The 72,089-nt window shown below is 37.8% G+C and overlaps 2 protein-coding genes and 1 long non-coding RNA gene across 7 annotated transcripts; 1 reads left to right on the forward strand and 2 right to left on the reverse strand.

Moving 5' to 3' along the window:
* The first annotated feature begins 7,618 nt into the window (after positions 1-7,618).
* On the forward strand, positions 7,619-13,549 carry LOC125261102. Its single transcript, XM_048179671.1, has 5 exons — positions 7,619-7,756; positions 8,541-8,617; positions 12,742-12,906; positions 12,995-13,126; positions 13,242-13,549. Exons 2-5 carry the CDS (start codon positions 8,542-8,544, stop codon positions 13,376-13,378), a joined length of 510 nt encoding a protein of 169 aa, XP_048035628.1. The 5' UTR covers positions 7,619-7,756; position 8,541; the 3' UTR covers positions 13,379-13,549.
* A 3,055-nt stretch (positions 13,550-16,604) lies between these two features.
* LOC125261105 lies at positions 16,605-29,672 on the reverse strand. 4 transcript variants are annotated; one of them, XR_007183214.1, is made up of 8 exons: positions 29,375-29,672; positions 28,881-28,940; positions 28,162-28,793; positions 27,862-27,974; positions 26,906-26,987; positions 17,807-17,841; positions 17,432-17,542; positions 16,605-17,243 (listed from the first exon to the last, which is right to left on the reverse strand). It is a non-coding gene; the product is annotated as an uncharacterized LOC125261105 (long non-coding RNA). The 4 variants fall into 4 exon arrangements; XR_007183211.1 differs by having other exon boundaries at positions 16,734-17,243; positions 28,162-28,573; positions 29,375-29,657; XR_007183212.1 differs by lacking the exon at positions 27,862-27,974 and having other exon boundaries at positions 16,876-17,243; positions 28,162-28,573; positions 29,375-29,655.
* Positions 22,203-24,715, reverse strand: LOC125261104. 2 transcript variants are annotated; one of them, XM_048179674.1, is made up of 4 exons: positions 24,504-24,715; positions 23,812-23,892; positions 23,512-23,592; positions 22,203-22,771 (listed from the first exon to the last, which is right to left on the reverse strand). In XM_048179674.1, exons 1-4 carry the CDS (start codon positions 24,653-24,655, stop codon positions 22,435-22,437), a joined length of 651 nt encoding a protein of 216 aa, XP_048035631.1. In that variant the 5' UTR covers positions 24,656-24,715; the 3' UTR covers positions 22,203-22,434. The 2 variants fall into 2 exon arrangements, with proteins under 2 accessions (XP_048035631.1, XP_048035632.1); XM_048179675.1 differs by lacking the exon at positions 23,512-23,592.
* Positions 29,673-72,089: the final 42,417 nt, after the last annotated feature.

A 72,089-nucleotide genomic window follows, 5' to 3' on the forward strand; every position in this document is an offset into this window, starting at 1 on the left:
CAATGGGACTTTTTTGACCGCTTTTTCGTCCGCTGTGTGAACATCGTTGGTCCGATCGCTTATAAAAGTCATAGCACACCTCTCCTCAATGAGCCGGTCGATTTGACACCTCATTCATGGGTCTAGGACAAAAACGGTGCGGGAGGAGTAGCGCGCAGAAATTGTGTCCAGAAGAAGAAGAAGAAGAATAATAAGTATGAGCAATAATAAGAATGGAGCTTTGCCTTTGGCAAGCACCATTAACTAGAATGTACATTTCCTGAAGAAAATGTGAATGGTGCTTGCAGTGGCAAAATTTGGCACCGGTTGCTAGGGTGTTCCTAGGCAGTTTCTAAGGTGTTCTGAGCGGTTGCTAGGGTATTGCTAGGCAGTTGCTAGGGTGTTCTGGGTGGTTGCTAGGATGTTGCTAGGCAGTTGCTAAGGTGTTCTAAGCGGTTGCTATGGTAACCGGGGTGGTTGCTAGGGTGTTGCTAGGCAGTTGCTAAGGTACTTGGGGTGGTTGCTAAGGTGTTGCTAGGTGGTTGCTAGGGTGTTCTAGGTGGTTGCTATGGTAACCATGGTGGTTGCTAGGGTGTTGCTAGGCAGTTGCTAAGGTACTTGGGGTGGTTGCTAAGGTGTTGCTAGGCGGTTGCTAGGGTGTTCTGGGTGGTTGCTAGGCGGTTGCTATGGTAACCTGGGTGGTTGCTAGGGTGTTGCTAGGCAGTTGCTAAGGTACCTGGGGTGGTCACTATGGTGTTGCTAGGCGGTTGCTAGGGTGTTCTGGGTGGTTGCTAGGCGGTTGCTATGGTAACCTGGGTGGTTGCTAGGGTGTTGCTAGGCAGTTGCTAAGGTACTTGGGGTGGTTGCTAAGGTGTTGCTAGGCGGTTGCTAGGGTGTTCTGGGTGGTTGCTAGGCGGTTGCTATGGTAACCTGGGTGGTTGCTAGGGTGTTGCTAGGCAGTTGCTAAGGTACTTGGGTGGTTGCTAAGGTGTTGCTAGGCGGTTGCTAGGGTGTTCTGGGTGGTTGCTAGGCGGTTGCTATGGTAACCTGGGTGGTTGCTAGGGTGTTGCTAGGCAGTTGCTAAGGTACCTGGAGTGGTCACTACGGTGTTGCTAGGTGGTTGCTAGGGTGTTCTGGATGGTTGCTAGGCGGTTGCTATGGTAACCTGGGTGGTTGCTATGGTGTTACTAGGTGGTTGGTAGTTGTCACAGATAGTTACTATGGAGTTTCTATAGAGTTCTTAGCATGTTCTCAGCCCACTTTAGCACTTAGCTAATCACTATTAGCATGTAGCTATTCACTGCTAGCATGTGTAGCATGTTGGAAGTCCAGTTTGCTAGCATGAGTCAAAAGAGCCAACCGCCATGTCTCTATGATGCTCTGATGCAGAGATATAGATCTTGCTAAACGGTTGCTAGGGTACTCTGTTTGGTTGCTAGGGAGTGGCTTGGCAGCTACCAATGATGATACTCCAAAGGCTGCTTGACAATATAAACCAACCCCCATGTCTTTACGATGTTCTGATGCAGAGATATAGATCTTGCAAAACGGTTGCTAGGGTACTCTGTTTGGTTGCTAGGGAGTGGCTTGGCAGCTGCCAGTGATGATAACACCAAAGGCTGCTTGCCAGTATGAATGATATAAACCAACCCCCATGCCTCTATGATATTCAGATTTGAAGATATCCCTCTATGCTTTGGGTTGCTAGGGTGCTCTAAATGGTTGCTAGGGCGTGGCTATGATGTCTTTAAGGTGATTCGTGATTGGCCGTTTGCTGCCCCGAGTCAAATGAGCCCACCCTCATGTTTCTATGACACTACTATCCAAAGATATTCCTTTGATCTTTTTCAATGGAAGTCTATGGAGCTTGTTGCTATGGTGCTCTATTTGGTTGCTAGGGCGTGGCTTGATAGCTTCACAATGATCCTGAGAGACTGATTGGTTGCCTGAGTGAAATGAGCCCACCCCCTTGTCTCTATGTCATTGTGATCCAGAGTTATGTTCAATACAAAATCCCTATGTAATTTCCCATAGTAGGAAAAACACAGTACTTCCTGGTTCATGGGCACGGCTTCACCATAGGGTTCTAATTTGGGCAGCTCTTGCGTGTGTGAGTGTGGTGTGAGAAAGTGACAGTTGAAATTCAAATTTCTGAACATTCCGCCATTGAAAGTCAATGGGACTTTTTTGGCCGCTTTTTCGCCCCCCTGTGCGAACATCGTACACCCGATCACTTAGAAAAGTCATAGCACACCTCTCCTCAATGAGCCGGTCGATTTGACACCTCATTCATGGGTCTATGACAAAAACGCTGCGGGACGAGTTAGCGCGCAGAAAGTAAGAAGTGAAGAAGAATAACTAGAATGTACATTTCCTGAAGAAAATGTGAATGGTGCTTGCAGTGGCAAAATTCGGCACCCGGTTGCTAGGGTGCTGTAATTGGTTGCTAGGGCGTGGCTATGAAAGTGACTGCTTGATAGGCCGAGTCAAAAGAGCCCAGCCCCAAGTCTCTACGACCTTCTAAACCAAAGATATGATCTCACAGATTTGGCCCAATGTTAAGTCTATGGGAGTTTTTTCAGCCGTTTTTTCGTACGCTGTGCGAACATCGTACACCCGATCGCTTAGAAAAGTCATAGCACACCTCTCCTCAATAAGCCGGTCGATTTGACACCTCATTCGTGGGTCTACGACAAACGGTGCGGGACGAGTTACGCGCAGAAAAAAAGTTTTGTTCAGGTGAATAGTAATTACAATACTAGAATGTACATTTCCTGAAGAAAATGTGAATGGTGCTTGCAGTGGCAAAATTTGCCACCCGGTTGCTAGGGTGCTGTAATTGGTTGCTATGGCGTGGCTACAAATTACTTATTAGCTGCTTGATAGGCCGAGTCAAAAGAGCCCAGCCCCAAGTCTCTATGACCTTCTAAACCAAAGATATGATCTCACAGATTTTGTCCCAATGTTAAGTCTATGGGACTTTTTTCAGCCGATTTTTCGTCCGCTGTGTGAACATCGTACACCTGATCGCTTAGAAAAGTCATAGCACACCTCTCCTCAATAAACCGGTCGATTTGACACCTCATTCATGGGTCTACGACAAACGGTGCGGGACGAGTTACGCGCCAAAGTTTTGTTCAGGTGAATAGTAATTACAATACTAGAATGTACATTTCCTGAAGAAAATGTGAATGGTGCTTGCAGTGGCAAAACACTGGACTCGGTTGCTAGGGTGCTGTAATTGGTTGCTAGGGCATGGCTATGAAGTACTAATTGGCTGCTTGATAGGCCGAGTCAAAAGAGCCCAGCCCCAAGTCCCTAAGATCTTCTGATCCAAAGATATGATATCTTAGATTTTGTCTCAATGTTAAGTCTATGGGAATTTTTTCAGCCGATTTTTCGTCCACTGTGCGAACATCGTACACCCGATCGCTTAGAAAAGTCATAGCACACCTCTCCTCAATGAGCCGGTCGATTTGACACCTCATTCATGGATCTACGACAAACGGTGTCGGACGAGTAGCGTGCCGAAATTTTGTCCAGGTGAATAGTAATTACAATACTAGAATGTACATTTCCTTAAGAAAATGTGAATGGTGCTTGCAGTGGCAAAATTCGGCACCGGTTGCTAGGCGGTTGCTAAGGTACTTGGGGTGGTTGCTAAGGTGTTGCTAGGCGGTTGCTAGGGTGTTCTGGGCGGTTGCTATGGTAACCTGGGTGGTTGCTATGGTGTTACCAGGTGGTTGGTAGTTGCCACAGATAGTTACTATGGAGTTTCTATAGAGTTCTTAGCATGTTCTCAGCCCACTTTAGCACTTAGCTAATCACTATTAGCATGTAGCTATTAACTGCTAGCATGTGTAGCATGTTGCAAGTACAGTTTGCTAGCATGAGTCAAAAAAGCCAACCCCCATGTCTCTACGATGTTCTGATGCAGAGATATAGGCATCGCTAAATGGTTGCTAGGGTACTCTGTTTGGTTGCTAGGGAGTGTCTTGGCAGTTGCCAATGATGATACTCCAAAGGCTGCTTGACAATATAAACCAACCGCCATGTCTTTATGATGTTCTGATGCAGAGATATGGATCTTGAAAAACGGTTGCTAGGGTAATCTGGTTGGTTGCTAGGGAGTGGCCTGGCAGCTACCAATGATGATACTCCAAAGGCTGCTTGACAATATAAACCAACCCACATGTCTTTACGATGTTCTGATGCAGAGATATAGATCTTGCTAAACGGTTGCTAGGGTACTCTGTTTGGTTGCTAGGGAGTGGCTTCGCAGCTACCGAATGATGAAACTCCAAACGCTGCTTGACAATATAAACCAACCCCCATGTCTGTATGATGCTCTGATGCAGAGATATAGGTCTCGCTACACGGTTGCTAGGGTACTCTGTTTGGTTGCTAGGGAGTGGCTTGGCAGCTACGAATGATGAAACTCCAAACGCTGCTTGACAATATAAACCAACCCCCATGTCTGTATATGCTCTGATGCAGAGATATAGGTTGCTACACTGTTGCTAGGGTACTCTGTTTGGTTGCTAGGAGTGGCCTGGCAGCTGCCACTGATGATACACCAAAGGATGTTTGCCAGTATGAATGATATAAACCAACCCCCATGCCACTATGATATTCAAATTTGAAGATATCCCTCTATGCTTTGGGTTGCTAGGGTGCTCTAAATGGTTGCTAGGGCGTGGCTATGAAGTGTTCAAGGTGATTTGTGATTGGCCGTTTGTTACCCCGAGTCAAATGAGCCCACCCTCATGTTTCTATGACACTTTTATCCAAAGATATTCCTTTGATCTTTTTTAATGGAAGTCTATGGAACTTGTTGCTATGCTGCTCAATATGGTTGCTAGGGCGTGGCTTGATAGCTTAACAGTGATCCTGAGACACTGATTGGTTGTCTGAGTGAAATGAGCCCACCCCCTTGTCTCTATGACACTGTGATCAATAGTGAGTGAGTGACAGAAAGGTTTCTGAGGGCCTGCGTGTGTGAGTGTGTGTGAGAAAGTGACAGTTGAAATTCAAATTTCTGAAGATTCCGCCATTGAAAGTCAATGGGACTTTTTTGGCCGCTTTTTCGTCCCCTGTGCGAACATCGTTGGTCCGATCGCTTATAAAAGTCATAGCACACCTCTCCTCAATGAGCCGGTCGATTTGACACCTCATTCATGGGTCTAGGACAAACGCTGCGGGAGGAGTAGCGCGCAGAAATAAAAGTGGAAGAAAATGAGTGTCTGTGTCTGAGAGAGAAAGGCTTCTAAGGGCCTGCGTGTGTGAGTGTGTGTGAGAAAGTGACAGTTGAGAGAGACGGAATGTTCGTGAATTTGAATTTTTCAATGTAAGTCAATGGGACTTTTTTGACCGCTTTTTCGTCCGCTGTGTGAACATCGTTGGTCCGATCGCTTATAAAAGTCATAGCACACCTGTCCTCAATGAGCCGGTCGATTTGACACCTCATTCATGGGTCTAGGACAAAAACTGCGGGAGGAGTAGCGCGCAGAAATTGTGTCCAGAAGAAGAAGAAGAAGAATAATAAGTATGAGCAATAATAAGAATGGAGCTTTGCCTTTGGCAAGCACCATTAATAAGTATGCAGGAGAATAAGAATGGAGCTTTGCCTTTGGCAAGCACCATTAATAAGTATGCAGGAGAATAAGAATGGAGCTTTGCCTTTGGCAAGCACCATTAATAATAAGTATGCAGGAGAATAAGAATGGAGCTTTGCCTTTGGCAAGCACCATTAATAATAATAAGTATGCAGAAGATTAAGAATGGAGCTTTGCCTTTGGCAAGCACCATTAATAAGTTTAAATAGGATTACAGTAAGTTGGCTTTTTCAAGCCAACTTAATAAGTTTATATAGCAGATCAGTAAGTTGGCTTTTTCAAGCCAACTTAATAAGCTTAAATAGTAGATCAGTAAGTTGGCTTTTTCAAGCCAACTTAATAATAATATAAATAAATTATAATTCTCAAATTCTATTCATTAATCTTGTTGATCTTAAATACTCTAGAAAGAGATCCCAACTCTTGTCACCAGCAAATTTTTTAAGAATATTACTGATATTTTGCTCTCCATTCTTTCTTAGTGCACTACTTCTCTCTCTGAATCATACTTCTGGCAATGTAATAAAACATGGTCCACTGTTTCTTCCTCCCCACAATATTCACACTTTCCATCCATGTACTGAAACAGCCCTGGTTAAGGTTCTTAATGATCTCCTCATAGTTTCCGATTCCGGTTCTCTTAGCACTCTCCATCTGTTAGCCCTCAGTTCAGCTTTTGACACTGTAAATCACAAGATACTCCTGTCACGGCTTACAGCAATTGGGATTTCTGGCACAGACTTTGACTGGTTTTCCTCTTATTAATCAGGGAGGCAACAATTTGTGTTATACCAGAAGTATAAGTCATCCACCAAATCTATCAGTTCTGGTGTACCTCAAGGTTCTGTGTTGGGCCCTCTTCTTTTCACCATTTATATGCTACCAATTAGACAAATTATCAAACGCTATGGGTTTAACTTTCACTGCTATGCTGATGACATTCAGATTTATTTTAGCATATCTCCCACCTCAGTGTTTCCAACACCTACATTAACAACCAGTATCAAGGAACTCAAACATTGGCTCAGGGGGAATTTCCTTAAATTTAACTCAGATAAAACCGAGGTAATATTGATTGGCTCTAAATCGGTTGTTTCTAAATTCTCCGGTCAACAGATAAATTTGGATGGTGACTTGATAATGCCCTCTACGACTGTTCGCACTCTTGCTGTTATCTTTGATTCCACTTTCATTTAATGACCACATTAGTAAAGTGGTAAAGACAGCTTTTTTCACCTACGTAATATATCTCGCATTCGATCCTCTCTTAGTCAGCAGGATACTGAAACCATAATACATGCCTTTGTCACATCTCAAATGGATTATTTTTACTCACTACGTTGTGGCCTTTCAGCTAAAAATATCAAAAGATTACAATACGTTCAAAACTCTGCTGCCCACCTGATCACGCATACAAGAAAGAATGAACACATTACTCCAATCCTATCATCTTCATTGACTTCCAGTCTCCCTGCGTATAAACTTCAGGTACTAATTCTTACTTACAAAGCTCTCCATAGCCTTGGCCCTACATACCTATCCGACTTACTTCAGCCTTATGCTCCCGTTCGGTCCTTACGCTCTTGTAGTGCAGGACTGTTAGTCACCCCCAAGTTTAGTCTGGTGAATATGGGAGCTTGGGCTTTTAGTGTTGTGGCTCCGAGGTTGTGGAATTCCCTTCCTCTAGACATCCGTCAAGCATCCACCCTACTCTCCTTCAAAAATCTCTTAAAAACACATTATTTTTCTTTATATTATTCCTCTGCTCATAGTCTGTAAATAATTTTTCTTTTTTTTCTGTACATCTTTACCTTACCCTTGTAAGTGACTGTGTGCTGTGCTTTTATGTTGATGATTTTTTTGTCCTATTTCTTAACCTATCTTTGTAAAGCGACCTTGGGTGTTGAAAGGCGCTATAAAAAATAAAAATTATTATCATTATTCTTAACAGTTGGTTTTGTATAGATAATTAGTTCACACTCCAGATCAGTGGGTAGCGGTAAATGCACCCGAAAGTTGTTTGCCAACCGCCAATAAAAATAAGAGAAGAAGAAGAATCCGTCAGTCATATGCCATGGCCATAATGCTCTGCCCATCTATTTCCTGTTCGCGCAATCACTTCCTTTATCCTTCCCTGGGCGAGCGACGGACGGAGGCGTTAGGTCTGTGAGACAAACTTATTTTTATGTTTGCGGATTTATCTTGATAGCCGTGGTTTCTTTATTGTCTGATTAAATAGATCGTTGCTTATTTTGATTTGTGTGTCGAGCATGGAGTATGTTTGAAATTGTGTTAGTGACATTGAGGCTGCTGCGGATGGTGACTGATGCTGTGTTTTAGCATTAGCATTAGCAGTAGACCGGTGTATGTGTCCTAATCTATCAAGGACGGTGTTAAAAAAGATTAAAATAGACTTTAGGATACAAAGCCACGGTGTTCGTCGATTTATTATGTTCATTCTAGTGTAAAATGTTATGTTTTTTTTGGTTTGCCAACTTATAATAAAGATATGACCTTGTAATGTTAGTTAACCGGTGTCATGATAAATCGGGTTCTGTAGTATGTGCTGACTTTTTAAGGTCAATAAACGATATGGCGGTGCCATAGTAAAGCGAGGGTAAAACAGTACTTGAATAATTAGCTTATTCATATACCGTTGTTTTTATGGTTCTAGGAGATACTTAATGCATAATATTGACCGCTTTTTTTTTTTTTTTTTTTTTTTTTTTAAATTAACGATCACGTAATGTTATTTTGTAACTAAAATCCCATGTCTTGTAATTTTACTGTTAACTTTTTTTTTTTTTTTTTTTTTTTTTTTTTGTTAAATTTGTTTAATTTTTAAAGACGTTATTTAATGGTTATTTTTAGTTGTAATTTTCTAGAAACAAAGAAGAATATTAGTTTCTCATTAATTGTTTGTGTCTTTGTCTTGCTCTCATGCAGAATGTTGGCAACCGGAGTGTTTCGTCTTGTTGGTAAACGGGCCTTATCCACTTCCATCTGCCTTCGTGGTGGACATGGTAAGGTTGCATGCAAACAGTTCCCCTCACCTCATTTGTTAAAAAGAGGGGGGAAAAATTTTTTAATTCTGCCAATACATGCATATATATATATATATATATATATATATATATATATATATATATATATATATATATATATATATATATATATATATATAGCCAAAAGTATTGGGACACCCCTCCAAACCATTGAATTCAGGTGATCCAATCTCTTCCATGGCCACAGGTGTATAAAATCAAGCACCTAGACATGCAGACTGTTTCTACAAACATTTGTGAAATAATGGGTCGCTCTCAGAAGCTCAGTGAATTCAAGCATGGTACTGTGATAGGTTGCCACCTGTGCAATAAGTCCATTTGTGAAATTTCCTCACTACTTAATATTCCACGGTCAACTGTTAGTGGTATCATAACAAATTGGAAGCATTTGGGAACAACAGCAACTCAGCCAGAAAGTGGTAGGCCACATAAAATCAGAGCGGGGTCAGCGCACACTGAGGCGCACAGTGTGTAGAAGTCGCCAACTTTCTGCAGAGTCAATTGCTACAGACCTCCAAACTTTGTGTGGCCTTCAGATTAGCTCATGAACAGTGTGTAGAGAGCTTCATGGAATGGGTTTCCATGGCCGAGCAGCTGCATCCAAGCCTTACATCACCAAGTGCAATGTCGGATGCAGTGGGGTTGTTTTTCAGGGGTTGGGCTTGGCCCCTTAGTTCCAGTGAAAGGAACTCTTAATGCTTCAGCATACCAAGACATATTTTGGACAATTTTATGCTTTCAACTTTGTGGGAACAGTTTGGTGATGGCCCCTACCTGTTCCAACATGACTGTGCACAAAGCAAGGTCCATAAAGACACGGATGAGCGAGTTTGGTGTGGAGGAACTTGACTGGCCTGCACAGAGTCCTGACCTCAACCCGATAGAACACCTTCGGGATGAATTAACCTGTTAACCAGCACTGGCACGCCGACGCACCAAAGCTTCTTTGTTTAAATTAGCTCAAATTTACTGTTAGATTTAATATAATTACCTTGACAAACTATACATCATTAAAAAGATCTAAGACTCGAGCTTCAATTTTTAATCTTTATTTTACTCTCAACATCGTATAGTGACCGTTATTTGTTAATATGCGTCGGGAGTTATGAATATGAGAAACGGAGTCGTTACCTTTTCATTGAAATATGAGCGTCAGCTTCAGCCATTGAGAAAAAAACTCTGTACGATCATCAAGAAAAAACTCCACAAAATAACATCCCTCGGGGCTTTTAGCTTAAAAGCATGCACATTTGGAGAAATATTGATGCACTGTCATACGTTTATGTCAATTTTCTATACAGAGGAGTCATATTTATTCAATTTTTACCCAAAACGCGCTGTTTTCATCATATGAGCGCTGTATACACTGACTACTGTGTGTTCAAACCATACCCGAAGCCGGAGGGCGCTCTGTGCACCTTTAGTCCACAAATAACACAGCATGAACAAGAGGCAATCATGTGACATACACGGGACTAACAGAGGCTACCAGACATCGCTATAATCATTGATATAAACATACAGAACGTCACTTTTGAAAGTAATAAATACACGATTGTGACGATATGTGGTTTATCTGTGTTCTTCACGCCATGTCAGGTATTCATAATAGTAGATTATATTTATAATGCAATGCTAATCGAGATAGCTTTTCTCATTGTGCAGAATAGCCTAAAATGATATATTTTCTGTCTGATTTTTGATCCAAAGCCACATCACATCAAAGAAGGTTATTTAAAACAATCGACTAGTAAGTTTGGAGAAAAAACGTGGTTTTAATCTTATAAATTGTCATGTTTTGTTGGTGTGCTAAGCTAATATGCTAACGAGCCCAGATATGCACCTGTTCTAATCTAAAGCTAATGCAAATAAATAATTCTTAATAGTAAAGCTCACTTTTTTTCTCTCTTTTTTTTCCAAGAAGGGCATTAGATACAGTTTGAAAGAAGGTGAAGTGAGAAGTTTGGTGAATGAAATGAGGGATTAAATCATCTTGAATAGAACATCAGTAATTATAATAGAGACAAAAGAAAAGAATAATAAGAGCCATAAACTGGCTGGAGAGGTGTGAATGTGTTCAGGGGAGACTGAAACTGAATGGGGCTGTTAGCACCACAAACACAATATCGACAATACCCTTGAATAGATGACAATAAACATCAGTTAACATTTTAGAGTCCTTTCTAAATAAAGTCTCATGACATGGTCTTGAAAAACATGTAATAAAGCTCAGAGTTTTAAACCTATCATCTTCAGATTTGAAATATAACATGGTCAGACATGTGGCTTTAGCTGCAGTGCATTTCTAGATTGCCACAAGGCCAACTTCACTTTCATTTTCATAAATATATTTCATAAAAATAAATTTTTAATAACTTTTCAAAATTTCAAAGCTATTTTAAACTATTTTCTTCTTTGTGACAATAATTAATTATGAGTTTACCATAAACTGCAAAGTGTCTGCTTTCAAATGAGACCTTACTTATGCTTTTAGTGCAAAGGGTTCATGAACTGTATCTGTTTTAGTTTGGGTATGTCATTTTTTGGGATTTTCCAAAAGCGGGGGTGCTGGCTAACAGGTTAAAGCAGAGACTGCAAACCAGGCCTTCTCACCAAAATCACTGCCTGACCTCACAAATGTGCTTCTAGAAGAATGGTCAAAAATTCCCATAAACGCACTCCTAAACCTTGTGGAAAGCCTTCCTAGAAGAGTGGGCCAACTCAATATTAAACCCTACGGATTAAGAATGAGATGTCATTAAAGTTCATGTGCACGAAAAGGCAGGCATCCCAAAACTTTTGGCAATATTGTGTTTTTTATATAATTAAAAAAAAAAAAAAAAAAAAAAAAAAATAATAATATATATATATATATATATATATATACACATATACACACATATATACACATATATACACACACACACACACACACACATATATATATATATATATATATATATATATATATACACATATACACACATATATACACACACACACACATATATATATATATATATATATATATATATATATATATATATATATATATATATATATATATATATATATATATATATATGAGAAGAGTTTGGTTCCAAAACGCGATAAACGCCATTTTCAAAAAAATCGAGTTTCCGCCAAAATCAGTATTGTATATGGTCAGTATTGAAAAGTCATTTATTAATTTTGCGCAAAATGCGATATCCGTTGTGTTATTCTGTCATGTTCCCTCCCTTTCTTTCCAAAATGCGACAAACGCCAGTCTCCTTTTTCTCCAAAACGCGATATATCCTCTCTCAACCAATCACAGCGCACCATTCCACCCACTGTAAACATTGAAGGCTTTTTAAAAAGCCAATTTTAATAACAATGTACTTGGCAAATGTGTTTATTTAACAGTGCGGTGGCGCAAGATACTCTTTAATCGGTAATGACAAATAATTTATAACATTAACAAGATGACCCGTTGAATTCATTTTGGGAGCGACGGCTGAATGTATTTTTAGTAAAATGTCTGTACATAAGATAAATATTGGCAAAGTTTAGAATCTGTCATATATGTGTGAATCAACTTACTTTGTTGTGTATTTAATTTGAAAAATAACTTTTATATTGATTAATTGCATTTTTAAAAAAAAGTATCATGGATTTATTGCATTTTGGGGAAAAAAAATAACATGTTTTTATAATAAACTTTTTAAAATCAAAATGTAGATTTGAACTTTTAATGTTTTTATAACCAAAAGATGCTATGTGAAAGTTTGAAACAGAAAATAGTGGTTTTCATCTTGCCACTTTCTTGGTAAAGAAAACACCTTTTTACTCAAATTAATCAAAATGGAATTATTGCGTTTTGGAACCAAACTCTTCATATATACACATATATACACATATATATATATACATATATATATATATACACACACACACACACACATATATATATATATATATATATATATATATATATATATATATATATATATATATATATATATATATATATATATATATATATATATATAATGACTAATAGAATGTTTTATGAATTGTGATTGTTCTAATTTTCCTCTCAGGAGTTGCTAAGGTTGAGGACTACACACTCCCAGCATACTTTGACCGTCGGGAGAGCCCCCTTCCTGACATCAAGTTTGTGCAGCAGTTGAGTCCTGAGCAGAAGTCTCTGAAGGAAAAAGAGAAGGGATCCTGGGCTGCGCTGTCCAAAGAGGAAAAGATTGCATGTATGTGATACAAGTATTCCTGGAGACTTCTCTGTTGATTCTGCGTTTCTGCTTTAATATGTTAATTACCTTATTTTTTTTATTTCAGTGTATCGTATCAGCTTCAAAGAGAGCTTCGCAGAAATGGATAAGGGATCAGGAGAGTGGAAATCAGTAGTTGCAGGAATTTTCTTTTTCATTGGTTTCACTGGACTTGTTGTGCTGTGGCAGAGGAAGTATGGTAAGTTTTTGATTGACTAAAAAGTATTGCTGATCATCTCATCCAGGACCACACTTGTATAGTTATTGAAGGTGGAAATGTCAAATGATTGTATGACCTTTTGTCTTCTGTTTAGTTTATGGAGATGTCCCACATACCTTTGACCCCGAATACAAGCAGAAGGAGGTCCAGAGGATGTTGGATATGAGGATCAACCCTGTTGAAGGCTTTTCAGCCAAATGGGACTATGAAAACAATGCTTGGAAGAAATAAATTGTTCTGTACATGTTGATCTGTTGGACCAGGCCCACCCCTTCTAACCAATCATCCAATAAACAGACAAGTCTGTATTTATCATTTGTCCACCTTTTACCTCTGAATGATTTGGAAGATTGCTTCCTCTTAAGGTTGTATATCATAAATAAAATCCCAATATGTATCAAAGTGATTGTGTTCTTGTTTTGTTTGTACGCATACTTGTGCAGTATTTTTATTTTTAAATGTATATTTTTAGCAGTCACCATGAAATAAAAATTATTATTTTTAACTTTAAATATTGCAGTATTTATTATAAATTTATAAGTGTTTATTTTTTATTTTTTTAATAAATAATGTGCGAGCATAATATTTAATCAAAATAACTTATCCTCCCTCTTGACATCTCTGGGGGATATTCCCGAAAGCAAAGTTAACCGACTGTCATTTATAACCTGAACTCTTGATTAACCCAAACCTTAGCTTACTTGAGCTATGCTGGTTCCAAAAACGTGTCCTGGAGTAAGTTCAGCCAACTCAGAGTGTGTTCCCAGTTGACACACAAGACATTATCAACAGAGCGAAGAATCAATGATCCACCATGGAAACATGCTAGAAAAAGCACGCCATTCTACTTCTTTTTGTTTAATGGTGATTTACATAGTACACATCGCCACCAATTTGATGTTTGTGCATTCATTTTTTCAATCTTTTCATTTAATAAGTAATCTTTATTTACGGAGAATGAGAATTATATTGTTTGATGCTAATTATGTAATAAGATCTATGTAATAAGATAGAAATCACATATCTATTTTATTATAGAAATGCATTATAGCATAGAAAACTTCCTGTTACAGAAAGGGGGAAAAAAAACTAAAATTAAATGCAGATTTGTGTTTTATTATATTCAAATATATTAGACTTGACTTAAACATTTTAAATATTACCTTGTTATAGTAGTGCTTTAGAATATACAGTGCCCTCTGTAAGTATTGGAACAGTAAAGACAAAATTGCTCTGTTAGCTGTGGTCAAGACATCTATAAATATGATTAAAAGATTAATATGAGGTAGAAGCATTTATGAAACATTTTATTAGTGGCTGTTTCAACACGATATGTTTTACCAACTAAGAAGCACTTTTAGAGTTTCATCCCTCTACCTAATGTGAGCATAAGTATTGGGACGGTTTAAATTAAAGGAAATGTAAAAGCTAATATTTAGTTGTAAATCCCTTGCAAGCAATCACAGGAGCGAGTCTGTGACCCACAGACATCACCAGACTCTTGCTTTCTTCTCTCTCTCTCTCTCTCTCTCTCTCTCTATATATATAACCTGGAAAATAGTCACTTTTCGGTGAAATTCGCCGTTTTGAATCCAAATATGTCAGTTATGTAAAGATCGTGTATATCCGAAGAGTTTTTTTTCGGGGGTGTCAGGGTGAGTTTGCAGGCTCAATAAATCAAAAATGGGCTACCTTCCCATAGACTGGAGTGAGACCATAAACGTCTCTCGACTCGAGCTGTTCTGTCATGATCTTTTTTGGTGCTCTGTGACTGACACACGAACAAAATTTTCTGTGTAGTATGCTTTAGTACAGTGTTTAATATAGGCTACATTTTTCTGAACATCGCTCATTGTTTCTACCTTAATACATTGTTTAAATTTATATGTTTAACTACATATAGCCTATGTAGCTATACGTTTCTGAAATTACATAACTTGGTCACCTTTGATAACAGATTACTCCAAATTGTATTGTTGACATGCATTTCCTATAAAGCTGCTTTAAAACCATATGCCTATGTAGTGAAAGGCGCTATACAAGTATGTGAATTGAACTGATAAACTGATCTAGGCTGTAGGATCTCTATTATCCACAAGTTTCCTACGCCCCATGAGGCCTTGCGTCAAACGTGGGAGCGTCTTCCGGTTCGAAGTAAATAAACTGGACGTGACACTCATTCATTCAACAGTTGACAGTCATTCAAGATTTAACGATCCAAACTTGTGAACGTTTGTTCTTTACTTAAAGATGTAAGATTCCGGCATCAATATTTGAAAAAAAAAAAAAAAACCTTCTTATTCCTATCCTTTCACTTCCTCTAATCCCTCGTAGTTTAGGATAATCTGAGCACTGTATTTTGTATTATGAGCACTTCTTGTCTATTTGCCTCATCATGGCGACTCGCTTGTTGTATTCCTCACTAGTAAGTCGCTTTGGATAAAAGCATCTGCCTTGGATAAAAGCGTCTGCCAAATGAATAAATGTAAATGTAACAGTGTTTTACAATAAAAAATGTTACAGTAATAGTAATGTATTAATTTATGTCAGGAGTGCACATCAATCACGCTAAATCTAACTGATATTTATATTGACATAAAAAGAAAACACAGACCTATTCAGTTGCGCCTGCTTCCATTTATTTACGATCACGAGAACGCAAAATACTCCACTAAGGCTTTTAAATCCAAAGCTTACACATTTAGAAATATATTGATAACATACACTATGTTTACGTCACTTTTCTGAGCATTTCTATTTATTCCCTGCTGAAAAAACCAGCTAAAACCAGCTTAAGCTGGTCAAGCTGGTTTTAGCTGGTCTCCCAGCCTGGTCATAGCTGGTTTCTCATGCTGGTTTAAGAGGGGTTTTGACCACTTTTTTAGCTGGTCAGGCTGGTTTTAGCTGGTCATAGCTGGTTTAAGCTGGTCAGGCTGGTTTTAGCTGGTTTAAGCTGGTTTTAGCTGGTCAGGATGGCTGGTCTTAGCTGGTTTTAGCTGGTCAGGCTGGTCTTAGCTGGTTTTAGCTGGTCAGGCTGGTTTTAGCTGGTTTAAGCTGGTTTTAGCTGGTCAGGATGGCTGGTCTTAGCTGGTTTTAGCTGGTCAGGCTGGTCTTAGCTGGTTTTAGCTGGTTTAAGCTGGTCAGGCTGATTTTAGCTGGCCAGGCTGGTCTTAGCTGTTCAAATTGATTGATTTTTGATTGACTGTTTGATTTGATTGATCACATCCCAGCCGGCATTTCAACGTTGAAACAACGTCAGGTACCATGGTTGAATCAACGTTGATCCAATTTTGCAAATTGGATCAACGTTAATATTGTGACGTTGTTTCACCGTTGATATCGTGTCGTGGTTTCACCGTCTTATGGTTGAATTAATGTTGGATTACCTTTCGATTTTGCAAATTGGATCAACGTTGAAAATGCGACGTTGAAACGATAAATACACTATTTTACATTAAATTTCAATCTAGTTTGCGTTTGTACGAACATGACAATACTACATAATTACTGTACATCCACTAAAAAAATATTAAAAACACTTTATAAAACAAAACATCTCAACTTTGCAATGTTTAGAGGTAATATTAAAAACCTGTAGCATACAATATGCAAGTGCAAGTTTTTTTTTCTACAATTACAGCACAAACCTTAAATCAAGGCTTTTCTAGCTCAAAATGACGCAGAACATTCACGTGTACTATACCTTCAACTAGATAAAAAAAAAAAAAAAAAAAAAAACACTTTTTACAAGCACAAAGTATTTTATTAATTAATTTATTATTTTGAGAACATCATATGCAGTGTCTGACAGTATTTTGTAAGAACGATGGGCTCTCAGTCCATGTAGAGAGGGATTGCACTCCATAAGAAATCTGTCAATTTTAAAGATACATCAAGAAATGCAGTAATCATTTTCCTACAAAGATGGTTGATGCTGTGGACCAGGGACCTTGACTTGCGTTGACTGTGGTGGTTGTGAATGTGATGACTGGCGAAGGATGGCGAAGAGTGAGGGTACTAATATTTCTGACCTGGAACTGCCTTTTGTGCAGTGGAGGTTCATGGAACAGTTTGAGGATGGACACAGGCCAGGATCCTGCAACAGAACCATGTTGGTGGAAAAGGGGAATCAGAGCATGTGACTGCCTGTCTGAGTTTTGTTAATAGCTGGAGACAGCATCAAATTTGACAGGGAGCCACCTAGTAATTCACTATGCAGGAAAAAAAAACCCTGCCTTAAATTAAATACATATAATATGTAAGGAGAAAAGCCTTGTTCAGTACTTGGACACATAGTGTAGTTGTGCTTTGGGTGATCCAAGACAGTCGCAGCAGCTCAAGGTCCTTTCTGATGCCATCCCCTCCTCTCTCTTCACTTGTCCACTGTCATTACTGCTGTGTATATTAAAAACAAACAAACATCAAAATATATTATCATTTAATACTTACACTTACACAGATTTATATTGTTTCCCCTGGGGGCTCGATATATTACTAATTATATAGAGAAACATTACACAACAGAATCCTATCTATACTTTGTAAATAAATAAAAACAACCTAAGTGCATTTATATTCAATTAAGTAATAGAAAATCACAAAATGTTAATAAATCAACTAGAAAAAGAAGTGACAGTGATATAGACAACAATCTCTTACCAAATTGCCAGTGATCAGCCAGAGGTTTGGTGAATCTACAAAAAGGAAAGAAATGGTTCACTGAAAACTCCTTAAAATCAGGAATTTAATTTTTACTACAGACCTATTCATATTTTTGTGTTTCTCAGAAGCGGAAGTCGTCATAGTTGGGTAAAAGTCTATGGCGGTGAATAAGAGAATAAATGAAATATATTTTTTGTATTCCCATTTTCTCAATAGCAAAAGAAAAACTAAACAAGTGTTTTCACAACTTTCAAAAAGATGAAAAAAAATAGAGAGAGATTGATAACCGATTTACCGTCACTCCCATAGCTGCTACAGGAAATCATATTCACTGAAAAAAATGATTTTGGCCATGCTTAAATTAAGCATAATTACATTTTGCTTGTTTAAATCATTTAAATTTAGTTTTTGATTTTAATAAAAAAATTTAATTGGTTTTATGGGAATTACAAGTGTTTTGAACCAAGCTGTGTAAATTCATTAAAGTAAGTTAAAAAAAATTACGTTGGTTCCTTGCGCATGCGCAGTTGCGCACACAGTTGCTTTGGCGCCTTTCCAGTCAGCTTACTCAAGAGACGACGAGTTGAACTTGAAGGGTTTCATCGGTTTCATCATTCGACCAATTTGCACAGTAAGTAATATTTCATATTATGCATTACTATTTATCACAATAACTAGTTTGTTGACTGTATAAAGAGTATAAAATGCTCGGGTTTAGAGCGCATCTATTGGACAAATTCCAGCGACTAATCATCACATACTTCGCGCACCTGCACTAAGGCCTAATTTTACAGATTTTATGTATGTACAGATTTTACGGAATGTACTTTTAAGATATGGAAAAGAATTTTGGAAAGAATTTTGCGTCAATATGCTGTTTGTTCATAAAGATAGCTCCTATTTAAAAATTGCTTCAATGGTTTCTGAGCTCCAGCCATCATCAGCCCTTTCCGCCGAGAACAGCTTTAACGTTATGGCTTAAGTAATCATGTCATGACTGAGTGCTTTTTGTGCTGAATTGGGCTTGAATGGTTAAATAGACATACATATGTGTCAAAGTAACCATGTATTTGCAAGTAAACAATTGTAATTATGTCTTAAGTGAAGGTACAGTTGAGAAAGACAAGGCTAGAGTATAATGGATTGGTGCAGTCAGTCTTAAAGGTGCCCTCGAATGAAAAATTTTATTTATATTGGCATAGTTGAATAACAAGAGTTCAGTACATGGAAAAGACATACAGTGAGTCTCAAACTCCATTGTTTCCTCCTTCTTATGTAAATCTCATTTGTTTAAAATACTTCCGGAAAACACTCGGATCTCAACATAACACCGACTGTTACGTAACAGTCAGGATCATTAATATGTATGACCCCAATATTTGCATAATGCCAGCCCATTCGACGCATTAGACAAGGAAAGGCAGTATTAACGGCTGGATCTGTGCACAGACAAGGTAAGCAAGCAAGAACAACAGCGAAAAATGGCAGATGGAGCAATAATAACTGACATGATCCATGATATCATGATACTTTTAGTGATATTTGTAAATTGTCTTTCTAAATGTTCCGTTAGCATGTTGCTAATGTACTGTTAAATGTGGTTAAAGTTACCATCGTTTCTTACTGTATTCACGGAGACCAGAGCCGTCGCTATTTTAATTTTTAAACACTTGCAGTCTGTATAATTCATGAACACAACTTCATTCTTTATAAATCTCTCCAACAGTGTGTAATGTTAGCTTTAGCCACAGAGCATAGCCTCAAACTCACACAAAATCAAACGTAACCATCTAAATAAATACTTTACTCACATAATTTGAAGCATGCATACAGCATGCATGACGAACATCTTGTAAAGATCCATTTGAGGGTTATATTAGCTGTGTAAACTTTGTTTATGCGATGTATATAGTCGAGAGCTGGTGGGGCAGAGGGAACGCATCTCTTAAAGGGGCCGTGCTGAAAAAATCAGTGCATAGTTAATGATGCCCCAAAATAGGCAGTTAAAAAAATTAATTAAAAAAAATCCATGGGGTATTTTGAGCTGAAACTTCACAGACACATTCAGGGGACACCTTAGACTTATATTACATCTTGTAAAAAAACAATCTAGGGCACCTTTAAAGGACAGCATCCAAATTTACCTGCTGTCATCATTGCTAATCAAACATCAAAGAGGAGAAAATCTCTCACCGCTCTCTTTTGTAACTTTATTAAGAATAAATATATATTTAATTTACACAGTAAAGACTATGCAATGTTTTTTTGATAACTTTATACATTTTATGTAGTATTTCTTGTGCTTGGAAGTTTTTTAGGTAGCTCTTTCGTCTGTCTTTGTTCTGTTGTGGTTTGTTTTCTTTGCTCTTTTTTATCACTGTTTATATGTCTTCAGTTTGAGGGTTTAAGGCTATTATTAGGTTTTTTTTTTTTAAATTAATCTGTATAATATTGAATATTGAAATTGGTGATAAGAATTATGAAATTTAAATGGTAATAAAAATGTATATCAATCTCATTTAAAGCAAAAATAACTATATCGTTATCATGATATAAAATTACTCATATCGTGATATAAGATTTTGGTCATATTGCCCACCCCTACTTGTCAAACAGTTATGAATCACAAACAATGACTAATAATAGTTTATTTTTATCTAAATATAGGACAGTCAAAGAGAAGACTTCTTGAGAGACACGACAAACATTGCTACGGACAAGTGCGTGATTAAAAAAGGAGTTCTTGAACATTATGAAGATTTTGGAATTGTTGTTTGAGTAATTCTTTAGCAGATCAAATCTGTTGCACAAATCTTTGTTCTTAAAGGATTAGTTCACTTTCAAATAAAATGTCTTAATAATTTACTCACCTCCATGTCAAAGATGTAAGTTGAATTGGGAAGGAGTAGGACATATAGAGTAAGCTTTTTGAAGAATACAGAAATTCGGTTTTGGCGGAAGCATATGCAAGGCGATCATTTGTTTATATAAATCATATACAGTTGTATTTTTTTTTAGAAAATGACCGATTGTTTTTTCTAGATAAGACTCTTATTCCTCATCTGGTATCATTTAAAGCCCTTTGAAGCTGCACTGAAACTGTAATTTTGACCTTCAACTGTTTGGAGGCCATTGAAGTCCACTATAAGTCATCAAAAACCTTAATTTCTTTTCGACTGAAGAAAGAAAGTCATGAAGTCTGAAATGTAAGCAATTTTTTTTAAGAGTTCATATATGGGCAATGTTATAAACGTCAGACCTTTGTTAGCAGTTTCATTCTAATAAATTGTGGCTGGTTATTTGTGTGGCCATTGGTCAATTGTACGTTTTAAAGGGATAGTTCACCCAAAAATGAAAATTCTGTCGTCATTTACTCCTCATAAAGTTGTTCCAAACTTGTATGAGTTTCTTTGTTCTGTTGAACACAAAGAAAGATGTTTGGAAGAATGTTTGTAACCAAACAGATCTCGCCCATCATTGACTACCATGGTGCATTTTTGGTTGAACTAACCCTTTAACATTTCTTCAGAACGGATGTTGTAGAAACTGACTGTTATTAAACATGTGTGCTACATTTAATGTCAGTCATTAAAGATAAGTTTACAACATGAATGTCTTTTTGTGTTTGAAAGCCATTTATGGACACCTCAAAACACTAAATAAAATTGATTAAGTTCAACCTAATGTGTTTGTTTAGATTTAGATAAAATCAATTGATTGCAACCACTTACAAAAAAAAAATTGAGTAAATTCAACTAATCATTTTTTTCAGTGTTGGCTGTAAGTGAAATGCACCAGAAAGTCTCAACAAAAGCGGATCTTTAACCCTCTGGAGTCTGAGGCTGATTTTGGGCCCTGGAGAAGTTTTGACATGCTCTGACATTTTTGCTTTTATCAGTTGATTATAAACATATTAATGACAAAAGTGTCATTACACTGTATTCAGCACAAACTAGGCTAACATAATATGTGAGGAACATGTATGTACATGTTTGTGTTTTTAAAGGAATAATGTTTATGCGTGGTTACTGAAAAAAAAAAAAAAAGTAACTGAAACAATACCTCAAAATGCATACTAAATGTTTTTTTCACAAGACTTTTGAGAATTGTATATTTTAGTGTAGAGTTTTTGCTTCAAAATGATGTGGAAATGATCCTCCCTACTCTGACACATAAAACATTGTATTGATTTTAAATTTCTAAGACACTTTTTGTTTAGGAAGGCCATATGCGAAGAGGTGTGACTCTTCATGAATAATGAAGTGATTTACACCTGGGGAGATTAAGACCCTGCCCCTAATGAGCCGCATAATGAGCCATTCAGTCAGGAATGTGACTGAGTCAACTAAGAAAATGCAAAGACAAGACATATCATTGTTTTTTTTCTTTTTTCTTTAAAATAAAGTTAACAATATAATCCACATATAAACTAGGGTCAAAGGCACATTTTGTGTATACAGGCAAATAAAGGTAAGGTTTATAAAAAAAGCCCACTTTTACACCCTATACATAACCTGCTTGATCACATATAGATAATCTTTGCAGCCCAATGGTCAGTGAGAGGTGGTGAACAGAGAATCTGAACAGTCACACATCTGTGTGCCATTTTTGAAAACAGTTCCTTTTCAACTGAAGACACAAGTAAATGTCACATGCCTGGCATTTCCAAGGTGTGTCTTGCCTTTTACCAAGCTGTACTTTGCAAAGCATGCAGTTCCGACGACCAGTGGTGGCATTATTCCTTGCATTTTGAACATTTTGAAGAGACTCTTAGGAGTGTGTTCATCAGCAGGACGCAGCTGTGGTCCAGGTTCCCGTGCAGGTAGGAATCTCAGAGTCTGTGGAACCATGTCAGTGTCATTATCTGTTTTCCATGACAGAGCTGAATGCCTGTTGCTTGTCTGAATGTTTTTCTTGGCCTTTTTTGCAAGGGGTTTTGGAGCACTCTCATTAGGGCTATAGCTGGAGAAAAAAAACAGTGAGATGGTTATTACACAAGGAGCTATACTATTTGCATCATCAATAACTAATACTAATATAATGTTTATTATTGTATATATTAACATTACCAAGCACTAATGCTAATATATTGTGCACGCATAAGAAAGAAAGCCATACAGACACATATATACATACACTACCGTTCAAAAGTTTGGGATCACTAAGATTTTTAATGTTTTTAAAATACGTTTCGTCTGCTCACCAAGGCTACATTTATTTAATTAAATATACAGTAAAAACAGGAATATTGTGAAATATTATTCCAATTTAAAATAACTGTACTATTTAAATATATTTCACAAAGTCATTTATTCTTGTGATGTCAAAGCTGAATATTCACCATCATTACTCCAGTCTTCAGTGTCACATGATCCTTCAGAAATCATTCTAATATGATGATTTGCAGCTCAAGAAACATTTCTGAACAATTGTAAACAATAAATGTCTCTTGAGTAGCAAATCCTTATATTAGAATGATTTCTGAAGGATCATGTGACACTGTAGACTAAATAGTACACAGTTATTTTAAATTGGAATAATATTTCACAATATTACTGTTTTTACTGTATTTTTAATTGAATAAATGTAGCCTTGGTGAGCAGACGAAACTTATTTTAAAAACATGAAAAATCATACCGATTTCAAACTATTAAACGGTAGTGTACATAGGCCTACCATATAGTGGGTGAACATGTACTTACTCTTTCTCATTTCCGCCTGTGTTGCTGCGTGCCCTCTTAGTGGGAATTGCAGGTGAATGTGAGAGTGATGGATCCACATTCCTAAAAAAAACAAATTGTAAAAAAAAAACCCTGTTATTATTAGCATATAAGATACTACTCTCATACCATTACCTATGCATAACGGACAGGAAAGTAACAGGTATACAAGCATGCTGTATATGTCTGTCAACTGGCCATTACCGGACAAAGTGTGCGAATGTGTAAACGTTACAGTCTGCTATATCAGTTTGCACATATAGTGGGTAAACGTGTACTTACTCTTTCTCATTATCGCCTGTGTTGCTGCGTGCCCTCTTAGTGAGAATTGCAGGTGAATGCGAGAGTGATGGATCCACATTTCTAAAACAAAACAAAAAAACTGTTATTATTAGCATATAAGATACTACTCTCATACCATTAGCTATGCATAACTGACAGGAAATTAACAGGTATACAAGCATGCTGTATATGTCTGTCAATTGGCCATTACCGGACAAAGTGTGCGAATGTGTAAACGTTACAGTCTGCTATATCAGTTAGCACATTTAGTGAATAGCAACACGTTCGCGCATTTCACAACCAAGCATATTTTAGCACATTCACGTCTATCATAATATGCTATTCAACTGCATGCAGTTAATCGATCTAACGCGTGTATCCAACGTATCTATGCATATTAATAACAAGTCGAATATCAACAGAAAAGCATTCTATTTATAAGCATTTTTAAGAGATAAAGTTATATAGATAGATGTAAATATAAGGCAAATATATATGTACGCTTATATAAAAAAACACGTCAAATAATTTAAGTATATCAACAGAAAAGCATTCTATTTATAAGCATTTTTATGAGATAAAGTTAAATAGAGTTATATAGATAGGCCTAGATGTAAATATAAGGCAAATATATATGTACGCTTATATAGAAAAAACACGTCAAATAATTTAAGTAAAACTAAATCACTTACTCATCAGAAACTGTATCTTCAGCTGGATCAAGTCGCTCTTCAAAATACAGACGTTCATCGTCAGAGTCGTGTTCTTCTTCCGAGGAAAAAGTGAACTCTTCCTCACTGTCCAGGACCATCTGAAGAGCCTGCTCACCTGAGTAGCGTGCCATCTTCCAAACGCGCAGGAAAGCGAATGAATCTGATGAAACTTGATGCTTTTTAAGACGCTGTTAGGGCGTTTACAGTTTGCATAGATCGCCTCAGCACATTATGTTATGAATAGAGCGCTCTGCGCGTGGGCGGGCACACATTAAAGATAATTAGGTAAGACAGGAGAAACAGTACCTCTCTTTACTTTTATACTGATTACATAAAGGGAGAATATTTTTTTTAGAATTTATTTGTTTCGTTTAAAAGTAGACACTTAAAGTGTCATGTCCATGTAGCATGTAGCTTCTCTCATGTCCATGTAGCATGTATAAGCCGTCTATTTTAGTCACTTTTAGTGACGTTTTAGAATGATGTTTGCAGAGACGGAGATGGCAGGACAGCACACCCTGTATATTTTATTTATTTTTAAAAAGCACAAAGTTTTATTTTGATTGTGAGTGTACACAAAAAAAAGAAGACATTCTATAGTTTCATTTGATATATTACTTATGTCTCTATGATAAAAAATGACGGAGTATTTTAAGTCTGTTTTGCTGCAATGTGAAAAAAAAACTGCAAAACGCGCCGGCGCGTTTTTAGACCTCAGAGTGTTAATTTCTTTATAATGTAAATGTATGTTTCAGAATGGGGCATTTGTATGATTTGTACATATAAATAACCTAGTCTGTCTAACTGCATCACTACATACAGACATTACAGGTTAAACCATTCTGATGTTCTTTTTATCTAAATAAACAACATATTATATGACTCTTAAAGGGTTAGTTCACCCAAAAATGAAAATTCTGTCATTAATTACTCACCCTCATTTCATTCAAAACCCATAAGACCTTCGTTCATCTTCAGAACACAAATTAAGATATTTTTGATGAAATCTGAGAGCTTTCTGACCCCAGACTGCAACGTAATTGCAACTTTTGCAGGCCAAGAAAGATAGTAAAGACATTGTTAAAGTAGCCCATGTGACTGCAGTGGTTCAACCTTAATGTTATAAAGCGGCCAGAATACTTTTTGTGTGCAAAAAATAAAATTATTGACTTTATTAAACAATTTCCTCTCTCTGTGTCACTCTCTGATGCTGTTCATGTGAGCACCACAACGCATGCATGTGATGCTGACACAGAATCCGGCCAATAATGAGCCGATGTTCTGACGTATAACCTGGAAGTGCTGCACTGTGTTTACTACGTCAACAGTGTCAGAGACCGACAGTAGAAAAGAAATTGTTGAATTTCTGCGCACAAAAAAGTATTCTCATTGCTTCATAACATTAAGGTTGAACCACTATAGTCACATAGACTATTTTAACAAAGTTTTTACTACCTTTCTGGGCCATAAAAAGGTAATAACGTTGCAGTCTATGGAGGGTCAGAAAGCACTCAGATTTCATCAAAAATATCTTAATTTGTGTTCTGAAGATGAATGACTGTCTTATGAGTTTGAAACAACATGAGAGTGAGTAATTAATGACAGAATTTTCATTTTTGGGTGAACTAACCCTTCAAGATACAGGGCATATAAAAATTCAGTGTTGTTATATTTCATACACCTCAACGGAATTGAGTAAATTTGTTTTATTTGTTCTTATTTTATCACTGTCTGTTTACTTGTCTGTTTTGTAAATTCAATTCAGTTTGAAATCAGGCTTTGCATGTGAGCTATTGCAACAAAGTTACCCTATTGTAAAGACACAAATACACAGAGTGAGCAAAGACTTGAATTAAACCACTCCATTCAAATTGATTACTATAATTCATCCACTTCATAAAATAAGGTGAAAGTGCTTTATTGAAAGTAGCAATTTTCTACTTAGATCTATGATTTGATTGAATATTGTTTGGTAATTCATTAAATATCACCGGCTAAAAAGTAACTAGTAATTTGAGTAGTTTTTGAGAAGAGTAATTTGTACTTTTACTCAAGTACTTTTTGACACCAGGACTCTTACTTGTAATTGAGTATTATTTCAGCAATGTAAAAGTACTTGTACTTAAGTACAAATTTTCAGTATTCTTTCCACCACTGAAAGTCTCTTACGATAGACATTTTATTTCATGGTAACGATATATATCGCCCTAAGCAATAATAAATATCCAAGCTTATTGATAATGCAGTGTTTCATAATTTAGCCCCAGGGTCCATTTAATTTAATAAGGTTTTGGTACCCTCTTTGGTACCAGTATATAAAGGATGAAAGCCTGTTGTGTCAGTCTCTTGATTTGTGGCTGTGCAGCTATTGTGAAACTCACCATCTTCATGTAGTGAGTGTGAATGGCATCAAGGCCTTGTCGTGAAGAATCTCAGCACCAAAAACTAGAGATTACATCTCATCTGGTAACAAAAGTAAACATAACTGTAAGAACTGTAATGATATCTTTACCCCCTGATATTGCACTGGTGATATAATTCAAACATATTAGAGGCATAGAGTATGAGCAATGAGTAAGCTGGCCAAATTTCTGTCGAAAATAACTTGCATGCTTAAAGTTGTCGACCCCCTGAACCACAATCAGCATTTATAAGTAAAAAGTATTTAAAGGTCCCCTAGAACATGTTTTTAAAAGATGTAATATAAGTCTAAGGTGTCTCCTGAATGTGTCTGTGAAGTTTCAGCTCAAAATACCCCATAGTTTTTTTATATTAATTTTTTTAACTGCCTATTTTGGGGCATCATTAACTATGCACTGATTTTTTTTCAGCGCGCCGCCCCTTTAATTCGCGTCTTCCCTGCCACACGAGCTCTGGACTATATTACAGCGCATTTACAAAGTTCACACAGCTAATATAACCCTCAAATGGATCTTTACAAGATGTTCGTCATGCATGCTGTATGCATGCTTCAAATTATGTGAGTAAAGTATTAATTTGGAGGTTAACGTTTGATTCTGAATGAGTTTGAGGCTATGCTCCGTGGCTAAAGCTAACATTACACACTGTTGGAGAGATTTATAAAGAATGAAGTTGTGTTTATGAATTATACAGACTGCGAGTGTTTAAAAATGAAAATAGCGACGGCTCTTGTCTCCATGAATACAGTAACAAACGATGGTAACTTTAACCACATTTAACAGTACATTAGCAACATGCTAATGAAACATTTAGAAAGACAATTTACAAATATCACTAAAAATATCATGATATCATGGATCATGTCAGTTATTATTGCTCCATCTGCCATTTTTCGCTGTTGTTCTTGCTTGCTTACCTAGTCTGTTGATTCTGCTGTGCACATCCAGACGTTCTGCCCTTTCTAATGGCTTGAATATGAGCTGGCATATGCAAATATTGGGGGCGGAGATTCGCCTGTTCTTCGGAGGTCTTTTAAACAAATGAGATTTATATAAGGAGGAGGAAACAATGGAGTTTGAGACTCACTGTATGTCATTTCCATGTACTGAACTCTTGTTATTTAACTATGCCAAGATAAATTCATTTTTTCATTCGAGGGCACCTTTAAAAAAAAAAAAAAAAATACATACATGTATACAAACAAATAAATAAATACCTTTGAGTGGAACAGTATGGCGTCTGTTCACTGGCAAACATAAACAAACAGACATAGAGAAATACAATAAAATAGATTAATGACCATGATATCCTGTTATTAAAATAGTTAAATAAATGATTATAACTACAAGCATTATAACTTTATACTTGTCACCTATGTTACCTCATTTAGCTGATTATTTAGCCTACAGGCCTTTCAAGGACAATCTCACTGAAACAACCCGGGGTTAATGATTTTAAAATGTGAGACTTCTTTCAAAAACATGTAAAAATCTTACAGAGCCACAACTTTTCAACAGTAGTGTACTGAATGATTGAGGTTTTGCTTACTATAGTCATGTGGTTCATGGCCTTTGACAGGAGGTCACTCAGCTCTGCTGGGTTGCAGGAGGCCATCCGCATGGAAGGATCTAGGAACACAACATGCAATTTGTCTCAGAGCCAACAATATTTTGTATAAAATGCCAGGTTTATTACAAGGAACCAAGCTAGAGCAGAGGTGGAAAGAATAATATACATATTAAAAAATATATATATATTACTTAAGATAACAAAATGTATATTTTTAGATTTAGAATTCAGTATTGTACATGTAGTGTCACTTACATTTGGATGTGAAAGACTTCTTAACTAATAAATTAAAAATATAATAATAATTTTGCAAAAGAAAACTTTTAAGAAAATTTTTAAAGTATTTAATGAGCTTTCTCAGTTCACCTGTGTTTCCTCCTCCTCTGTCAGCTTCTCCTTTGTTGTAGAGGGGGTTTTCTGTCGACCCTGAAATTGCAGGACATTATTTATCCATATTTGTTTACCATTAGAGATCAAAATATGTTTGAAATAGTTTCAGTTCATTTTCGCGCTCATGCAAGTGACGTCACCGATTAACGGTACAGCAACTTTTAGGTTAAATAAATTAGTTTACTATCATCCATTAACAATTTGCCAGCAAAACCTTTACAAAACTATTATAACATCTCATCTACACATAAAGATGCGATTAAAAGCCAAACTTTCATTAAACAAGAGCTCAAAATAGAGTTAGTTAGCCAACTGCCTCTGAAAACGGTTGAGATGCTAACGGACTTTTTCAAAGACACTAAATCATTTCTTTGAAGTAAATATTCAACAGAAGTGTGTCGATTACACGTAAGAAAGGTATCAGGAACAGTTATATATATTATTTGTGTGATTTTATGGACTAAACTTACCTAAAATCAGTGAAAACAACAGCGAGACGGGGTCTTGCTGCCTGACGTTTCCCCGTTTCCATGGCAACTCAGATCCGCTTCAGGCTCTGGTGTTTGATATTTTATAGTCTCGTGTAATCTCGCGATATCTCTTCAGACCGCAAAAAATGAAAATGAGCATATAATTTCTATTTTCTGAAATATTGACGTACCAACAAACTGACACAGAAGTGGCAAAACAGGCCTAATAGGGCACATTTTTATTTCATATACATTATTGTTAGCCTTTATTATTATTATTATTATTATTATATAATTTGGTTAAACACTTTTTTTTTTAGTATACAAGCTTATTTCAGCATTTATTTATAAGTGATTTTCTTAACCTATTTCAACCATTTTACATTTAATAATTGTTTCACTGTTGAAACATCAACTGACGTTACTTCAACCATATTTCAACGTTGAATTTCGGTCATGTGTTGACTGGGCTTCAACCGTTTAGCATTCAACGTTGTATCAATGTTGTTTCAACGTTGAAACATCAACTGACCTTATTTCAACCACATTTCAACATTGAAGGTCGGTCATTTGCCGGCTGGGATAGTGTTTGACCCAATTTTCCTGTCATTGAGTGTTGTGACAATTTAAATCATTCCAATTTTACTTGAAATAATCTGCAGGACCACAAGCACAACCACTTTAACAATTTTTTATTTAATCTGGCAGGCACTTAAAAAACATAGCTATTCTAACAAATATTTACAAAATCATAGGAATGATTAAAATGCTAAAAAAAAAACTATAGGTGAACTGAAGGTGAACAATAACATATTATGGGTCATTCTACGAAACGGGTGCCATCTGGGTCCGCAACATTTGGTCAGATGCATAAGGCATAAAAAATGTCCCAAAGTCTAAAGCTTAAAGTCATTAATTCAAGTGTTCTTTTTGACATAATATATGATCAAATGGTTTTTTTGAAGATTAGCATACTATTTTTAATAATTTTTCATTATTACATAGCCAATTTTACATGTCCATGTTAACCAACATGACATTTGCATCTAAAATATCACCAAATAAGTTATATATTTTTTTCAAACATATACTATTTTCAGGATTATATGTGTGTCCCTGTTTAAACAAAATATATTTATTCACAATAAACCTTATTTTTTTTGTAAATATTTGTAATTTGTGCACGTCCCTCAGTTTGACTTACCACCCTGTCACGCACAATATAGGGAAAACTGTTTTTTATTCATTTTTTTACATTATTAATACAAAGATAATTATATTTCAGATTGAATGCATGTATGCTAGGTGAGAAACTTGACCACATGGGAGATTTGCGGACATTTTGGGATGAAATTTACCACCCCGTCACATTCCACCCCATCACAAAAACGTGACAGGGTGGTATGTGACGGGGTGGTAAATTTCATCCCAGAATGTCCCCTGATAAAAATCACATTCTGGGGGGTAAAACTTTTCAACCCGTGGACATGAAAAACAACCCGCGGCAACAGTGTAAAAGTAGCCTAGCCCAATTTTGCGGGAAAAACGCAGACTTGGCAACACTGTTTGGTTCATTAATTCACTCACTCACTATATCACTCACACACTTTTTACTCAATTTGAAGGTCTCCCCTCCCCCAGTTTTTAAAGTTTAAAACCAGCAGATCATATAGAGAAACATTTTGTCCATACCACCCCGTCACATCAGTTACCACCCCGTCACATTTACCACCCCGTCACAGGGTCATTTTGCTAAAGGTTTATGGAAAGAAAATGAAATATTACATAAATTAATGATGAATGATATTCTTGTTGTGTGGACGGATCAGATAAATGTAATTTTATTTGTATTTTTTAAATCCATTTTTACTATTTTCAAAGGAAAACCCATTATTTCAGGTTGACATTGCACCGGGCCATTCTCTGCAGACTTATTTAAATATTGCGCAGGAAAGACCAATCCGATCGGTTACCTAGATAGAAAAATCAGTTGATGTTGATGTTGCCAAGAGTAAACGTGCTGTGTTCTGATTGACTGATGATCCGATCTGCTTTATCAGATCACGGTGATCACATGTTAATGCCAAGTGTAAAGGCAGCCATAGACACCAGCTTGGCCAGGCTGGGAGACCAGCTTGACCAGCCTGGCCAGGCTGGGAGACCAGCTAAAACCAGCTATTTCCAGCTTAAACCAGCTAAAACCAGCCTGGGAGACCAGCTAAAACCAGCTATTTCCAGCTTAAACCAGCTAAAATCAGCCTGGCCAGGCTGGGAGACCAGCTAAAACCAGCCTTGCCAGGCTGGGAGACGAACTTGACCAGCCTGGCCAGGCTGGAAGACCAGCTAAAACCAGCCTGGCCAGGCTAGAAGACCAGCTTGACCAGCTTGGTCAGGCTGGGAGACCAGCTAAAACCAGCCTTGCCAGGCTGGGAGACCAGCTAAAACCAGCCTGGCCAGGCTGGAAGACCAGCTTGACCAGCTTGGTCAGGCTGGGAGACCAGCTAAAACCAGCTATTTCCAGCTTAAACCAGCTAAAACCAGCCAACCAGCTTAGGCTGGTTTAAGCTGGTTTTTTCAGCAGGGTTTTCCTCTAAATTATGCGATGATTGCTGTCCGAGGATGTTTGCGCGATCTCTCCGTCTATCTATCCTGATCCTTTCAGCCAGAGCAACAGATGGAGCTCATGAGAAGACACACAGGAGTTATGAGTTATACGTTTTTTTTTTTGTTTTGTTTTTTTGAGTTATACGAGTTAACCGGAGTGTGTGAATCTGTGAAAGATATGCATTTGTCAGGAATCAGCAGGCACAGGGAAGAGACAGATAAAACATTAAACCAAATAAATACACGATTATTATAATATAATAATTAAATAAGTCTTCGTTCCTCAAGTAGTCTCTGATATTTTCCATAAACGTGTGCATTATCGCAATGGTTAACATAAGTAGCCTTTAGCATCATACAGTGGAAACGCGACTGGCTCTGGCACGCACGACACCTTAGGAGTCAATATAACATCATAAAGCTTTGGTGCTAGCATCAGTGACAGGAAGTACAGACAGCAGGGCAGGGATGCTCTTGTAGTCATGCAGCAGCACTTTTGTGGAAGGTCAGTAAAGAAAAGAGCAATTAAGGGCACGAAAACTGTTTATTGTATTGTAATATTATTAACTAATAATGTAGTAAACTGAGATGTTGTCCCTGAGGACCGTAACGACATCTTCTCATAAAGATTTGCAACTTTACAAAGTAAACAATGATCCAAAAAACACCTAGCCTCTTCGGTAATTAGCACACAAAATACCATTGGTATACTGCTTCCGCCGCCTCACCGGAAGTTGTACCCACGTTCTCTTTTACAGTAGCGCCCCGCGGAAACAGGTGGATAGATCAGATAAAGGTATTTTTCGTACACGTCACGTACAAAATATGTGGTTTTAATGAGATGTCGTTTTAACGACAAAAGATGTCATTTTAACAACATAAATGAAGTTTTTACGACAAAAGATGTTGGTCCGTGTACGTTTTGATAGTTTGTTTTCTAATTTGAAATGAAATACGCAGAAACGAGAAAACGGTCGTTTCACGTTTTTTCGTTTGTTAAAAAAAACGGGAAAACAAGATTTTGACTCGATTTTCGTTTTTTTCGGGTCACGGATAGAAAACGGAAACAGGACTTCAAAACTCGTTTTCCACATGTCATTACACGCCCCTTTCAGCCGATTGGTCTATCAAATCTGAGCCAGTGACGTCATCTTCAGTTCGTTCAACAAAATAATAGTCCTCTGCTGCTATATCAGTATGTCATAAATCGGCTTTCTTCTGTGCAACCTAACGCGTATTTCACAGAAATATGTTTGCATAGATAAAAAGTTTAAAAAACCTACAGTAAATTTAATTAAGTCTGTTTTTAAGCTGTCATTGTGTTTTTAAAATGTAAAATGTAAATGCCTCTACATGTTACCTAGCGCATGACATCCTTGGGCTACTACCACCGATCAATAGGCTATACATAATGATAGACTATTCTCTATTATAGATCAGTGGCTAGTGCACTCTTTTTTTCTTATTTTAATGTTTTGTTTACATTTTATACATTTAAATTCAATCATTTAGCAGACGCATTCCTTGCAGTAGACTATGCAGTTATTAGAAAATAGGCTATTCACTAGGTGGCAACACCTAATAACGGTATCACCATCGGGGGGCTTTTTAGTGTTCCTTAGCTTATAAATGGCCATACAGATTTTATCTCTTAAATTAAACACTTTTATGAACACAGTGAACATTACTATATGTCACAGTTTTCTTGCTATCCTCACTTTTTCTGTCTTTCCTTCGCTTTTGAATGAATTAGCTATAAATGGCCCTGAACATTTTACTTTCAATTTCGATTTAACGGCTATTGGCGATTCTGCGTCAATTGCTTTAGTGGACAACAGCAAAACAAAAACTCTCGTATATTAAACATAGCTATGTTTCTAGAACTTTTATTATCTTTGTAATTATTTTATTATCTTCTATCATCTTTGTAATTATTTTATTTTGTAAATATTCGTGGCTTAAACAGCGGGAAAATTTACTTTATGCAGTTCTGTGGATGTTTTGAAAAACTTAAACTAAACGAAAATTATTGTTGCCTTGTCAATATACGACTCTATATATAGAGTACGGCGGTTTCTGTTTCAGTTCAGCTTTAAATTAATTCGTTTTGGCTTAACATTTATATATTATTTTTGTCATAACTAAAATAGCTATGTAGCTGTAATTTTGTTCTTTAATGTTTGATCTTTACATATTCCCCCAATCTTTTAACCAAAGGGTTATTAACATTAGCCTATGTTCAGCAGGCAATGTTAGGCTATATAAAATAAATAAATAAAGAGAGATGAGCTATTGTTCGTTTTTCAAAATTGCTTACACTACTTATTTATTGTGATTTATTCTATTTATTTAAAATAGAATAAAATAAAAACTGTAGTTTTTTTTTTTTTTTTTTTTAAATCTGTGCTTTTCATCCGCTCCTCTGTGTGGGTAGTGCAGTTTCAACTATGCATATTAAACTACAAACAGCATTACAACAGTCTGTGTGCTGATTAACATTTCTGAAATAAATATTTCTGTGAAATACGCGTTAGGTTGCACAGAAGAAAGCCGATTTATGACATCTACTGATATAGCGGCAGAGGACTGTTATTTTGATGAACGAACAGAAGATGACGTCACTGGCTCAGATTTGATTGACCAATCGGCTGAAAGGGGCGTGTAATGACCGCCCACATGTGGAAAACGAGTTTTGAAGTCGTGTTTCCATTTTCTATCCATGACCCGAAAAAACGAAAATCGAGTCAAAATCTCGTTTTTCCGTTTTTTTTAACAAACGAAAAAACGGGAAACGACCGTTTTCTCTTTTCTGCATATTTCATTTCAAATTGGAAAACAAACTATCAAAACGTACACGGACCGATGTTGTTTAAACAAGAAAAGGTGTCGTTTTAACGAGCAAAGATGTCGTTTGAATGAGAAAAGATGTCGTTTTAACAACATAATTGAGTGGAAAAAATATGTATGTGGCAGCAATGCGCCACTGTACGTTACAATAGGCGCAAAAGACTATCACAACTTTTAACACAAAGCAGCAATTGGTAGTTTTGAAAAATGGAATTAAAGAATATAGGTCCGTGTATAATCAGGGTATCTTCCGTTCATTCATTTTTTGATTTATTATTGAAATCAGAAAAATGAGAAAAATGCACTTTTTTCGTTTTTCATTTTTAAAAAGAAAACGAAAAAAACAAAAAATTTGCCTTGATTTTTCATTTTTTCATTCTGGGGTTGGAAACGAATAATCAGCTTGAATATTCGATCTCTGCATGTGAGCGGGAATGAAACGCCTCTTTCCACTGATTGGTCAACCAGACGTCAAACCATGTCGTCATCAGTTGTTCATTGGTTCTGCTCAACAGAATAAAAGTCCCTCGCTCTACAGCTGTACAGATTCTTAACGCTTTTATTGCAACTACATTTCATCTCTTTCTCATCAAATATTAATTTACTTTGCAGCTGCACACAACTACCCCCAGCCTACAACTTTGAAAGTTTTATTTAACTGACCAACAAAATCTAGCGAATGTACAATACATTAAGTAAAGCGCAAAGTACCAGTATCAATTTAAGTGTAAGTGTGCAGCAGTCAAAACTTTTGTTTTAGACATGGGATGAATATGTTACAACAGATTAGAACTTTTGTTTTAGGCAATATTCTGAGTTTATTTCATTAATATTGAGTATTAATGAATGTCACACAAAACAGTGTTTTATTTTCTCTGCATGCCAACTAAACTTCCAATGCAAATCAGAACCGTTGTGCGACTGACTCGTAGCGCACAGAGCAGTGTTTCATTCCTGAATGAATCAAAGTCTTTGAAAGAATCAGTTGACCGAGAGATTCAATGGCCCAATAGATTATAGAGATCCACTTGATATTTATTCCTGAATGAATTAGTGTTTTGAACAAATCAGTTGAATAAATTACTCATTCATTAACAATCAGGGTATCTTCCGTTCATTCATGTTTTGACTTGATATTGAAATCAGAAAAATGAGAAAACCGCACATTTTTTCATTTTTCATTTTTAAAATGAAAACGAAAAAACAAAAAATTGGCTTGATTTTCTTTTTTTTGGAAACAAATACGCCTCTTTCCGCTGATTGGTCAACCAGACGTCAAACCATGTCGTCATCAGTTGTTCATCGGTTCCGCTCAACAGAATAAAAGTCCCTCGCTCTACAGCTGTACGGGTTCTTAACGCGTTTATTCTACATTTAATCTCGTTCTATTGAAATATTAATTTACTTTGCTGCTGCACACAATTACCCCCATCCTACAACTTTAGCACACTGCCTGTTTTATTGAAGTGACCAACTATAAAAATCTAGCGAAGCTGCTCAACGCACTGGGCAGCGAATGTATAGGCATACATTGAATTAAAAAGTGCAAATCGGTAGCCGATGTAAATATGCAGCAGTCATAACTTTTGTTTTAGACAACACCCTGAGTTTTGGACATGGGATGAATTTGAAATATGACAGATATGAAAATATATTACATGTTATTAGTTCATCAAAGCGGTGCTATAGAGAGATGGACGTAAAATGCGAATTGGATGATTTGATGACGGAGGTGAACTCGTTTATGCCAATTTGAAATAGGCTATCACACATTTAAAAAAAGTAAAATAAATAAAGGGAAAAATGTTAAAACAGTGTTAAAAAATAACCATTATAGTGCTCTCTTAAGAAGATATCAATTATACTTTATCAATTTTTGGCTATATATCAAAACCCTGAAATAACACTAACAATAATGAGATAAAGAGTATTTTTATAGCCTATTTATTGTCACCTGTCTGTGTCAGAAATTAACTGTAATTGATTTAATTGATTTTCAGGGGATTTTGGGATTTTTTCCTAATCTTATTAAATATGTATGCTTTCTTTTATGTTAAGTTCTTAAATTTAGTCAATTAAATTAGAATAATATGACGCTATAGGTTGTTACCAATTAAATCAGTATCAACCAGGCTTGCAGAGGTGTCAAAGAAGCACCACCTGCAGTTGCTTTTAGATTTATGAGTTGTTAGATTGCTCAGAGAGGGCAGTATATGGGTAGGAATTAAAGTTTAGTCGGCAGAGAAATTAAAACACCGGTTTGTGTGACATTCATTAATACTCAGTATTAATGAATAATGAAATAAACTCAGAATATTGCCTTAAACAAAAGTTATAACTTTAAGAAAAGGAAAAAATAGCATGTTGCCTATTATATATATATGATACACAAGGATAACTGAATATTTGACATTTGACATGTCCTACACTTCTCTATGAAAAAAAAAAAAAAGAAACAAAATAGAATAGGCATAATATTCATAGCCTATCTATCATTTCATATCCATCCCATGTTGTCTAAAACAAAAGACATTTTTACACTCAATGTTTCAAAGTTGTAGGCTGGGGGTAGGCTAGTTGTGTGAGGCTGCAAAGTAAATTAATATTTATGAGATAAACTAATATTTCTCATGATGAATTAATGTCTACACAGAATTAAGCCCCGACTCGAACGATTTGTGTCAAGCCATTCACTAGTCTGGCTATTTGATGAGAAAGAGATTAAATATAGAATAAACGCGTTAAGAATCCGTACAGCTGTAGAGCGAGGGACTTTTATTCTGTTGAGCGGAACCGATGAACAACTGATGACGACATGGTTTGACGTCTGGTTGACCAATCAGCAGAAAGAGGCGTTTCATTCCCGCCCACATGTAGAGATCGAATTTTCAAACTGCTTATTTGTTTCCAACCCCAGAACGAAAAAAGAAAAATCAAGCCAGTTTTTTGTTTTTTCGTTTTCATTTTAAAAATGAAAAACGAAAAAATGTGCGGTTTTCTCATTTTTCTGATTTCAATATCAAATCAAAACATGAATGAACGGAAGATACCCAGGGTATCTTCTGTTCATTAATTTTTTTGATTATTGAAATCAGAAAAATCGAGAACACCGCACTTTTTTCGTTTTTCATTTTTTCATTCTGGGGTTGGAAACGAAAAATCAGCTCAAAGAAGCAGCATCTCAAGTTGCTTGTAGATCTATTTAAAGTCCGCGTGAACTGGAAGTTGCAAACGACTTTTCTCCAGTATTGTGACGTATTTCCAAGTGAAACGGAATATTGAATAGAGGGCAGAGTTTTACTTTAGCACTCCTCCTCTCCATATCTCGCTCATAACAGACCAACAGTTGGAGGGGAGTGGTTTACGCATTTTCAACCCAAGCCGTCAAACTGACGTCATCAGAGAAGGAATGCCATTCCAGACCGGAAGTAACTTTTCAGATTACCGCGACAAACAATTTTCTGTGTATTAACTTGCATGGATTAATTGTTTACCACAAGACTAGTAATATGCACTAACAAAGTAAATAAGGTCAATTTTGATTTCATGTGTACTTTAAAGGCAGGGTAGGCAAAAAAATGTATAAAAAACTTTTTTTCAAAATTTGTTTAAACTTTATTTATATATCAATACATAATTAAAATGTAAGTACTCTGAAAAAGAAAGTATAAAATCGAGTGTCTGTAGACCTCTCACGACTGTTTTAAAGACAGCTCATTATTTCCATTCACTCCACCCCCTCCCTTCTGGGCTCCTTCCAAAGCCACGCCCCCAAAACGCATGAACGTGTGACTCCGACCACTGAGCTGGAAGACGCATTATTTACCTGAGACGAGCGGAGAGGAAGGAGCACGGCATGTAGTGACATCATGTCAGAATCACATGTAATAAAAATAACTTTATAATTATGAAGATAAACAAACAAGATGTATTTTAGTACTCACTATCAAGCTAGCATATTGATATTGGTAAAGTTTAAAATATATATTTTTGATTCGCTAACGAGCTATCTATAAGGCAAAGCTAAAAACAGGTTGCATGATACACGTTTTTCCATTACCATCATTTACACTGTGATGAAGATGAATTTCGTGTAAGATTCATAACATATACGTTGTTCTACAGATCAACAGAGTAACATACACTCAAATATCAACTCACAACTGCATTGCAGACACAAAATAATAACACACACATACAACAAAGTGTGTACGACACACACAGATACAAGATAAAGACATCAGTAAACATAGGTAGAGAATATAAAACAAAACAAAGGCGAAAAAAAAACGTGCAGGTAAACTTACAGGTGAACATGGTAAAAGAGTTAGACAGAGGGTAAATTATGCACAATTCAACACTATAGCTATCATTATTTATCGTCTCTACTACGGCTCGCTAAGTAATGTTATGTTAGCTATATTACGCAGCTACGTGTGCTAATGACACATGCTTCATGAAAAAATAAACAAAAAAATATGTATGATCAAAATACAAAAAGAAAGATTTACCTGTCCAGCAGAAATAAAGCCATCAAGGAGTCACTTTTCAGCCCCTTGAGTTCCCTCAGTTCTCGCCATCGCTGGAAAGCCACGCCGATATTAACTCGCGTTTTATTTCTTTGTTTATCCAAAGACTTTTTGTTCATTGCCTTTTCTTGTACTGTTACTGTCTTCCTTTTTTTGCCTGGTTTGCCTTCACTAACTGCATAGGCCGATACTGTGAATTTAGCTTGCTGTTTCTCTGCCATTGTTTTGGTATTCCTAGGATCCATGCCTCTTGGATTCCCCAAATCAAACGTGCGCGCGCAAGTGGGCAGGTCATGTGTGGCAAAGGGTGGTTGCCATGGTTGCGAGAGAGTGACAGCCGCCTAAGCCAATCCTATGTTTCGTCCCGGATGGAAATAATGAGCTGTGTTTAATACAGATTAAACGGTCTAGAGTCACTCGATTTTTATACTCTTTTTATCAGAGTTCTTACATTTTAATTATGCATGTATATATATAGAAAGTTTAAACAAATTTGGAACAAAATTTCTTACCTACCCTGCCTTTAATGAGATGTTAGATAATGTTGCTCAGAGAGGGCAGTAAATGCATAGCAATGTCAATTGCATAATGTAATGAGATTAATGTTTTAAACAACAATTTGAATACAGAAATATCAAATGAATGACAAAATGAAACGATATTTGGATTATGAAATTAATGTCGCCAGTAGGTGGTGGCAAGTCATTGTGTTACAGTTTTTTACGATTGCTTAAGCACAATTTTGAAAACAGGGCCCGGTTTGTCAAAACACTACACACAATTAACACAACCCTACACCAAAGTAGCACAACACTTCAGATCATTTGCAAAATGAAACACTTCATTCAAAACTTTAAATTAATTTAACAAAACCCAACTTTGACACCGTAAGGAACACACATGGTTCATACATTCTGATTCTGTTTGATTCATTTACACACTGCTGTGCTCAATCTTAAACACTTGTAACTTTTATACTTTTCTAATTATATAGTCTGGGTTTGATTTTTTCAGAGATATTGTTAGAGTAAAGTACATGAATATATATAAACACAAGATCAGTACTGCACATTGATGAAAATATTTATTTCTCACCACATTGTAAAACCATTCAATACATCAATGCCTTTCCAAAGGTTATATTTTGCACTGAAAATTAGAACATATTCTAAATATAATATATTACACGAACAAAATATTTGTGGAGACAAAACACCAAAGCATCATCTCTTGGCCTAGCTGGATCTGGCCATAGCGCTTCATCCACATCTCAGGCGATGTCCTTTCACGCAAGACAGCGAGGGAAGAATCTTCTTGAAAGGTGAATCCATCCTTGCACAGATCCTGCATCAGTTCGGTCAGGCCTTCTCCATGGCTTGAATGAGGCATATCCTGACACAGGGCTGGAGATTGTAAACCTTCCATGCCAAAAAAACAAACAAACAAACAAACAAACAAACAAACAAAAAACTCCTCAATGGGTTTAAGGAAGGGACCGTATGGTGGGATGTATTGGAGTGAAAATTGTGGATGCTAATGAAACCAGTTTTTTGACCAGGGCAGATAGGTGGAAATTTACATTGTCCCATATGACAATGTATCTCATCTGCTCTGCATCCATTTGGTCTTCTGCTGTGACGATTTTGTGCAGTCTGTCTAAAATGTGAATATGTGGGCCGTGTTGTAAGAGCCTAAGTTGGCATGCAGGTGGAGGACCACATTCTGTGTGATTGCAACATACATTGGGACGTCACCACCGCGTTGGCCCGGGACATTCAAAATGATTAAAAATTATGTTTCTCCCTCTCCCTCTTACTGCAACATTGCCTTTCATTTTGTTGAAGACTCATAAACTCACATTTTGCCTTTTTATAGTACTATAGCACCTGATTGTTGAGTTTACAGTTAAGCACCCAAGTGTCTTCACACCTGACGGCTGTGTTTGATCAATTGGTTTATAGGGGTGGTATTTTGGAAAGCAGTGTCTTGAAATGACAAAGAAGTGACATTATGTTAGATTTCTGTGTCTAATGTAGAGAAGTGTGTTTAGTGTTGTGCAAAACAATGTGTGTAGTGTTTTGCAAAAAGTGTGAGGCTGAGAATGTGCTTATAGTTGTGCAGATCTAGCTTTGTGTTTTGCTCCTTGAGTGTAAGGTTTTGCTAATTGTGGGAAAAGTTTAATTTTAGTGTGTAAGCAATCGTAAAAAACTGTAATAATCAGGGTGTCTTCCGTTCATTCATGTTTTGATTTGATATTGAAATCAGAAAAATGAGAAAACCGCACTTTTTTTTCGTTTTTAATTTTCAAAATGAAAACTAAAAAATTGGCTTGATTTTTCTTTTTTCGTTCTGGGGTTGGAAACATAGACTGTAAAAAAATATGGACGTAGTGTCTGTGACGTCACCCATAGAGTTCTGAAGAGCAGATTTGAAGCGAAAATGAGGCCGCGGCCATCTTAGCAGCGCGTCACCGCACGTCACTCCCGGATAACTAAAATTGGGCAAAGAGGTGGGACGTGGTTGGAGCCCATGCGACTTGTTGCTGAAACCACGCCCGCCTAGCTCGACGTGACCATGTTAGCAGGCAAATGAGCTATCTAAAATATTAATAAATATAACAAGTTATATCATTATAAAGTTATAAAGGTTTCCTGTCAATCTACGGTGTTTTTTTAAGATAGAGATGCTCCAACACCAGTAATTAATTTGTGTGGTGTGAATGTCACACAAAACAGTGTTTTATTTTCTCTGCATGCCAACTAAACTTCCAATGCAAATCAGAACCATTGTGCGACTGACTCGTAGCGCAGAGAGCAGTGTTTCATTCCTGAATGAATCAAAGTCTTTGAAAGAATCAGTTGACCGAGAGATTCAATGGCCCAATAGATTATAGAGATCCACTTGATATTTATTCCTGAATGAATCAGTGTTTTGAACAAATCGGTTGAATAAATTACTCATTCATTAACACAATGACTTGCCACCACCTACTGGCGACATTAATTTCATAATCCAAATATTGTTTCATTTTGTCATTCATTTGATATTTCTGTATTCAAATTGTTGTTTAAAACATTAATCTCATTACATTATGCAATTGACATTGCTATGCATTTACTGTGCAAATAACACGAAAATAACACGTGTGCAAATAACACGAAAAATCAAACGGGACTTCATACCTTTATAATGAAATAGTGATCGCGAGATTAATCCAATTCGTGGCACTTGGGTAAAATGTCCGTACTTTTTGTCCATGAAAGTGTTAAATCCTTGAAATATTGATATTTTATCCATTGTTTGCATTACATTTCTTCGGAATGATTTGCTCTCCATCATCGTTCTTCAAGAAATGATGCAATGATGTAAAACTGTATACATACCTATATATGTGTATATTTCTCAAATGTTCTCTCACACAAATGAGCATGTGCGCAAAGTATAATTTTTAAAAAATAGTGCAGCAGTTTTAGTTATAATATCCAAGCAGTGCTGTCTGAGTTTTATAGCTGCTATTGTCATTGTAGTAAATCTCAAGACGATCCAACAACGTGTTCTGTTTATCTTCCGCATGCGAGCACATGTACACAGACGCACATCAGTCTCGACTATAATGCAGCAAGACATATTTTATAATTGTATAAAATAATCCAGAAAAAAGCACAAATACGGCTGAGATGCCAAATTCAGCAGCTGAAATTAGCTGCTGAGGTAACATGACGGCTCACAGACAGCAGCGGCATACCTGTTACTCAAGTGACCACGCCCTTAATTAGGCAGAACTTTAAGGCTTAATATAATTTAAACAGATGAGTTATAAAAAATTTCACCCCCCTCAGAGTTGTCATGAAGGGCAAAATTCGCTGTATAGACCAAAACCACAATTTGCACCAGGCTGTAAACATGTTTTTTTTTCTGCTGTAAAATTAGGTATTTTAGGGTCATTCCACAAAATCGGTGCCTTTTGTGTCCCTGAGAAATAACCAGACATAGAAGTACTATAACAACAAATAAATTTGTGATTTAAAAACATATCAATACTTTGCATTGTTTTATCAATATTACACCAAAGTAAAGTCAATTAAATATTATTTTAAATAATTAAAATTGCATTTATTCTCATACGGGTAGGGTTTTTGGCCTGTCCCTTGCTATGATTGTTCTTTTTCAGCAGGACTTTTAATTTGCAAATTGAATGCAAAATGATACAAAAATCACTTTTGCATATTGTTCTAAGTATAGTCTTATTGTCAAGCAATGGTTTAGCATAATTATACATTAATTTTTATAAAATACATATCATTTTATCAGTGTCCCCTATTTCATGTCAGCCCTGTTACCCTCACCAAAGAACCCTGTATAAATAATGTTACATTCCAGTGACATCACTTCCAGGAAGTTACATCATCTCTAAACCAGGATGCCAACAGTTCAAATAAAAATAAGTTTCTCTCTCTCTTCTATAATTTTCTATTTTTGATGATGATTTATGAGGTTTGAAGTTTTTTTGAAGTATACATTTAAACAGTGGTTCTCAACTCCAGTCCTCGGGACCCACTGCTCTGCACATTTTGTATGTCTCTCTTATATGACACACTCAATTCAGTTCATGCAGACTCTCCTAATGAGCTGATGATCTAAATCAGGTGTGTTAAATAAGGGATACATGCAAAATGTGCAGAGCAGTGGGTCCCGAGGACTGGAGTTGAGAAACACTGCATTTAAACACTTATTTATTTAATGTAACATAATTATTATCTACAAGTAATATCCCTTTAAAGTGTACAAAATGTGTTTTTGAGATCTGGTCTGTAAGCTAGCAAATAGCAAATTAGCTTGAAATTGTCAAACCTGTTACCGTCAACCCTGTTACTTTTTAGGGTAACAGGACATGACATGTGGGTAACAGGGATGACAATCACCTAATCCAAACTGTATTTAACATTTATCTGTGTCAAATGCAAACATTTTAAAAGGTCATCCCAGGTGTATTATTGTTGTCTATATCATTCAGTGTGGGTGGCATATGAGCATCAGTTACATTTTTAGTTAGTATTTGTAGTATTGGTAGTATTACTATTGTTGGTACAGGAATCTCGTAATTCAAGTATTTAAATGCATTATATAAACTTAATATATAATATATTTGAACCCTAACAGAGTGTGAAGCTTTTCATTTCTTAAACAACCATGTTGGAATATGTATCATGGCCATATTCCAGGATGACACTGCCAATATTCATCAGGGTTAAAGGATGGTTCAGAGAGCACAAAGAATCATTTTCACACATGAATGGGCACTTCTGAGTCCTGACTTTAACCTCAATGTAAGACTAACCTCTTGATGGAAATGTTCTGATGTCATTTCCACAAGGAGGTGCATACATTTTTGGTTAAGATCTTGTATGGGCAATGCAAGAGGTGAGCACTCTGTAAAGTCTCCTCCAGCACATCCCAAAGACTTACACTGAGGTTAAAGTCAGGACTCGGAAGTGTCCATTCATGTGTGAAAATGATTCTTTGTGCTCTGTGAACCATTTTTTCACAGTTTTAACCCAGTTGAATATTGGCATTGTCAGCCTGGAATATGGCCATGATACATCTTTCAAGACATTTGTTTAAGAAAAGAAAAGCTACACACTACATCTCTTAGGGTTAAAGAACCATTGCCAAACATATAACATGCTAAAAACATAATAATCACTGTAATAATGATCCATTCATAGGTTCTTAAGTATTTACCTATTAAAATCCAAACAACAACATTTTTTTTTGCCCAGGCACGGGGGGCAGTGAATATTTTAAGCTCTGTGAGAGGAACAAAACATACAAACAACAGACAAAACATATGGACGCATGGGTCTAATTACAGTAGCCTTAAAACATTTAAAGCGTGCATATGCACAGATTTGATCTTAGAGTGTTAAATCCACGCCAATGCTCATATTTATAAAAACGTGGAAAAGTGCTTAGCGCCACATCAGAGTCTGAACAGACGTACAGTACACACTTTTCCTTGTCAGATTACTGCAGGGTTTTTTTTAAATCTAAGCTTACAGCTCGCCATTCTAAATTAAACGATTTGGACGATGACTGGTGATCTTTTATATGTCAATGACATTAATTAGGTGTTGTTTACAACACCGAGAACTAAAACCATTCAGCTGTGCACAAGTTCAAGATTATTTGCGGTTTAGGCTATATATTTCACATCTGAAAAAGAGACATATGCTCGTTTTCTGTGTGTACGATCATTCTAAGAATCTCACATACGCACATCTGAGAAATGATTGTAAGATCAAATTTAGGATGGTTTCCGTGCAACATTTTATAAATAAGGCTCCTGATCTCTTAGAAATTGAATATTTCACCAATACAGCCATGCAAAGTGAATGCAAAACAATATAATGTAAATTAAAAAGTAAGAAACTTTACAGTATTATGTAAAAAAATATGTAGATTGTATGCTGAAGAATGTGTCCCATCATCCCTGTTACCCTGGTCAGTCCTGTTACCATTATGTCAATCCTGTTACTGTCATTAATTTCATAAATAATGTAAAAAATAATATTTGAAATGGCCTTCCAAGTTTTTCAGTTGTAACAATCACATTATTTTGTTTTGGACAAAGCCCTTCTTTTAATATCTCTCTTGTAAATAAATATATTTTTCTTAATTGACAGGTGATCAGCCTTCAAAATTAGGATGTTTTGGTCATCTGAATGACAAATGTAAGATTTGTTTAAAAAATACCAAATTTGAAACAACCCCAGTGAAAAAAGGGACAAAAATACTGCTCATATATGTAAAAACTATTACATAGTTCTAATTAAAACTGTAGTATATAGTGATGATTATGTCTGTAACAGGGTTGACAAAAATATCAAAACATGAGGAAGAAAAGTAGTAATAAAATAAAAAATTATATAGCCTGAGATGGCCCAATACAATTTCTTGTCATTTTAAGTTTTTTTTTAAATTAAACTTATTTTATTTTTAAATTTTTCAAAGTTGAAAAGGCACAGATTTCGTGCAATGACCCTTTAACATGGGTATGGAAGTATTTTAATGCCAAATGTTTTTGAAATAAAAAGCTTGTTGAATTGCACTAATTGGAAAAAAAAACATGCATCACATTAGCTGTGCTTGCATTTAGATGCATTGTATTTTTAAGGCTTGCATTTTTATGGGCTGAAATTCAACATGGTCGTATATTTAAGCTGTGAATATTTCAATAAAAAATATTTCACACACATTTTCATTATTAAAAATTCAATAATTTATTTTCACCTTTCAGATTTCAATTCCAAAATATTCATTCTGTTTAAAAATACAACCTATAAAATTCGACTAGCAATTTTCAGTCCATTTTATTTCGCTTTACAAATTCGCTTCCACAAATTCAGTGGTTCAAATTCGACAGAAAATTCAACATTTCACATCCGGGGAACTGCAGGAAAAGCAGTAGAGTGCCGATGCATGATCTCCATCTGCTGTTAGTCGACTTCACCAGCAGGTGCCGCTAGCGGCTGTTTACAAAGACGAGCAACGGCTAGTAAGTCATCATTCATTCATAAAAACGGATTTACAGAAATGGAGCAAGCGGTAAGTGAATGTGTGATGATTATCAGGGCCAGTATAAATGCAGAAAAGCTGATAAAGACACAAAAGCTGCATTTATGTTTAATTCAGTGTCTTTACGGTTACTTTCCCTGTTTAGTCTACATGTAAGCAGCTTTCTCTCCCGTGAACGTGATTATAAGGTTATTGTCCGATGCTGGTGTACAGATCATACATTAAATCTGAGGTAGACATATATTTCTCTCTGTTGTTTAGTTTCCTTAACTTTATATCGCAGCACTGTGTTGTAATACTATGGTTTCCCTCATCCGTCATAGGATTCCCCTGCCATCAGGACATATAAAACTCTTAACACAGCTTAATGGACTCGTGTACAGTGATATAAAAGAGCAAACTCGCACCTCGTTTGTGATGTAAGTTATACTATATAGGCTCCAAGAAAGCAGATACTGGCATAAAGTTGTTTTGACGCTGAACGTTTGATTTTCGCAAATTTAGGGACCGTCTCTAAAGTTACGATATTTGTATTCACGTTTCTACCTTCAGTAGCGTTTAAAGAGAATGATTTACAGTCACAAAACCAACTCTAAAGTGTTCATCTAGGTCTCAGGTAATGCAAACCTTTTAGATTTTTGATGCTTATTAAAATAAAAGGTAACACTTTATATTATAGTTAGTTAATATGAACTAATAATGAACTGCACTTCTACAGCACTTATTAATCTTTGTTAATTTTAATTCCAGCATTTACTAATGCATTATTAAAATCAAGAGTTGTATTAACATTAGGTAATGCACTGTGAACTAACATGAACAATGAACCGCTGTAATTTTATAAACCCTAACAAAGATTAACAAATACAGTAACAAATGTATTGCTCATGGATAGTTCATGTTAGTTAAGACATTATGATCCATCCATATTGTAAAGTGTTTCCAAATAAACTGTCAAGTAATATGTGAATATTGCTATGTATTTCACTACTGTATGGGATCATACAAAAAATGCCATAATTTAAAGCTCAATAGCATTTGACGAGAATGATTTACAGTCACAAAACTACCTGTAAAGTGTTCATATGGTGTCAGGTCGAACAGTGATGCGCCCTTCTCTCTCTCTCTCTCTCTCTCACTCACTCACTCACTCACACACACACACACACACACACACGTTAGGTTTTTGTGAATTGTGGGGAATTTCCATAGGCCGCAATGCATTTTATACTGTACAAACCGTACTTCCTATCCCCCTACCCTACCCCTAACCCTAAACCTAACCATCACAGGAACCTGTGCATACCTTTATTTTCTCACAAAACCACCATTTAGTATTTTTAATAATTAATTTACATTGTGAGGACCGGTGGCCGGTCCCCACGATGTAGGTGAACTCAGGTTTATATTACATCGTGGGGACATTTATATACATCCCCACGATGTAAAATAAACAAGAACACACACACACACATACACACTTGAACTCACACAAACTCTTGTACGCACATGCACATGCATATTCAAACACACCCCACTCAAAGTACATGCATATTATATACTATTTCTATTTTTTAACACGTTCATCACACAATTCATTCTACTTCATTTTCATTTTTCCTGCTCATATATTATCCTGCTTATACAAATTTTACATTGTGTTGCCAAAGCATTTATATGAGCAGGAAAAATAAAATTAACTAAGTAGAACGAATTGTGTGATGAATGTGTAAAAAGAAAAAAAGAAAAGAAAAAAAGTATGTGCATGTACTTTGAGTTGTGTGTGTTTGAATGTGTGTGTGTGTGTGTGTGTGTGTGTGTGTGTGTGTGTATGTGTGTGTGAGAGAGAGAGAGAGAGAGAGAGAGAGAGAGAGAGAGAGAGAGAGAGAGAGAGAGAGAGAGAGAGAGAGAGAGAGTAGGGCGCATCACTGTTCGACCTGAAACCTAGATGAACACTTTAGAGTTGGTTTTGTGACTGTAAATCATTCTCTTTAAACACTACTGAAGGTAGAAGCGTGAATACCAATATCGTAACTTTAGAGACAGTCCCTAAATTTGCGAATTGACGTTCAGGGTCAAAACAACTTTATGCCAGTATCTGCTTTCTTGGAGCCTATATAGTATAATCTACATCACAAATGAGGTGCGAGTTTGGTCTTTTATATCACTGTACACGAGTCCATTAAGCTGTGTTAAGAGTTTTATATGTCCTGATGGCAGGGAGCTATGACGGATGAGGGAAACCATAGTATTACAACACCGCGCGGCTGAATTAAACACTGAATTAAACATAAATGCAGCTTTTGTGTCTTTATCAGCTTTTCTGCATTTATACTGGCCCTGATAATCATCACACATTCACTTACCGCTTGCTCCATTTCTGTAAATCCGTTTTTATGAATGAATGATGACTTACTAGCCGTTGCTCGTCTTTGTAAACAGCCGCTAGCGGCACCTGCTGGTGAAGTCGACTAACAGCAGATGGAGATCATGCATCGGCACTCTACTGATTTTCCTGCAGTTCCCCGGATGTGAAATGTTGAATTTTCTGCCGAATTTGAACCACTGAATTTGTGGAAGCGAATTTGTAAAGCGAAATAAAATGGACTGAAAATTGTTAGTTGAATTTTATAGGTTGTATTTTTAAACAGAATGAATATTTTGGAAGTGAAATCTGAAAGGTGAATATAAACTATTGAATTTTTAATAATGAAAATGTGTGTGAAATATTTTTAATTGAAATATTCACAGCTTAAATATACGACCATGTTGAATTTCAGCCCATAAAAATGCAAGCCTTAAAAATACAATGCATCTAAATGCAAGCACAGCTAATGTGATGCATGTTTTTTTTCAATTAGTGCAATTCAACAAGCTTTTTATTTCAAAAACATTTGGCATTAAATTACTTCCATACATGGGACTCAATGAGATTCTGCTCTCTTTTGCAGCCTGTCCCTAGCGGCCAGTCGATGAATCACAGTTTAAGTCACTATATTGGCTTCACAAGAAAATGGGGGAGGTTGCCGCTTGGGTTGGAAACAAATAAGCAGTTTGAATATTTGATCTCTACATGTGGGCGGAAATGAAACACCTCTTTCCGCTGATTGGTCAACCAGATGTCAAACCGCGTCGTCATCAGTTGTTCATCGGTTCAGCTCAACAGAATAAAAGTCCCTCGCTCTACAGCTGTACAGATTCTTAACGCATTTATTCTACATTTTATCTCTTTCTCATGAAATATTTACTTTGCAGCTGTACACAATTACCCCCATTCTACAACGTTGGCACAATGCCTGTTTTATTGATGTGACCAACTATAAAAATCTAGTGAAGCTGCTCAACGCACTGGGCAGCGAATGTATAGGCATACATTGAATTAAAAAGTGCAAATCAGTAGCCGATGTCAATATGCAGCAGTCATAACTTTTGTTTTAGACAACACCCTGAGTTTTGGACATGGGATAAATCTGAAATATGACAGATATGAAAATATATTACATGTTATTAGTTCATCAAAGCGGTACTATAGAGAGATGGACTTAAAATGTGAATTGGATGATTTGATGACGGAGGTGAACTCGTTTATGCCAATTTGAAATAGGCTATCACACATTTAAAAAAGTAAAATAAATAAATAAAGGGGAAAGTGTTAAAAATAACCATTATAGTGCTCTCTTAAGCCGAGTTCAGACTGCACGATTTTCAAAATAGTCGGGTCACTGTTCTTTTCACACTGCATGACTATCTTGGCCAGCATTCAGTCGCTGCTGTGTTCAAACTGCACGATGGATCGGCGACAGAAGGTTTCACACTGCATGACTTTACAATAGGAAGAATCGCCGACAACTCTGTCTGGCACGCAAATTACGTTTCACAACCAAACACACGCGAGACGTGACAAGGAAACAACACGATATCACGCGTTCAAGACCGGAGTTCTCACGTGAGACTGGCCCTGCGTTTCAATCAGCTCCCTAGCTCCCTAGGTAGTGAATCAGTAGGTAATGAAAGTGAATGTGGCTGATACCCTGATCAGTGCCCTGACTACTGAACTAGGGAGCTGATTGAGACACACGGTGGGATTATTATTAAAAATAGTAGTCCGCAAGAAGCTTGAAATACGAATTGCCTGTGCGCTGATTTGCAGCGAAAACAACATAAATAAAAGAAGAATATGGAGAAGGAAATGTTTGGGGAGACTGTGGATTATGTGTTCTGCAACGACAGTTGGAACTAAATACATAACTTTTCAATGTGCTGCTGTTGCGGATGGTCAAGCAAATGTTTGTGCTTTGTTTTTGTTTGATATAATTGTAATGTTTATCTGAAATGAAGCCATGCTTGCTGATATTGTGGTCTATAACTCCTCCCCGAACTCTCCGCTGCTCTGTATCTTGCTCTCTCATTGGCTGTCGGTCATCGCCGATGTAGTTTCAGTCAAAACACTTTTCACACTGTAGGATTTTGAATCGCCGACAGGTCCAGATATTTAGCATGCCAAATATCTCACGGGTGTCGGCGACTCGTCGGCGATTCTCTCATATTGCGTCTTTGCTCATTCACACTGCGTGATTGTCACTCGCGTGAACGAGCACCGATTTGCCTGTGATTTCGGGCATTTGTCGGCGATTTCTCAAAACTTGTCGGCGAGCCAAAATCGGGGCTAAAATCGTGCAGTCTGAACTCGGCTTTAAGAAGATATCAATTATACTTCAATGCTATCAATATTAGGCTATATATCAAATCCCTGAAATAACACTAACAATAATGAGATAAAGAGTATTTTTATAGCCTATTTTTTGTCATCTGTCTGTGTCAGAAATTAACTGTAATTTATTTAATGGATTAATTGATTAAATCCAGTATCAACCAAAGGCTTGCAGAGGTGGCAATGAAGCACTACCTGAAGTTGCTTTTAGATTTATGAGTTGTTAGATTGCTCAGAGAGGGCAGTAGGCTATATGTGTAGGAATTACAACTGCATAATGTAATGATATTCATGTTTTACACATCATTTTGAATACAGAAAATTTTAAATGACAAAATGAAATGATAATTGGATTATGAAATTAATGTCGCCAGTAGGTGTCAGCAAGTCACTGAGTGCTTCTCAATATCCCTCCTCGTTTCCTCGCTCCTCCGTCCTCCATCCTATGACCCGGAAACCGATCAAGCTCAGCCATCTTGAAGGACATCTCAATTCTCTAACTGCACCGCGAGGAGGCGAGGATCGAGGAGTGAGGAAGCTTCCTGAGGAGTCACGAGCGAGGATACACAGGTGCATCCTTTGTGGAAGTCTTTCTCGTCAAGAAACCTGACGCACACATAAATTCTCCTCCCCCTTCATATCTGTCACAATAATTTAAATGTATGCTTTAATGTATGCAGTTTAAATAAAGTTTACATCTTACATATTTCAACGGAGCATCTTGCTTTATTATTTATTATTATTATTTTTTTTAAATAATCAACTTTAACAACATGTGGGTAGATCCCTCGCATGCAGCTGATGACGCTTTGAAGTGACGCTAAAGGGAGCGAGGATATCATTTCACTTGATTCATCTCCTCCGTCCTTGCATCTTTTCCTCGTCCTTCCCTCGCGTCTTAGCTCCACCCTTTCAGGATGCGTGTTGTGTGACTGACTCCTAGCGCACAGAGCAGTGTTTCATTCCTGAATGAAACACTGCTCTGTGCGCTAGGAGTCAGTCACACAACGGTTCTGCATTGGAAGTTTAGTTGGCAGAGAAACTGTTTTGTGTTCGCTGACATCCGTATGGACCTGGAACGGCTGATTGAGGTCTGGTTGGATTAAGACAGGTGGACTTTGAAGTAAGGTCTTGATGTTCTCAAAGCTGGCCTGACACTCTGGGGTCCATTGCCACTGGACATCTTTCTTTTTCAGATTGTTGAGGGGAGCTGTGATGTCTGCGAAGTGAGGTATGAATTTGTGATACCAGCCAGCCAAACCATGAAAACGTTGGAGTGCCTTTAGGTCTCTGGGTGGAGGATACTGAACGACAGCTTTGGTTTTTTCAGCATCGACCTCAACTCCCTTCTCAGAGACAATATGGCCCAGGAACTTCAGCTGTCTTTTGAAGAAATGGCACTTCTTCATATTGAGAGTAAGATTGGCTTGGGTGAGTCTTTGGAATATCAGGTTTAGATGAGATATGTGTTCTGGTAGGGATTGGGAGAAGACAATTATATCGTCAATATACACAAAACAAAACTGCCCTCTAAGCTCTGCCAACACCTTCAGTCTTTGAAAGGTGGCTGCAGAGTTCCTGAGCCCAAACGGCATAGACAGGAATTGGTATAACCCTTTGGTGGTAATGAAGGCCGTCTTGTCTTTGCTGCTCTCCTCCATCTCCACCTGCCAGTAACCGGACTGGAGATCCAGGGTGCTGAACCATGCAGCTCCTTCCATGGACTCCAGGATATCGTGTACAAGAGGCATGGGATAAGCATCTGGTATTGTCTTGCTGTTAAGTTTCCTGTAATCGACACAAAATCTATATGTTCCATCTGGTTTAGGAACCAGGACGACAGGGGATGCCCAAGGGGAAAAAGAGGGCTCGATGATATGGTCCTTGAGCATCTGGTCCACGTGCTCTTCAGTGATCTTCTTCTTAAAAGGGGAAACATGGTAAGGACGTGATTTAATGGGTACTTCATCCGTCAAAATGATTTAGTGTTTTTCCACATCTGTCTTCCCCAGGATGTTGGAGGTAGCACGTGGCCAGGCAGCCATTAGCTTCAGCAGCTCCTCTTGGTTGTCTGAGTCCCAGCTTGGAGCATCTAGAGGCAGAGGGGAAATGAGTGGCATTTCCCAGGTTGGAGGTAAGGCGTAATATAGACTTACGGTGGCAGTGTGGAGCCTAGTTTGACCATCAGACATGGTAGTTAACCCCGGATTCATCTGGGTGTGGTAGAAAGGGTAATATCTGTAACCTCCTTCTGTCTCCAGTCCATATCTATTATGAGCCAGCTCCAGAATGGCACCTGCAGCCCTCAAAAAGTCCAGTCCAGCCAACAGAGGAAATGCTAAGTGAGCATCTTTCATTATAAAGGTATTCAGTTGACATACCTTATTGTGCCACCTGTAGGTTATGTTCCTCTGGTCTACTGCTTGATGAACCTTGCCATCTGCCATTATGAACTTTTGGGGAGGGTCTGTAGTTCTCATCGCTGCCTCACCTCTTAACTGTCTCCAGAGGGTTTCCTGCATTAGTGTAAAGGTGCTTCCGGTGTCGAGCACCGCCTTCATTTCTCTGCCCTGCACCTCCACAGGCACCAATAGGAGGGATGTTGCTGCGTGTGGTTGGGCGATGGATAAGCCAGCCATGTGTTTGGAGGTATTTCTTTCAGATGGTCTCTTATCTGCCTTTTCTTTTGTATCTTGACTGCCAACCTTCTGCCAGTAGTCCTTTGCCCCTAAACAATCCTTCTCCACCTTTGAGCCCATTTTCACAAACTGTTCTACTGTTTTCACAGTCCCTCGTAGGCAACCAGCCACCCTGGGGTTGATATTATTAAGGATGTGACTCACCACCTCATCCTCAGAAATATCAGGTTTCCACTTCAAGCAGAGGGCCCGATAGTCATAGGCAAAGTCTCTTAGGCGTTGTTTCGGCTGCTGCACCATCGACCTCAGTTTGTCCTCAACCTCCGTGAGGTAATCCTCGGGTAGAAATGCAGCCATGAATGCCTTCTTAAAAGACCGCCAATCGGTTATCTTCCTCTTTTCTGCCTTCCACCAGCTCAAAGCCGGCCCACGCAACACCGTGCTCAGGGTTCCGATGAGCTCTGGACTGGGCAATGACCTGATTTCCAGGTAATTCTCTAACTGTTTGATGAAGGCGAGCACATCCGCCATCTCACATGCATCACCAAAGGTGGGAAACTCCAGTCTGATTGGAGGCTGTGCACAGAAGGATATGGCACTTTGAACAGCTGGAGGATTAAGCACAGTGGTTAGTGGGGTGTTGACAGGGGGTACATCATATGTAACATTGGCAGTTTTAGATGTAGGTGTTTTAGTTCTGGCAGCAGGTATCGGGGTTCTAGGGGCAATAAAAGAAGAAAAGGAGGTAGCTGGAGTGTATGCTCGTAGGTGGGACAGAGAAGGGGTACTTGTGAGTCTCAGCTTTTTTCATCTGACTCTCCCATTTTGCTTCTCTCCGCAGAAAGCAGTCTGTAACGGCCCTCTCCAACTTCTCCAGACTCTTCTGGAAATATTCTTCCAGCTCCGCCAAGCTAGCGTCCACTGCCTATCGAAAATTGGCCTCTCTATTTAAAGCACTTTCAATAGACTGTTTAAAATCACATTCCCCAGCCTGCACTTTTGTGTTAAGGGCCAATAAATCCACCTTTAACTTCTCAATATCTCAATATCAATATCACACAAAAGTGTGTATGCGAAAGTGAAAGTCCAACTGTAGTATGTATGATATTGAATCAGTCTCACCGGAAAATGTCCATGAATGAATGAATGAATGTCCGTGAGCAGATCCAATGTATTGACCGAAACTGTTAAAATATCCTCACTGGAAAGCAGACCAAAGTCCAAAAAACACCCAGACAAAAACTCCACAAGCGAGGTGGCAGTAAACTCAAACAAGAAACAGTTCGGTAAGTATTCCACAAATGAGAGAACGGAAGGGAGCGAACACAGACGCTGTTAGACGCCAGTAAGCCGGCTACCTTTAAAGTTCCGTTTTATGATCACGTGATGTGTAGGCCACGCGGGAACTGCGAAATCTCGCGAGAGCTTGATCACATGGGGTCTCACACACACCGGAGCAACGGAACAGAGCACAAGGAGACAAGTAAAATAAATGACCAACCACACATTCTTGTCAATCATACACGAGTATAAATGTCACCCTTATGTGGCAATGCTACAAGCGAGGGACTTTTATTCTGTTGAGCGGAACCGATGAACAACTGATGATGACATGGTTTGACCAATGGTTGACCAATCAGTGGAAAGAGGCGTTTCATTCCCGCCCACATGTAGAGATAGAATATTCAAGCTCATAATTTGTTTCCAATCCCAGAACGAAAAAAGAAAAATCAAGGCAATTTTTTGTTTTTTCGTTTTCATTTTAAAAAAGAAAAATGAAAAAAAAAGTGCGGTTTTCTCATTTTTCTGATTTCAATATCAAATCAAAACATGAATGAATGGAAGATACCCTGGTCCGTGTACGTTTTGATAGTTTGTTTTCCAATTTGAAATGAAATAAGCAGAAACGAGAAAACGGTCGTTTCCCGTTTTTTCGTTTGTTAAAAAAAAAAAACAGAAAAACGAGATTTTGACTCGATTTTCGTTTTTTCGGGTCACGGATAGAAAACGGAAACACGACTTCAAAACTCGTTTTCCACATGTGGGCGGTCATTACACGCCCCTTTCAGCCGATTGGTCAATCAAATCTGAGCCAGTGACGTCATCTTCAGTTCGTTCAACAAAATAACAGTCCTCTGCCGCTATATCAGTAGATGTCATAAATCGGCTTTCTTCTGTCCAACCTAACGCGTAGCCTATTTCACAGAAATATTTATTTCAGATAGTTAATCAGCACACAGACTGTTGTAATGCGGTTTGTAGTTTAATATGCATAGTGAAACTGCACTACCCACACAGATAAAAAAAAAAAAAAAAAAAAAAACTACAGTTTTTATTTTATTCTATTTTGAATAAATAGAATAAATCACAATAAATAAGTAGTGTAAGCAATTTTGAAAAAACGAACAATAGCTCATCTCTCTTTATTTATTTATTTTATATAGCCTAACATTGCCTGCTGAATATAGGCTAATAACCCTTTGGTTAAAAGATTGAGGGAATATGTAAAGATCAAACATTAAAGATCAAAATTACAGCTACATAGCTATTTTAGTTATGACAAAAATAATATATAAATGTTAAGCCAAAACGAATTAATTTAAAGCTGAATTGAAACAGAATCCGGCGTTAACTACCTCTCTAATTTGACACAAATCCAAATGTTTCACTATTCACGATTCACTATTTATTATTTAAACGCTTTTATTGTAGCCTACACAGACTACTTAAAATGAGCAGTATAACTTTTTATATATTTGGTTGAATGTAGCCTATGTTATTTTGACAGTTAACAGGCTGTGATGTCAAGTTACTAAAACTGATGTTGCGCGTGAGGCGCCGACGCGTTCACTTGAATTTTCTTATCCTAAAAGCGGAAACAACTTAAAATACTCAGACATTTATGGTCAAATATATGTAACACCATTCGAATCTGTGAAGGGTTAAATAGGCCTATTATTTTTGTACACTCACAATAAAAACAAAACATTGCTCGTAAAATAAACAAATAAATGTTCTGCCGTCTCGGTTTCCTTTCTATGAACTTCTCAAAAATGAACCGACACTCATATTGTCGCATTTTTTCCCCCTTTCATTTTGGTAATATGTTAATTACTTAAGTGAAATAAATTTCGCGCATAGACATAGGCTATTTATTCCTTTTATATAATTGAATCCTTTGTTCTCCGTTCACAGAAGCGCAGCAGGTGCGTGATGATGATGAATCCTCATGTTCTGTTGTTTATTCTGCTATTTGTTCATGTAGGCTAAAACTAAACCCCTGGGATTTTTTAATGATTCACAGACATTTATCAAATTTCGTTTAATTCTAATTTAATATAATCTTGTCGGTTAATGAAACGATGATCGCATCAGTTGAAAGTCAGGGGGGAAAAACAGAAATTATATTGACAAAGCAACAATAATTTTCGTTTAGTTTAAGTTTTTCAAAACATCCACAGAACTGCATACAGTAAATTTTCCCGCTGTTTAAGACACGAATATTTACAAAATAAAATAATTACAAAGATGATAAAAGATAATAAAATAATTACAAAGATAATAAAAGTTCTATGTTTAATATACGAGAGTTTTTGTTTTGCTGTTGTCCACTAAAGCAATTGACGCAGAATCGCCAATAGCCGTTAAATCGAAATTGAAAGTAAAATGTTATAGCTAATTCATTCAAAAGCGAAGGAAAGACAGAAAAAGTGAGGATAGCAAGAAAACTGTGACATATAATAATGTTCACTGTGTTCATAAAAGTGTTTAATTTAAGAGATAAAATCTGTATGGCCATTTATAAGCTAAGGAAAACTAAAAAGCCCCCCGATGGTGATAACGTTAGGTATTGCCACCTAGTGCCTATTTTCTAATATGACTGCATAGTCTACTGCAAGGAATGCGTCTGCTAAATGATTGAATTTAAATGTATAAAATGTAAACAAAACATTAAAATAAGAAAAAAAAATGAGTGCAGTAGCCACTGATCTATAATAGAGAATAGTCTATCATTATGTATAGCCTATTGATCGGTGGTAGTAGCCCAAAGGATTTCATGCGCTTGGTAACAGATGTAGAGGCATTTACATTTTACATTTTAAAAACACAATGACAGCTTAAAAACAGACTTAATTAAATTTACTGTAGGTTTTTTAAACTTTTTTTTTTTTTATCTGTGCAAACATATTTCTGTGAAATACGCGTTAGGTTGCACAGAAGAAAGCCGATTGATGACATCTACTGAGGACTATTATTTTGTTGAACGAACTGAAGATGACGTCATTGGCTCAGATTTGATAGACCAATCGGCTGAAAGGGGCGTGTAAGGACCGCCCACATGTGGAAAACGAGTTTTGAAGTCGTGTTTCCGTTTTCTATCCATGACCCGAAAAAAAGGAAAATCGAGTCAAAATCTCGTTTTTCCGTTTTTTTTAACAAACGAAAAAACGGGAAACGACCGTTTTCTCGTTTCTGCGTATTTCATTTCAAATTGGAAAACAAACTATCAAAACGTACACGGACCACGGACCTACCCTGATTGATTATGAAAGTAATATTGCCACTAGGTGGCGGTGAGTCCAGAAAAATCAAGCTGAATTCTTGTTTTTCGTTTTGTTCGAAAAAAAAAAAAAGAAAAACGAAAAAACGTTTTTTCATTTTCCGATTTCTATATTAAATAAAAAAAAAAATGAATGACCAAAAGATACACAGACTGCCTGGATCCTACATTTATTTAGGAATAATGTAATTGAAAGACAATGCTATGAGATGAAAATACAGTTGCATGTACTATTTTATAGATTTCAGATCTACACTTGCAGATGGCTAGTAGCCTACAATGGTTTTTAGTCGTGGTCCTGGGGACCAACAGCATATTTTGTATATCTCTTTTTTTTATTCGAAACACTTTGTTCATGGAGCTCTCTCTTAATGAGTTGATGATCTAAATCAAGTGGGTAAAATATAGGAGGCAAAAATGTGCAGTGCTGTGGGCAGTGGCACAAAAATGGGTTCCCTTTCGAAAGGGAACTCAACTCTGTGCTGAAATCGCGCTATGGGGGGGAACGCCACTCGTGATCCGTGTTCGAAATGCCAAGAATCACACAACTCCAATCCTATTGGCCGGCGACAGCCTATGACGTCGAACGGCGTGAACCGTGACGTATAAAGGGAGCGCCCGAGGAAGCAGTTGGACATCTTCTCGTCTTTTCGGGACTGTTTTGTTCGTGCCATTGTTTCACAAACTCCGGTAGGAAATTACTCATTTATATCTGCAAACGTCCAGGAGGATGTGTTCATCCGTGTCTGAGGGGTTTGACACTTGATGTACATGTTTCTGGTGTTTTTCTGTCTGGAGAGGAGCGAACGCATAGACGATGCTTGAGGGCGGCATCTATGTGTGTTTGTCTATTTACTGTGAGCGTCTATCCTGTTGCGACACTCCGTTCTCGTTTGACACTCTTCCTGAGGGAGGAGGTGTCTGCATCTGTGCCTGGTTTTTGTAACCCCGTGTGTGCTGAGGCAATACGGCGGCTGCAAGTATAGGGCTTGCAGGTGAGCTCGTTGGGAAGTCTGAGAAGAATTATATTTCTCTCGGCTTCCCTGGGGCTGACGAGGTTGTGAGTTAGATAATGGTGACGTCCGTGTTTGATGTCACCGCGTCCGACAGCGAGCGCTCCTCTGGCCACTGGGTATGTGAGCTGCTGTGTTTTTGGGACGCGCTTTTCGGCGGGCTGCAGCTGCCGTGTGAGCGCGTTAAGAAAGGGGCCACGCGCGTGACGGCTCAACGAACGGTTCCTTTCTGTCCATGAATGTTGCGGCTCCCATAGACTTTCCATTCTCTCCTGATCTCCAAGTTTGAGATTGGGAGGGCATGGAAAACCCCCTGGTCATTCAGATTTGGATCTGAGCCAGACAGACGGGAGGAGGAAGAAGCGAGAGTGAGATGGGTGATCAATTGTAAACACCGTTGCATTTATAATCGTTCCCCAGTTGTTTAAAGGGCGATTTATATCTACCCTCTCCTCTTCTTCTTCTTTCACCTCCCTATATATATATATATATATATATATATATATATATATATATATATATATATATATATATATATATATGCTCAGGCGCTTCTTTTACAGTTAGGCTGTCGGCTGGCCTTTTGATAATATTTTTTCTAAAGGCCGCCTTCTGGCTTGATAGTGAAAGTGCTTTTAGGCTTAAAAGAACTTTTGATTTCATCCTTCTTCATGCATTAATAAGGAGGGAAAATCTTCATTCTGCGAGCCGCAGGAAGGTAAGCTGGGTCTATATTTTTATGTTTATAAAAAGTGTAGATCTTGCTTTTCCTGTATAGCTTTCCTGAGCATGTAGTCAGTAGCTTCTCAGCTAATACTTTAGTTTGGTTTTAATTAGCACTCGTCGCTTCAGTTATTTGTGTACAGGACGGCTTATTGGTCGCCTGACACTGTTTGTTTGCAGTGCTTCATTTTCTTCTCATATTTGAAGGTTTCAAAATGAAGCCCTAACCTTGCTTGGCCCAGTAGGCCTTAGCTAGCGGCTAGGCTAGAGCTAGGTTTAGGTGTTTGTTTGTTACATCACCCTTATTATTACTATCCCTGTGAGGTTGTATAGTTCCTAGTTCTGGCCTCCTCCTGAGGGAGTTACGGGCTGCATGCCCATTTCTCCTTCGATGTGAAAATGTAGGTGCTATGGCTGAGGTTAACAGCTAACGTTATAGGCTGTTATTAGCCTTCCTGGTGCTGTTTTTCCCAGGTGGTAGGCCCTTATCTTCGAGAAGATGAGTTATGCACTGCTGCTAGGCCCCACTTTTTAGAACTTTTTGTCATGCCTATAATGTCTTCACATGAGCCCCTTGAATTATATTCAAGTTTCAGATTACGATGCTAATTATTCTAGCTTTCGTTCTCTAGGGTTCATTACAGATTCCAGTTCTGTTCTGTGAAACATTTATCCTGTCTGGATGGCATGTATTACAAAGCATTCATGTTTGCTTTGGGTTCTAAGCTTTAGCCCTACATACATATGTGAGCTTACTCATGTGCTGCCACAGGTTAACGCCTGTTTCTGTGATAGCAGGCTGTGATTAGCCTCTATCTATGAACGTGGTGTTTTGTTGTACTCCCCGGTTAGGGTATGTGTTTCACTGAGTGCATCACCTGTTGGATTGCACACTCTGGTTGAGTGTAGAGAGTCTTATTCTGGTTAGAATAGCTATCTCTGTTAACTCTCAGTCGATCGTGACCACAGCAGCTGTCTTGCATTTGCTGTTAGATTGTTGGCCCTTTATTGTGGCCTCTTTCTTGTCACAGCTTGTGTTAGGCGCTGTTGGTTATGATCATGAGTTTGCTCACGTATTTGTTGCACTGCCTCAGGCTTTTGCTCACGTTGTCTGAGGTAATAGGCCTGTTCGGCCTTCCTCAGACCGTGATAGCATTTTTATGTACCGAGGTACATTGCCTGTTGGAATGTGCAGGCTTGAGCTCAGGTTTGGTAAGTTAGTTCCCCACTTATCGTGTAGGATCTAGACCTGCCCCCTTGAGCTTGGGCCCTGTTATGACCACGGGCTGGTGCCACATGGCGCGAAAAGTAGTAGGTAGCTTCTGTGTTGACCCAGCCGGGTTGGTCATTTCTGGACTCATTCCATGGTTATGTCTTTGACTCTCGCCGCCTTCGGCCGCGCCCACCTCTGTTCGAGTAGGCCCTATGTTGGGCCTTTCGTTGAGTTATGTGGCATAGTGTGTACTTCTTATACCCGAGGGTTTTCAAGTACCTTGCCTGCGGGCTGGCCCTAGTCATGAAGCTACCACTGGTTGATGCCATGTGTTCATAGAGGTTGTAGGCCCCCGTCAGGGCCTCCTTTATGTCTGCATATTGGCACAGCTTTGTGTGGGTTTAGTGGCCCACACAACTTTAGTGGCCGCTAGCTGACGCCGCGTGCGACGGGTAGGCTTGAGGGCCTCCTTTGTAAGCATGCAGGCTTTTTCCCTTTCAGTTTTTATTTACTTACAGTAAAGGGTCTTATGTCTCTATAGAACTCGTAGCTATGTTGTAGGCCCCTTTTGTTCGGCCTCCAAGGTTATGTGCCTACAGTACGGTCTGTCTGTTAGGTTGAGCTTCGTACTTCCCCCTGGGTTGACTGCGTAATTGTGCTTAGCTCCCTAAGCTGGTCATTGGTTGTAGACTTCTGTGAAGTTTCTCGTTCAGACTGGCCCCAGGCTGGTTTGTGCCCCCCTGTACCAGGGTTCTCTAGCACAGAGCCTCCTCAGTGCTTTATCAGCCACTGAGTAGATCCTAGGATGAGCGGATTATACTCCCCTCAATACGAGGGTTTATAGCGCCTAGCTGAGTTCTGCTCTCCGGGATGCCCATCTCTTAATGGCCGCTAGCTGACGCCGCGTGTAACAGGTAGGCCCTCGGGGCCTCCTTTGGGAACATGCTGGCATGTACCTTTTGTGCTTCTTTTACATTGTTTTTGAAGACAGTAAAAGGAATTTTATTGCGCTGGCTGGCCAGGGCTCCGGCTGACTCATTAACCTCCTCTGTAGTCGGTTTGTTCTGCCTGGAGCTTGATAACACTGCCACGAGCTGATGCCACGTGTCTGCTGAGGTTATAGGCCCATGGGGCCTTCATTAGCACGTGATGGCGTACGTTGTACTCCTCTTGCTTAAAGAGTAGAAGGGTGCCTTTACCGAGTACACTGCTCGTCGGATTGTGTTGGACGGTGTAGGGCCTCGTTCGACAGGACTTACCAAATGACGTTATCAACTGGGAACATTACCAAACAAAGCTGTCTTTTGACCAAGGATTCATTCGCTGACACCAAAATCCCTGGGGGCACTGGATAGCTCCTAATTCCAGCTAGTCAGCATTAAGAGAAGTGGTAACGTGACTTAAGAACAGAGAATATCTGTTCTGAGGCCTTCCTGATCACATTAAATTTATAGACGCTCAAAAAACCCTTTTGTATCAACAACGGATCCACACAGACATCCTCCTGATTAGGAGTCCTCTGCTTAAGGACTCAATCTTGAATCTCAAAAGGACAATTGTTGATCATTTAAAATATTAACTATATCCAGAATAACACATGCTATGATGTGATTACTAACATGTTGGAGTCAATGCATTATATGTTTGTATTCCCGTATGCATTTCCTTTCTCTTGTAATCATTGTTTTAATTAGGTCAGTCTAGTAATATGTGTGTAAGAAGTGTGTCATGTTTGAGTTCTAAATACAGGATTTATAATTCTCTGTAATTCTGTGTGAATGAATCATTGAAATTCAGTATCAGGAAAATATTAGAAAACGTTATAAAGGTGTTAATAAAACAGGAGAATGTTCCGCGGACATCACGCGATGTAATCAACAGACAATAGACGGGGCGTGTCTAATCTCCGTAGCAACGTCTCATTGGAGGATCACATCTGAAGGATGGAGCCAACTTGCTCCTTTAAAACTATGCTGTCCCAAACAAGCTAGTCGTTGAAGTTGAAGCACCGATACTTTGACCACGGCTGAAAAGTTGTTTGGGTTATACAGAAAAGAAGAAGTTGAAGATACTTTGACCATGGCTGAACTTTACACCTAAAGCGCCACAACTGCTTTGTCCCATGGCTGATTTTCCATCTAACAGTCGCTGACTATCTTCATCCACGAGCCGCGCAGCTGATACTTCTCACCCAACAGCCGTCGAAATCCAGAACTCCGAAACACTCCGTGAACTACCTGACCAAAGTCTCCCAAGAAGAGAGACGCTCAAGCCAGATGCTCAGAACAGCACGTTTCACCAGCCGGCAACTTCCTTCAAAGCTTCCGTGCTACCCAACGCCGGGCTTCCCTAAGAAGACGTCACCCCAAAACAGCCAATCCGAGTTGGGATTCCGCTCAACAAGAGCCACGAAACACCCACCTACCTCAGCTGTCAGAGTGAATGCAGGTACAAGCAAAACTTCTCTCTCTCTTGCTGGAAACTGGTAAAACTCCTTTAAACCGAAAGAATCAAGCCAAAGCTCTGCTTTTGTGATTTTCCTCAGGTTACGAGTTAAGTTAGCACTGAACTTGGGACTTTTCATAGCTCATATCAACTCCGCGAATGTGTGTGCATGTATATGTGTGTGTGTGTGTGTGTGTGTGTGTGTGTGTTTAGCCTTAGTTTCTTGTAATCATTAGAAGTAGTCAATGAAGCTTGTTTTGATTTTCACATATACGAGTTTCTTGTGCTGTGTATCAAATTACTGTCTTAAACTCAAAGATCAGTTACCTCTTGCTTATAATAATCATAATAAAATATTGTTACTGTTGGCCACAGAATAATATTTTATCCAGAATTGGTAAAATACTTTAACCTCAATTTTTCGCTGGACGAATAATTGATGAAGGGTTAAATATTAATTCTGAATCATTTACAGTGAATCAATTACAGTTGATTCGATTCTTATTCCCTACAACGGGCTGTTTTGTGGGCACTCATAGCTACCTAATCACCTGGTTGGTCATGCGCTCAGCATGCTTTGTTTCAGTTCTTTGGCCCTATCGGCCATCCTGAATACCACCCGGTTTGATTGGGTTCATGTTGTGATGATTAGTTCTCTGTAGAACTTGTAGCTATGTTGTTGGCCCCTTTTGTTCGTCCTCCATGGTTATGTGCCTGCAGTACTGTCTGTCTGTTAGGTTGAGCTTTGTACTTCCCTCTGGGTTGACTGTGTGATTGTGCTTAGCTTCCTAAGCTGGTCATTGGTTGTAGACTTCTGTGAAGTCTCCCATTCATACTGGCCCTAGGCTGGTTTGTGCTCCCCTGTACCAGGGTTCTCTAGCGCACAGCCTCCTCAGCGCTTATCAGAAGCTGAGTAGATCCTAGGATGAGTGGTCTTACTCCCCTCAATACGAGGGTTTATAGCGCTCAGCTGAGTTCCGCTCTCCAGGATGCCCATCTCTGCGTGTGGGTTTGAGTTGCTACTGCCCTTTTGCAGTCACTCTTACCTGCTCTCCTCTTGGAGTTCGCACATTGGAGATTCTGTATGTCAGACAAGGTAGGCCCAGACTATGTTTGGCCTTTGCTGAATTAGTATAGCCTCCTTGGTGGCGTCAGGGGTGAATTTAGGTGAATTTATCCCCCTAGTGACGGGCCGGGATTCCTCTGGTTCCCTGGCCACATTCCCTTTAAGTGACCACTTCCCCACGGGTCGGTCTCAGATGCCTCTAGCAGCCTTGGCAGGCCTTTTACGGAAGGCCTCTTTTAGGCTCAGCTTGGGCTGTTGGCCGTAGGGAATGCTGTCACTGACAGCCTTGGAGAGTTGTTCCCGGTTTTTCCCTGGAACTGCCGGACGTTTGTTCAGACTTCTTGGGCATGCACTCTCCTTCAGCATGGCGGCGTGGGTATATCGTTCCCCATAGCGCTGAGTTGAGTTCCCCCATAGAGTTGAGTTCCCTTTCGAAAGGGAACGTCTCAGGTTACGCATGTAACCATGGTTCCCTGAGAACAGGGAACGAGACTCTGCGCTTCCCTGCCATGCTTCGGGATGCCTGCGGAACAGTCCCTCAAAGACGAAAAGGTGTCCGACTGCTTCCTCGGGCGCTCCCTTTATACGTCACGGTTCGCGCCGTTCGACATCATAGGCTGTCGCCGGCCAATAGGATTGGAGTTGTGTGATTCTTGGCATTTCGAACACGGGTCACGAGTGGCGTTCCCCCCCATAGCGCGATTTCAGTGCAGAGTCTCGTAAAACGTTTAAAATAAATTTAAAAATTCTGTTTGTTGAAAAATAATGTTTGTTTAACATTTTAAATTTGTAAAAAAAATAAAATATATATATATATAGGGTACAACGGGGCTAAAGGCACACCTTAAGAGAAAATGTGCTTTTCACTACTCTCAAAGTGTACGATTGCCGGAAAAATATATGTTTATATTGAACATTGATGGAGCAACAGATTTTGTGTGAAAATAAATCATAAAACTGATTAATTTTGTTTAAAACTCTTATAAATGTATGAGGTGGTGAGGGGAGCCTCAGCACACAGTATTCATACAAATACTTTAGCTAAAATAATGTTTTTAATAATGTCTAGGTTAATACTTGCTGAAAAGAATCATTTTAGCAAAATTTTTACTATTTTCTTTTTATTTTGATAAATAAAATAATTAATTTGTGTTCAATAAATAGGCCTATTTTAATGACAGTATATGTTAATATAAAAATGTATTTTAAAAATACAGAAACAAAATTACTTTAAAAAGTAAAGATTATGAAAGCACTGAAGGAGATCCCATAATATTTAATGTAGGTTTACAATAACAATAAATTATATTTTATTATGATATGGTTAATATAATATTTTTAAATATGATTGTTTCATTGTAATTATGGGTATTATCTCTAAGATGGATACCCAATTTGATATATGATATTTGCTATGTGAATCTAGCCATGTCATGTCAACAAATGGAAAAGTCTGCCAGCTGTGATGTTAATTCATTTTGCCCCAACATCAGCGGCGCTTTTTACCCCAAATAGGCCTACCATACTTTTACATATTCTTCGGTTATTGAAAAACTGTTGCTTTGATAACCTTGAACAAAACTGAAAATCATTAAGAAGATCTTTGTCTGAAAATATAAACATTAATTTAATGGATTCTTATTTGCTAGCTACTTAAATCAAGAACATTTTAAAAAACATCAAATATTAGATAAAACTACCTCAGAATCAACTTTGCGTTGCTGACCGCGATCGTGTCAACGATTAGACAAATTTGCACGTGCGTTCTGAAAATAGAACGAGGACATCGATGCGGACATCGATGTCCATATGGATAACAAGAAATTGGTAAGCGTAACCTATATCACTGTAAGTCTTTGATGTCATACACCGGTCGTTCTGTTTGTAGCGCCGCTTCAAGTCTTTTATGAACGGTCCGCTGAATCACTTTTGTTACGTTCAAAACGCAGATTCAGAAATGAAACACTGCTGTGTATTGCGTGGAAACGAACATTTCTGCTTTGTCTTTATAGCTTCATTGGCAAAATTGAACAAAACAGACATATTTTGTCTAAAATAACACAATATAAACTTATTTTATGTACTTATGTATACTTATGTATAAAATAAGTAGCTAAATGCATTTTGCACATTTTATTTGGGACAAAAACAGCATTCGTTACTCGTTATCCGTTACTTTTGTGATACTGCTTAAAGCTGCTGTAGGGAGTTTTTAGAAAACCTTGACTTAGCCTGAAAATTTGAACAAGCACAACTCACAGGTGTAGGGCACCGCTCGACAGAACTTACAAATGGCTTCATCAGCCAGAGGCATGATTGAACAAAGCTTCATTTGGTCCAAAAGATCCATTTCCTGAAGTGATGACGTGACTTCTTTTAACAAAGGACTCTGTCTAAAGGACTTATTAGCTCATCAGCAATAAACTAATCAGAACCCATCACGTGGATCTGATCACATTAAATCTATTGATTCTCTCACAAAACCCTCTTGTATTAGCGGACGGAACAGGAAAACACCCATCAACGGATTTGAAGACGAATCTGTCCTATCAATACCTCCCTTGTATTGAGCAATCCATCCTGACCCGGTCACTCGTGACTCCGGTCAAAGTTTAAACTATGCTCGAAAACTGTGCAATGAACTTCGAATGGACCATCATTAAGAAATCATTTTAAACTATATACAGAATAATACATGCCATGATGTAATTACTAACATGTCTATTCAATGTATTCAATATGTGGGTTTTCTTCAAATGCATTATTGTAATCATTGTTTTAATTAGGTCAGTCTCGTAATATGTGTGTGTAAGAAGTGTGCCATGTTTGAGCTCTAAATACAGAGTTTATAATTCTCTGTAATTCTGTGTGAATGAAACATTGAAATTCAGTATCAGGAAAATATTAAGAAACTTTATAAAGTTGTGAATCAAACAGGAGAATGTTCTGCAGATATCACGCGGTGTGATCAATGGACAATAGACGAGGCGTGTCTAATCTCCGTAGCAACGTCTCATTGGAGGATCGCATCTGAAGGATGGACCCAAATTGCTCCTTTAAAACTATGCTTTCCCAATAGCCAGTCGTCAAAAGATATGTAAAAGATACGTCAAAGAATCGATACGCTGAAGAAGGGTTGAAGAACCCATCTAACTGCCGTGGCTGATTTCCATCTGACAGTCGCTGACTATCTTCATCCACGAGCCGCAACAGCCGTCACATCCCGAACCCTGAAACACTCCGTTAAACCTTTTGACCAAAGTCTCCAAAGAAGAGAGCCGCTCCAGCCAGACTCTCAGAACAGCGCGTTTCACCAGCCAATAACCTTCTTCAAAGCTTCCGCGCAGTCCAACGAAGGGCTTTCCCGAGAAGACGTCACCTGAAAGACAGCCAATCCAGAACGGGATTCCGCTGTACACGAGTCACGGAACAACCCGATTACCTCAGCTGTCACAGCAAACGCAGGTACAAGCAAACTTCTCTCTCTCTTGCTGGGAACTGGTGAAACTCCTTTAAACCTAAAGAATCAAGCCAAAGCTCTGCTTTTGTGATTTTCCTCAGGTTATGAGTTAAGTTAGCACTGAACTTGGGACTTTTCATAACTCATCAACTCCGCGAATGTGTGTACATGTATGTATGTGTGTGTGTGTGTGTTTAGCCTTAGTTTTCTGTAATCATTAGAAGTAGTCAATAAATCTTGTTTTGATTTTTCACATATACGAGTTTCTTGTGCTGTGTATCAAATTACTGCCTTAAACTTAAAAGATCCTAAAAGTTACCTCTTGCTTATAATATAATAATTACAATAATAACAATAATCATAATAAAATATTGTTACTGTTGGCCGCAGAATAATATTTTATCCAGAATTGGTAAAATACTCTAACCTCAATTTTCGCTGGACGAATAATTGATGAAGTGTTAAATATTAATTCTGAATCATTTACAGTGAATCATTTACAGTTGATTCAATTCTTATTCCCTGTAACAATTAAATTGAGCTAATAAATAGGCTAAGTCCTTACACAGGTCACTCCCCCTTGCTCTCTGCTGCGCTACAGCCCTCCCTCCACAGCTCCTCCCCCATCACAACGGAGCCTGCCGTGAACGCGCAGGCTAGTAAGGCGGATAAACAGTTATAGCACATTCACTGGTACAGACGAAACATCATCAATATGATTTACATTGACTATGGCCTCCCCATACTTTGACTACAAACTTGGTCCTCAAAACATTATGTATTTTGCAATACATGTAATGTAACTATATGACGTTGCACTATTTCTATAAGTAATAAATAGTTAGTATGATAATATAACGGTAACTGACGTTACAGTATGCAAGTAATTATTATATCGATATGTAATGCTAAATAAGGTTTGCTAGTACATTATTTCAGCAACATGACAAGCCAGTGAATTAGTAGGTTTCAATAGTTGCTTTGCACAGCGCATGACATTTTATCTGTATGTTATGCGGCTAGAGTTTTGACACTGAGTCAATGGGCTCCGACGAGGAATTCACACCCACAGCGACTTCGAGGAGTCAAGGGGCGGGGAGAAGAGGAAGCATCAGGCAGGGGACGGGCAGGCCTGTTTTGAAATTATCTTAGTTGTGTAGTTCTTAAAAAATGAAACAAATCAAGCAGGGATACTTACTTGTCAAACAGAAATGTGGCTAACTCTGCATCGTTTTTTAATCCTTTCAGGACACGTAGCTCCCTCCACCTCAGAAAAGCCGCTCCGATATTTACCCTCGTTTTATTCTTTTTTTTTTTTTTTTGCTTTTTTATCATCGTCATCTGTCTTTTTCCGTTTACCTGTCTTTATTTTGTGAGCAGGTGTTACTCAAGGAATTGGCAGTTTGGATTGTTTGTCCGCCATAAGCAAAGCTGCGGCACACCGGTAATCTTGAATTTGAACGCCTGTATGCGCTGGCGCTGTGCATGAGAGGGGTGAGATCAGCGCACACGCGAGCTTGATTGACACTGCTAAGACACTCCTCCTGGCTCTGATTGGTTGTTTCTTACCGGGAGCGGTGTATTTCTGCAAATGGCAATAGGACCACTGGGAGAAGCCAGAGGAGCTTGATTTTTTTCACAGATTATCTGTCTCATATTCTACTGTCAGGACATAATGACAGGTTTAACAAATATGAAAAAATACATTTTTACAAAAGTTACCTACTGCAGCTTTAACTCATATGATCAATATGAGACAAAAACTCAGTAAGGGGCATTTTTGCTCCAATATCTTATGTTTTATGGACATTCTAACTGCATTCTGTAAGCTCTATCCATAGAAGTGAGTTTTTGCTCTGCATTATATTCCTCATCAGATGACCTACATAGGTTTGGGGCGGGGCAAGTGCATTAAAAATTTTAACGTGTTTTTTTTTTTTAATCGTAATTAATTAACGTGTTAAATCGACAGTAAAATGCAGGAAGTTTTCTGTGAGGGTTATGGGATATAGAGTGGCAAGAATATTGAAAAATGTGAGAAAATGTGAATCCTTTGGATTTTCTGGATTAATTGATCATATCAATTGCTCAATGTCATATTCATTAAAGTCACAAGTAGACAAAACACAATGTAGTTAACATAACATACAAAAATAAAATTATGTCTAACATCCCATTAATCTTTTGAAAAAAGTAAGTGAAAAGTTTAGATTGGGCAGTTTAACTGCTCAAGACAAACAAGGACTCATGAACATCCACAACACTAAAAAAACATATGTGGATCATCCTGGTAAAAAAAAAAAAAAGTTCTGTTCAATAAAGGCAAGAAAATTATTGTTTGTGTTGTAGTGTGTCACATTGTGTTTCGTGTGACTTTGATGAAGATCAGATGACAATTTTATGACACTGTACTACAGAAAATATTGTGTGTGTGCAGTTGCCCCCCTGGTTGTGGGTCTCCAGGACCAGAATTAAAAATCACAGAACTACTAAGTCTCACACAATGGTCTAAACGTTTTTACCACTTATGCTGCCATGCTTTTGGTTAAGTCTGAGAGAGTTAAGTTCTGTCCATTGTGATACCATGAAATTTTATGCCCCGTTGGTATACGTTATGGACGAGTTAAGTTCGGTCCCGTTGTACAACGTCACAAAAGGGTTAAGTTCGGTCGGTAACGTCAAAAGATTTGATGTTTTGATTTCGACAGAATTCCGGAAGCCGTGTCACAGCAACTGTTTTCATTTAAATTCTTACTGAATACAATTTGATTTAATACCACTGAAAGCAGGGTAATTAGGGGTTCAAGCACGTAGTGCTGAAACCCTATTGTAATTGTTAGGATTATTATTATTATTATTATTAGGGGTTCAAGCACGTAGTGCTGAAACCCTATTGTAATTGTTAGGATTTTTAGGGGTTCAAGCACGAAGTGCTGAAACCCTATTGTAATTGTTAGGATTTTTATTATTATTATTATTAGGGGTTCAAGCACGAAGTGCTGAAACCCTATTGTAATTGTTAGGATTTTTATTAGGGGTTCAAGCACGTAGTGCTGAAACCCTATTGTAATTGTCCTGATTTTTAGGGGTTCAAGCACGTAGTGCTGAAACCCTATTGTAATTGTTAGGATTTTTATTAGGGGTTCAAGCACGAAGTGCTGAAACCCTATTGTAATTGTTAGGATTTTTATTAGGGGTTCAAGCACGTAGTGCTGAAACCCTATTGTAATTGTCGTGATTTTTATTATTAGGGGTTCAAGCACGAAGTGCTGAAACCCTATTGTAATTGTTAGGATTATTATTATTAGGGGTTCAAGCACGAAGTGCTG

The sequence above is a fragment of the Megalobrama amblycephala genome, unplaced genomic scaffold (assembly GCF_018812025.1).
Source record: "Megalobrama amblycephala isolate DHTTF-2021 unplaced genomic scaffold, ASM1881202v1 scaffold306, whole genome shotgun sequence".
Lineage (NCBI taxonomy): Eukaryota > Metazoa > Chordata > Actinopteri > Cypriniformes > Xenocyprididae > Megalobrama > Megalobrama amblycephala.

Excerpts from the sequence above, each read along its gene's own strand:
- LOC125261104 (XM_048179674.1), bottom strand. The coding sequence starts at position 24,655 with ATGGCACGCTACTCAGGTGAGCAGGCTCTTCAGATGGTCCTGGACAGT. Across the intron at positions 23,893-24,503 it reads GAAGATACAGTTTCTGATGA|AAATGTGGATCCATCACTCT; the intron begins GTAAGTGATTTA and ends GTTTTGTTTTAG. Across the intron at positions 22,772-23,511 it reads ACAGGCGGAAATGAGAAAGA|CTATAGCCCTAATGAGAGTG; the intron begins GTAAGTACATGT and ends TTTTTTCTCCAG.
- LOC125261102 (XM_048179671.1), top strand. The coding sequence starts at position 8,542 with ATGTTGGCAACCGGAGTGTTTCGTCTTGTTGGTAAACGGGCCTTATCC. Across the intron at positions 12,907-12,994 it reads CAAAGAGGAAAAGATTGCAT|TGTATCGTATCAGCTTCAAA; the intron begins GTATGTGATACA and ends TTTTTATTTCAG. Across the intron at positions 13,127-13,241 it reads GCTGTGGCAGAGGAAGTATG|TTTATGGAGATGTCCCACAT; the intron begins GTAAGTTTTTGA and ends TCTTCTGTTTAG.